General features: G+C 36.6%; 2 protein-coding genes across 5 annotated transcripts; one reads left to right on the top strand and one right to left on the bottom strand.

The window, feature by feature from the left end:
• Positions 1-4,476: 4,476 nt before the first annotated feature.
• LOC140142711 (organic cation transporter protein-like) lies at positions 4,477-21,994 on the top strand. The gene is made up of 11 exons (XM_072164711.1): positions 4,477-4,919; positions 5,625-5,819; positions 7,817-7,920; positions 8,869-9,023; positions 11,294-11,462; positions 11,993-12,140; positions 12,272-12,381; positions 13,878-14,086; positions 15,912-16,020; positions 18,142-18,350; positions 19,126-21,994. The coding sequence occupies exons 1-11, from the start codon at positions 4,626-4,628 to the stop codon at positions 19,182-19,184; spliced, it is 1,761 nt and encodes a 586-aa protein (XP_072020812.1). The 5' UTR covers positions 4,477-4,625; the 3' UTR covers positions 19,185-21,994.
• A 6,891-nt stretch (positions 21,995-28,885) lies between these two features.
• On the bottom strand, positions 28,886-61,395 carry LOC140142710 (glycerol-3-phosphate dehydrogenase [NAD(+)], cytoplasmic-like). Of its 4 annotated transcripts, none has more exons than XM_072164707.1 (9): positions 61,247-61,395; positions 55,071-55,248; positions 54,344-54,484; positions 48,611-48,652; positions 32,781-32,922; positions 31,485-31,600; positions 30,639-30,869; positions 29,894-30,000; positions 28,886-29,117 (listed from the first exon to the last, which is right to left on the bottom strand). In XM_072164707.1, the coding sequence occupies exons 1-9, from the start codon at positions 61,387-61,389 to the stop codon at positions 29,021-29,023; spliced, it is 1,197 nt and encodes a 398-aa protein (XP_072020808.1). In that variant the 5' UTR covers positions 61,390-61,395; the 3' UTR covers positions 28,886-29,020. The 4 variants fall into 4 exon arrangements, with proteins under 4 accessions (XP_072020808.1, XP_072020810.1, XP_072020807.1 ...); XM_072164709.1 differs by lacking the exon at positions 48,611-48,652 and adding an exon at positions 44,022-44,060; XM_072164706.1 differs by lacking the exon at positions 48,611-48,652 and adding an exon at positions 34,481-34,540.
• Between the last annotated feature and the right edge of the window lie 891 nt (positions 61,396-62,286).

Below are 62,286 nucleotides of genomic sequence, written 5' to 3'. Positions count from 1 at the left end.
AATGTATTCTATTCATGCCCCCTACTTGAACATGTTGAAAAGAATAAATTATGGACAATTTATGGTTTGTTATGAAACACGCATCTGAGTTACCAGGATACATGTAAACAAAAAATATATAGGGCTAAAATGACTTACTATGCAATGGTTTAAAAGCACCTTTTTTATTATTATTTAATTTTTTTCTTTATTTCACATGATCCGTGCATATATTGCCTAGCTATAAATGAAAAAATATTTTTTTAGACCAATCAAACCAATACATGGGTGTAGTACGCCCTTAAATGTATTCATCATTCCTTTCTTTTCCCTTCTCTGTACTTATTCTTTCCTAGGCCTACACTTTATCACTCCCTCGCTCTCCTTGTTCCCTTTCACCGTCTCTCTCTCTCTCATTCCCATCATTTTCCTTATATTTCTATTTATCTACTTGTCTTTATTATATCTTTTCATTTCTCCCTTCCTCCAGCCTTCTCTCATTCTCCATATCCCCTCCTTCTCTCTTCCTCCCTCCTTCCCTCCCAAAACTTCTCACTGGGGTTCATCTGCCCCTTCCCAACCCCCTCCCCTCATTGGGTACGCCACTATCTCCTTCTTAAAATAAAATTAAATGGAAATTTCTTAAAAACAACCTTTATAGGCCTATACTTATGCTTACATGACTGTATACGTATAGCGATTACCATTATAGTGTAATATAGATATGTTGAAATGGCAGCCTTCATACATTCTAATGTGTAATCGATCAGCAAGAGCATTCAATTTATTTAAATGAAGTGCCTAAAGTCAGGTGGGTGGTAAAGATGATTCGACAACTAAAGCCTCCTTTATAGACTTCAGACCCACAATAGCACACATTTGGGATACGTGGGAACAATGGTACCACTTTACACATGACTGCCCTCACACATGACTGTATTGTGGTCACTAATTGACTTGACACTTGCAGAGAATCGCTCACATCCACAACCAAGCAAGCTTCAGGAAGAACTGACTAAGTTCAATGACTGGACTAACACCAACAAGCTTAGCTTAAATCCCTCCAAGTGTCAAGCCATCCAGATCTGCTTCAAAACAGACCCTCCTGCTCATTCTAATTTAAATATTTCTGGCATCCCCCTGAATTTTGTCGATGAAGCAAAAATCTTAGGCGTGTGGATCCAAAATGATCTCCGTTGGAACAAGAACATCTCTCAGATCACATCTAAAGCAAACCAAAAATTATACATGCTGCGCATGCTGAAAAAATTTGGCTTTAATGAAGATGAGTTGATCACCGTATACAAAGGCTACATTCGCCCTCTTTTAGAATATGCTGATGTAGCCTGGCACTCCTCACTCTCAGCTGGTCAGAGTAGTGCCCTGGAAAGGCTACAACGTCGTGCATGCAGGATTACGCTGGGCCAAAATTTCACCTCCTATGCTGAGGCCTTGCGGACTTGCGAGCTTGAGTCCCTGTTTGATAGGAGAGAGAACCATTGCCGCAGGTTTGCCGAAGGGCTTGCCAACTCATCGCGTACCAATGATCTTCTCCCCCCTACCAGACAGGCGTGTCATGCTCGCAATCTCCGCAATGCGCATCACTATTCCCAGCTGCGTTTCAGAACATCTCGCTTCAAAAACAGCCCCATCCCCTATTTTGTTGATGCATTAAACAAGTAGGGCGCCGTTTATTCGGGTTTTCCTGCATGCACGCACATTTCAGCTTTTATATTTATTGTGCAATAATAGTGTGAATTTATAGTATTTACTTGTGTCTGCCATTTTATGTTATTTTATATACTTTTTTCATATTTATATCAATTTTAATGAATGCTTTGCTTTTACTCTGTACATTGACATGTAATTTGACCTTCGGGTCACAATATGTTGGTTTTAATAAATATACTTATATTATTATTTAATTGATACTCACCTGTTGTGTAGAGCGTTAATATGATGCCGGATCAGTGACCAATTTAATGGCGGAACCCCTTTGTTAGCTTTTGTTCGAAATAATGGTACCACTTTTATGAATAGCCTGTCGCAACTTCTAATCGGCATCAAACGAACAAAGCATTATATAATCTATTGATTCTGACCATCACTTGGCTCGTTGGATTCGTCTATACACTCAATGGCAAAGTGGTGATTTTGTTTTTCCTTGTCTCACTAGTGGGCGATGTGTTTTTGTTTTTGTTATTGTTTATTTATTTATTTTTTTGTTTTTTAATTCCACAACTTTTGAAATAAACTGGTTATACCCAAACTTTAGTTAGTTCCTTGTCATGATCTTTGAACTTATGTTTTGCCACCTAAATAAGTTTCATGTGATTTATATGATCAAAGTTAGAGTAACAAATAGCCGCCATTTTGAATTCCAAGATGGCTGTCCTCTTCGTGTTATATTACAGAAAATATTGTTTCACAACAAACTGTAAATTTTTAATCGTTTGTGAAAATGTAATTACGTGTTAAACCAATGGCGTGGTCACAAATTGTACCCCCCCACGCCTCCCGGCCGCTTAATTTCTTTCTGCAACCATAATGGACTGCAATATATACCGTAACTAACCGCATAGTCCGAGGGAAGTTCCATTATTGTTAGGGTTAGGGTCTTAGGGTTAGGGTCTTAGGGTTAGAATCTTAGGGTTAGGGTTAGGATTGGGGTTTATGGTTAGGGTTAGGGTTTAAGGTTAGGGTTTAGGGTTAGGGTTAGGGTTAGGATTAGGGTTAGGGTTAGGATTAGGGTTAGGGTAATGGTTAGGGTTAGGGTTTAGGGTTAGGGTTAGGGTTTAGGGTTAGTGTTGGGGTTAGGATTAGGAGATGATATACGTATTTATAGCACTAATATACTAGTAATAGTATATTGTGTGTATGCACTTTATTGCGTAATCAATAAGTATGATAAACAAACACCTTTCTGACACAACGACTCATAGCACAGTGGTGTAGGTATTAGACTTTGAATATTATAGATTGTAGGTTCGAACCCCCAGGTAAACCGTTGTAGAATTTTAATTCTAGTAAATTTCTTTTTATTTTATTAAGTAAGAGAAAATAATAATGGCAATACACTCGTGTTATATATGGTCTCATACTTACATGTATGTTGGCCTACTATGTGTTATCGTATTGCGGCCCATTATGGTTGCAGAAAGAAATTACGCCTCCCGGCCCTGGTGATTGGATTTAGGAACAAGTTCCGAAACTGCCCTCAAATCTATCACTGGTCTGGGATTTCTAGGGAATTCTATGGTTTGTGTTGATGGCGCCAGACTTGTATTGTTGAAAGTTGGTAGGCAAATTTATATATAAAAGCTTGCAAAGTGGCTTTCACGGAGATAGTAGTAGCCTGGGTTGCCTTAAAATTCTTCCGGCTTAAATTGCGTATAATTTGAGAAGATTGATAGCTTAGGGCGTTGATCCACGCTTAAGTCAGGTCAAACTTTAATACAAAGTTTACACAAAGTTTAATGCTGTAAAGCCAATTTCTTTCCTGTATGTAGGCCTATATTTTGTAGTATATTAAACAGAAATTGTTATATGGTGCTTTTTGGGTTTTATTTAAAGGAGTATTTCGTGATCCTAGCATCCTCTTTTTATGACATTTTCAGTAGATATCCACGAAAAAAGCTTATCCCCAAAATTTCAGTTGATTCCGATTTTGCGTCTGCGAGTTATGCATGGTTATGTGCATTACACTACTCCATTGTAATTACGTTCTGGTGTACCGGAAAATAATTCAAATTTGACGATATTTTTGCTAAAAGAATTAATCTGCGAGAACATTATTGTACGTAAACATTATGTAACCAGTGGTTTTCAGCGGTATCATGAAAAATATCAACTTTTTTGTTTTGAGAAATGTGGGGGATGAGGCTGTGGATCACGAAGTCTGAGTTTATAGCTGATTTTGTTTTACATTAATTTTGGATAGTTTTCAGGTTATGTCTATAATAAGCGGGTTAGAATTGAGCTGTGTTACATCTCGTATAGGCCTATTTATTTTGTTAAAAAGGGTGATTTTTAATATTTACTGACATCGTGATTTTACTGACAAAGGTGATTTTATTTTACTGACAGTAAAAAACTTTTTTAAATACAATTTAATTGATTTTTATTAACTGTATTATATTGAAAATAGTAATACATTGAACAATATTTATATACACATGTATATAATCTATTAATACTACTACAGTACTACTGAGTGAAACATTAAATGTTTCCCGCCATTCCCAGATATATTTCTCTCACCGTATAAAATGTTCCAGTTCACCCAAAACTTATTTATTTAGCCTACTTCAATAAGAAAGTTTTCTTAACAGCCCAGTTTACATACAAATAGATATATTTCACGTGCCAAACCACTATTTGAACCTTTGAAGTCTCTAGGGTAGGAAAAAAGTTTGACAATTCTTTATTTGCATCTCAGGTTGAATTTGACCTTACCCTCTAGGATCTATATTGTCAGTGTCAGTGCCCTCGCAGCCTCTACCACACTGCACCTTGAGATGCAAACTTTTACTTTCGACAACAAAGTACTGTCAAGTGAATAAAACTGTCTTCGGAATCTTTGTTTTGATTTTGAAGCTACTTGTACAAAATTACAACCTAATAAAGTCAGCAAACGGGATACCACCATGATGCATTTCGATGATATTTTACTTCAAATTGGCGAGTTTGGTCGCTATCAAAAGCGTATGTATTTCTTGGTTTGCTTGATGATTCTTACGGTGGCATGTCATCAGCTTGCGTTAGTGTTCCTTGCGGCAGAGGTCAACCATTGGTGCCGTGTGCCCGAGATGGAAACTGAGAATTGTACAGAGTGGTATATGGAAGGGTATATCGACGAGCCAGTATCGGTTGAAGATTGTGAAATGCTGAAAATGAAAATGAGTATTCCACCACCGAAAAAAAAATCGAAAACAAAAGAGGTAAATTAATTTGCATGTTCCGTTTAAAAATCTCTCTCTATAAAAAACAAATTAATATTTATACTAAAAGCCTATTTATGTTGCGAGACGTTTAGTTAAATAAATTAACTATTCAGTGGCTCCGGGACCGGGAGCTCGGCCCAATAATTTTGAAGCCTATGGAAAAGTACCACTGCCCTCCAATAATTTGGGCCAGGCACCATTGGCACCCCACCCCCCATATTAATCATTTTCGGAGCCTCTGCTATTCCAACAATTCGAAGAAAATATTTTGATTTTCCATCTTTATATCCCTCGACGAATTTATGAGGAAACGAATGAAAACAAATATTTTAAGAACTTGGGTACAGAAGAAATGCGACTCGGAAAAATGCAGCACTCAATTTTACTTTGTATTTTTTTGACAAACATCATAAATTTTGACAGTCCAGGTATATAAATAATAATATTGGAAGAGTATAAGTATGGTATACATCAAAACACCTGAAAAATAAAGTTCATAACACAAATTTGCAGGTTTACTTGTTCATGTGTATAGATGATTTGCTCAGTCAAAAGCCTTTACACTTTTGTAAATGGGGCTCTTTATGTTTGCATGTTTCAAAAGCGCTCGATATGATAGTAAACACATAATGCTTACTATCGACTTTTTACGGTAGTCGGTCCCAATGTCTAGATGAATTATTTCTCTCTTTTTCCATACAGGTTATGTTTTCTCAATGTGATCGATATATAAATCTAACGGAGAGTACAATGACAAACAGCTATAGCGCTAACCCGCTACTTTTAAATAACGCAACAAACGGCGTGGATAACTCTACTAGCAAAAGGCCTACTATTAAATGTCCTGATGGCTGGGTATTTGACACATCGCAATATAAATCTACTATAGTTACAGACGTAAGTTGGAACAAAGAAGTCTTGGGTTTTTTTTAATACATTGCGCACAAACAATATCGGTACACTTAAAACAAACCAATATTTTAAAGACACTAAACCTAATTTACTAAAAAATATAATCAATAGATGGATGACGTTGTTCTGCGTATTTTGACACCTCATTCGGCACAATACGACTTTATTCCCTCAAGTTATACCAATTCAAATAAAAAAAGAGAGCATTTCAATAGTGACACATTAGGAATATTTCTTCCGTCAGGGTAATTCCCATCGGTTTTTGTAGCGTGCTCATTATAGCGTGACAGATCAACACGCACTCGCTGTGCTCGTAATAAGCGTGTTTCGAGGGAACAGTCTTTGTAAATCTTTGTCACTTTCGAAATGCTGTCTTTTTTCATTCAAATTGGTATATTGAATGCAGTGCTAATATTGCCTATTGCTTTAATATACTCGAAGTATATGACGCATAATGTACTCTTGCAAATACATTCGTATTGTGCCGAATGATGTGTCAAAATACGCATGCAACACAACATTGTCCATCTGTTGGTTATTTTGTTTGGTAATTTAGGTGTCTTTGAGATATTACTTTTGTGGGAAGTGTACGGATACTTTTTGTGCGCAGTATATAATCATGTGTAGTACAGGGTGTCCCTGAAAGAACTGTACCATTGGAAAACCAAAATTAATGCCCAAATCAAACATGAGCGAAAATGAGCACAAAGTCGCCAGGACACAATAGAAGATATAGTCCATTAATCATGAAAAAATTATTTAAAAAAGAAAAAATTCTGGAGGAAATATTGATTTTTGAAGACCCGAAGCAAGGAGCCATCCTAACATGTTGGCATGAAGTTAAAGGGTATGAAATAAGGATTTAAAATCGGGAATATTTCAGAAAGTTATTTTGCCAACTTTATACTCATTTTGTGAGAGCTGGTCATACTAAGTTTTAAAAGGCTTTCCTTTTCTGAACCCTCGAAACTATTTATGTGCAGTTTTGTTTGGATCGGGCATTATAATACCGAAAAATGAAAGTTTCCGATGGTACATTTCTTTCCGGGACACCCTGTATGTAATCTTAATTTGAGTGATAAGTCAAATGAGATCCTATGGGTTCTGTTTTATCAAGAAACGTAACATAACCTCTCAATCCATACAGAGATTATTATATAATTTAATTTCAAACGGAAATTACTAAATCAGTGGTAAAAAATATATGATCAACTGAATTAACAAAGTTATCATTCCCAGTGGAACACAAGGACAGGTTCATATCACTGAATTTAGAGGTTTTATCAAAATCGAAGTGAATTGATTAAAAGTAAGCATATGCGACGTATTCTTTACAGGTCGAGTTCCAAACTTTGAACCCTACCAAATTGGATTCACAGTGGGTTGGATTCATGGGCTGGATTGTATTCTAAATGTGATGCTTTAAACATTTTAAAACAGTTTTGTTGTAAATTTCACCTCAACATGCACGCAGCATGGATAGGGAATAGGGAAATGTTAAACCAGGGGTCACAAGTCACATTCTCAGCCCCGGGTGCAACGTCTGGTGCCGGGTATATTTACACCACCAGCGTGGTTTAAAGGAGGATAATAGACATAGGCTATTTATAGTAGGGGCTGTGCAATTATGTCTACTAATAGTATATCCGGGAGTAAATTCTTAACAAATGCCACAAATCGTCCCCTCCCCTAGCTTTGGTCGTGCCAAATAATTTACAATAATGTACAATAATTATGTGTTAAGTCCAGATTTAGCATGTAGGGCCTAAGCGAATTTATTTAGGATAAATTTCCACTTTTTACAAATTCTGTATCCTCCCGCAAAAAAAATCATGGCTATGGGTCTGATCCCGGGACTCGTCCTCTTTTTACAGCTGAGTATCAAAAAATGATTATTAACAATTTCCCGGGCAATTTTCAATAGTAATGCCAGTACTATTGACAGTACTATCATTATCTTAATTTGATACTTTTTTCTGCAGTTTGATTTGGTGTGCAGTAATGGCGATCTACCCAACTATTCGGCGTCAATATATTTCAGTGGCGTTCTTATTGGAACATTCGGTTTTGGATGTATTGCAGACCGGTAGGTTTTGTGGGGACACAGCCCCAGCACACCAATAAGCATACATATATATATGCTATACATGTATCACAATGCATATACGTCCAACACACCCCACCCATACAACCCCATCCCCATGCACCCCCCCCCCCCCCTACATTTAACACCCATCTATGCACCCCATACTTATAAATCACGTGACATATCGCATCCAACACACAAAGAAAACCAAGAATACGGATGCCCTAAATCTTACGCAACTGTCAAAAATGGATTCTTTGGCACCAATAACATATATAAAAAACACCAATATCAATAGAATAAGGCATAGAATAATATTTTTTATGCAAAATGATAATTTTCAGACCCCCTTCACCCTGTCCTAGTAAATTTTTTTGGCCGACACCTACTCCTTTTTTTGCCGATTTCAATAAATAAAAAGGTGTTAAAATGCTCAGGAGATCATCAAATAAGCTTGAGCTCTAAGGAATCTGAAACATCATGGTTGTATAACTCACCCCTACTTGAAATGAAACCATTATTTAGTATCAAAATAAAACTAATAAAATGTGATGCGATCAAGCAAAATCAGTCGGAACTCGGAAATATTGATTTTGAGATATAAACAAACAAGGGCAATATTTCCTTTTGTTTCCTTTTGTTTTGGAAACTCTTTAATTGCTCATATCTTTGGATCTGGTTGTTCAATTTCATTGGGATTTTCTGCAAAATGCAGCTTTGCAGATGTTTTTTAATACTATCCTATAAGAAACTGAAAGTTTATATTTCCGAGTTCCGACTGATTTTGCTTGATCGCATCACAAATATATAACCGCTTTCTAAAACAGTAAACACATAAGTTAGTAAGTTTGTTGCTGTAAAAAGTCTTTTTAACCACCATGTAAGAACCGTTTATCAGAATATGTCACAACTTACATTATCTTTGAATAAACAAATGTTGTTTTTCAGAATTGGTCGATACCCTAGCTTGTTTATTTGCCTTTTCATACAATTTACTGTCGGTATTGGAGTGGCATTCGCACATAATTTCTGGACTTTCACATGGCTTCGCTTTATCGTAGCAACAGTCAATATGAGCATCTTTATTTTAGCCTTTGTTATTGGTGAGTATTTTGCCAGTAGTAGGCTTTATAATAGATCAGATTGGTAATAGGTAAGCCGCCTTGAACTCTGACCGTGATATTGATATTCGTTGAAAGCAAATAACATTAATGCTGACTGTGTTCTTCAGGGCAGAATGTGTCAAAATTGGCACGGTGACGTCGAAAATGGACACATTAGGAAATGAATTTGGAGAAAACCTTCTGACAATAAAATACTACGCTGAGCCATCAGCCTGGGTGGCTCACGCTCCAGTAATTTCGGATGATTGAGCCCAGTAATACATCAAAGAATGTGTTCCAATTCATGAAAACAAATAGATAATCAGCTTATCGGATTAAAAGCTTACAGGGAAGGTCTTGCTGCTCAGCGAGTGTTTGTAATTATCAGAAGGTTTTCTCCAAATCCATTCTCTAATGCATATCGTATAAGCTTACTGCTACTGATGTCCCAGCAAACATAAAACACTTTCAAAATGTTGTAAACAGGTTATAGTTTAGGTTTTAGGTTTTGGTAAAAACATTTTAATAAGATTAATTGTAGGGTTATATAAAGGTCTTAAACATTATGTTAGAATATTTGCAGTAAGTTATCAAAATGCTTTTGAATGTGTTATGAAAGTGTTTGTACCCTTTATATACCCTTTATGTAACCCGACATTTAAACATTTTCTGACAACCTTTTCTAACCTCAAGTACCTCTGTACCTCAAGTATAAGACCATGCACTGTAGCCAAAAGTCGGGCATTAATCTAGGAGATCACCAAATATGGACCATGAGTATTACATAATAATGCCCTCCTATATGACAATTGCTGAGCAAGGAAGACGCACTGTGCCCTCTCCTTTACTGTGGGAGATATTTTTTCTGGTTTGTTTAATTTCAAATGAATATGGTCAATATTTTAAAGCTATATCCACATTCAAGAGGAGAACGAACTCTTATCATTTATGTGGATCAGGCCGTTGCAACTCATTCATATACTAGCGCAATACAAAAAAGGTGGCGACAGCGTCGGCTTTCCCTGTGTATTACTGTGCGCTTAAATGGCGTCCGATGGCGTCGCCAATAGGCACCAAATTGATTCATGGGCGGCGCCATATTGGAAAAGTAAAGAAAAATGCTGCTGCCACCACGATAGTACTAAAAGCTACGTAAAAAAAATATGCGTAGTGCTGTGGAGACTTATGCTAATTAAAGAAAAATGCTGCTGCCATCTACGTCCACATGTTGCAAGCGTGACGATCGCTGACCTCACATCGATGAACGGAGTTGCAATTCCATCGCACTTCGTGCTCTATTCTTCTTCCATGTGTGGATCCGATCGCAAATATGTGATGCGATCAATCAAAATCAGAACTCGGAAATATTGATTTTGAGATATACATTAGGCATACAAAGGAAATATTTCCTTTTGTTTCCTGTTGTTTTGGAAACTCTTTAATTGCTCATATCTTTGGAACTGGTCGTTCAATTCTGCAAAATCCAGATGTGTAAATCATTTTTACTATCCTATAAGAAACTGAAAATGTAATATTTCCGAGTTCCGACTGATTTTGCTTGATCGAATCACATACCGTAAAACCTCGTCTATAAGCATATATAGTGTTTTTGATGAAAGCTAAATTAATACGAGGCTGTCGTAAATATGCCAATACAATAGATGGGCTTTACAATAGTACTTATTTGTATATGCTTTTAGCGGTATTTTATTTGATCAAACTCTACAAAGTTATAATGATGTCGAATGATGGCGCCTGAATTAAGTTAAATTTCATCAAAATCACTCTATATGCTTGTAGACGAGGTTTTACGGAATATTGACAGGTGCCTTTGTGAATGTGATTTCTTAATAATTATCCCGCTGCACAGCCAAAATTTGGGCTATTCCAGTTGAAATCCACACTATCCCTGTGGAAGATTTTGGAAATATCTTCCACAAGGGGAGCAAGTTTTTCAAATGTAATCGGTCAAAGTTAATCCTTTTGAAACCCATACTCCCCTTATCGTTTTACCTATATCTTGGTCGATCCTTCATATATCCCACAACTCAAATGAGTGTTTCAAACGGAAGTTACCCAATTGTCTAAGCTTGTCTATTCTATTCGAAACTTATACTCCCTCTGTGGACTTTGAAAACTTTAGCTAAATCTTCCACAGGGGTAGTGTGGATTTTAAATGGAAAAGCCTAACTAAAGGTATTACTTTCCTATTTGACGTTTTTCTTGGACTGTAGTGTATTGAGTTATTGTACCATTTCTCCTTCTTTCAGGCACCGAATTTGTCGGTCCTTCTTGGAGAGGATTTACCGGTATGGGAGTAGAATTCTTCTTCGCTTTTGGATACATGATACTGGCTATTCTTGCATATTTCATTCGTGATTGGAGAACGCTGCAAATAGTCATTACTGTGCCCATTGCGTTATTTTTTCTTCTAATTCCGTAAGTATAATTTTGCAATAGTGTTTTGAACTTGTGCCTTAAATATTTTAAACGTATAACGAGTAAAGCATTTTCCCCGGGCTTTTCATGGGTGGAGATCCGAGATTTATTGCATTCTGCTATACGTATCTGTCAGGAACGCCACTTCAATTAATGGAGACAGTCGAAGCCCGGAGTCGAAGTCAATAATCGGGTTCTTTAAGGTGTACGGGGATGTGCCACGGTTTGGAGGTACATTTTCAGCAATGTTGGCATATCGATGGGTTCGATTTAAAGACCAATGCTGGCCGTATATTGGTCTTCATTGGACGCATTTGGGCAAACATGCCCTTACAGCACCCCATTCATGCCATTTGGGTGATTTTTGTTTCACTGTTGTTTTGCAAAAACAGCAAAGAGTAGGGAGAGGCCTAGCATCCGAAATTCTGCGCGGCACATCCCTGTACAAAACTTTTCCAAGATCCCCCACTACAGTCCCTCCTTTCCATCCTTCTCATCCTAATATGACCTTCTCTCTGATTGACCTACAGTGTCTTACCAGAATCGGCACGTTGGTTAATTGCCCAAGGTAAACTGGACAAAGCAGAGAAGATCTTGCGGAAGGTAGCCATGGTTAACAAACGGGTTCCACCGGAGAATATGCTCACAAGTGACGAGGAAAAGGAGATGACTGAACGCGTTAGTATAGGATTTGTACATAATTGATTGAAGCTGAATTTTAAATTGAATCGCTACAAATACTTATGTTGCTCTTAATTGCTTTCGTTCTATCTTAGTTTAAATGTCAATTTGTTTGTTTCGTTTGACAGCCTCCTAGTTATTCACCAACAACTGATAAACACAAACCGACAAATACATTCATTGATCTATTCAAAACACCGCAATTACGGAAGGAGACAGTCAACCTCATGTTTAACATGTAAGTTACGAAATGAGACTTTCTCGACGGGATTCATAATAAGTTATAGTAGGCCTATTTCTGCGAGTACGCCGTCTGTTATCACAGTACCGGTGCAGCCGGTCCCTGCGTGAGTGGGTGAGCTTTAGTCAGATGCGTCTCTCACTTCATCAGGAGTGAATGGAGTCCAAGACGCAACTGACTAAAGCTTGACCACTCACACAGAGACCGGCTGCAGCGGTACTGTTATAACCGACGGCGTACTCGCAAAAATACTTAAGTTAAGCTTATAAATCGGACATAAATCAATATGCATATTAATGTCTGAGGATATAGTTAAACATGTGTCGTATATCGCTTTTGTAGAGTTTGTGATTTAAAAAGCTGACGTAACAATAAGCACTGATAAGTAGGCATTTCATACGAAGTTCAAGCTATGCAGAGGGAATGAAGTCGGGTTTTTTTCTTCATATGTAAGCATACAAAATGAGCGTATTGTCAAGACTTTGCTAAGGGTCTACAGTTTTATTCCGTGAGCTGTACACTCCCTGTCGTCATGGATGAAAGAGATACGACTTTTTTTCATGCTGTCATGATGCTATGATAAGGCTTACATAAAGGTAGGCCTACCTGCAGGAACTTGAAGTCAGAGTAATGGACATAAGATATCAAAATGGGTCTTTACGCTAAACTCGAAGAGAAGATCTTTGGTTTGATTTTTTAACCGTGTGAATACGATGAAAGCAATAGTATAGTGCTATTAAGGGATGGGGTATGAACGTTTGGACAGTATTTATTGTGGGACATTAGAGCACATCAGCCATATCGAATTGCATTCTGAATACGAAGAATGTCCTTCTGATATCAAGTAATTTTGATTTTTTGAAATTCGCAATGTAATACACATTTTATGGTAAATCATTAAAATTGATATTTTTGATATTTAACAGTACTCGAAGTAAACTTTATAAATCTGATGATTTATACTTAACGTGTATGTAGGTGGGATGAAATGCCGACGATCAATTGAAAATTTTGACCTTTCGTATTGAAGATATGGATTTTTTTTCCCAAAACTCCAAAAAAGTTAGGTCTTTTTGGAAAGTAAATCCATATCTTCAATATGAAAGGTCAAAATTTTCAATTGATCGTCGGCTTTTCCTCTCAGCTACATACACTTTAAGAATATATCATTAGATTTATAAAATTTCCTTCGAGGACTGTAATATATATCAAAAATTTGAAAATATCAAATTTTTATAATTTGTCATAAAATTTGTATTATATCGTGATTTTCAAAAATGAAAATTATTTGATATCAGAAAGACATTATTCGTATTCAGAATGCAATTCGATACGTCTGTGGTGCTCTCATGTCCCATAAAAAAAATACTGTCGAAACGCTCTAAACGCTCATTTCAGATCCCTTAAACAAAGGTGCTATTTCAACATGCTCATCTCCCTTTGTTAAGTTGCTAATCTGTATTTATCCTTTCATTGTAATTCTTTAATTTCAGGCTTGTGAACAACCTTGTGTACTACGGGCTGTCGATAAGTACATCATCCCTGGGTGTAAATGATTACTTGGCTTTCTTCATTTCTGGAGCTGTTGAAATTCCTGGTTATATATTTGCGTTGCTAGCCATGAACAGATGGGGCCGGAGACCCATCATTTGTATCTCCATGTTACTCGGAGGTTCCGCTTGTATTTTAACTACAGTCCTTCGTAAGTATACCATTGGTGTATGAAATTAGGCCTAAACCCGATTTGGTAAATGCATCCACACACAACCCCCCCCCACCCCACCACCATCACCACCATCACCAAAACCACCCGCCCACCCACACCACCATTACAACTACCTGCATTATACCAATAAACAATCAAAAATATATTGATGAGTAATTGATAAAACATTGCCAGTATCACTTCAAAATATACCAAAATTACATTCACAACAACCCCAATACCCCGTATACTCACCCCCCCCACACACACACACACACACATACCCGACACATCAACGAGACAAGAAGGACGATTATAATTTATCAAGAAGAGGCCAATTGTATTCTTCAGTTATTTGAAATTATTAATAAACGCTTCCCCGGTATCGGGTAAAACTACTTTGCAATAATTTGCTTATTGCTTCGCCGTCAAATGATAACACTATGCAATAGTTCAATCAGTGGCGTAACTAGGGGGGGCAGGGGGGCAATTCTGTCAGGTATTAAAAAATTCGCGGGGGGTAGGGGCGCCAATTTTGTTTCTTGCCCCGGGCGCTACCAACCCTAGTTACGCCACTGAGTTCAATGTATAAATTCCGGCGAAACACCCCCCATCTCCGCCCCCCCCCTCCCCTCCCCCCTCCCCCACACCAAGAAATAACAAGTTTTCCAGAGACGAGCAAAAATGTTATTTGAAAGTAACATATACCTGGAAAACTGGTAAAACAACATTGCAATTTTTTGTATATTACTTTGCTGCCAAAGTATTAAGGGATCTGGAATGAGCGTTTTGAGCGTTTCGACAGTATTTTTGTGGGACATGAGAGCACATCAGACATATCGAATTGCATTCTGAATACGAAGAATGTCTTTCTGATATCAAATAATTTTCATTTTTTAATTCACGATATAATACAAATTTTATGACAAATTATTAAAATTTGATATTTTTCACATTTTTGATATATAACAGTCCTCGAAGTAAATTTTATAAATCTAATGATATGTTCTTAAAGTGTATGTAGCTGGGAGGAAAAGCCGACGATCAATTGAAAATTTTGACCTTTCATATTGAAGATATGGATTTTTTTTCCCAAAAAGACCTAATATTTTTGGTGTGTTTTTGGAAAAAAATCCATATCTTCAATACGAAAGGTCAAAATTTTCAATTGATCATCGGCTTTTCATCCCACCTACATACACTTTAAGTACATATTATCAGATTTATAAAAGTTTACTTCGAGTACTGTTAAATATCAAAAATATCAATTTTAATCATTTGCCAAAAATGTGTATTACATTGCGAATTTCAAAAATCAAAATTATTTGATATCAGAAGGACATTCTTCGTATTCAGAATGCAATTCGATATGTCTGATGTGCTCTAATGTCCCACAATAAATACTGTCCAAAGGTTCATATCCCATCCCTTAACACAATACAATATTGCAATGTCTACATCAGCGTCTCAAAACCCTTCATAAACCCACACACATAGCAATCAACAACACCCATGAGAGAGGGGGAATTATTTGAAATTATTAATAAACGGGTCACCGGAACCGGGGAAAACAACATTACAATTGCATATTGTTTTGTCACCAAAACATTAACACAATACATAATTGTAATGTAAAGACACAGACCACAGACACCTGCAAATCACCCACCCTTCCCACACACACCTTACACACACCCCATGCACACCCCCACCTATTCACACACGCCCCATACCAGGAAGGGGCAAGGATGTATAGCATAAAGAATGTGTCAAACGGTATCTCGGAAACAGACAAAACATCATTCGTATTTTTGCATTTCAGCTATCGGTGTAGGTAGAACAGTGGTGGCCATGGTAGGTAAATTTGGCATCTCGTCATCTTTTGGTATTATTTACATCTACGCTGCAGAATGCTTCCCGACACCCGTCAGGTAGGGTAATAAAGAATGTTACTTTCAAAATAGCGTAATGTGTGGTAAACAACAATACACATACAGGACTATCATTTGTATAGACGAATCCAATTTCACGCATTCCTACACCTCAATGGCTGCCAAAGTTGGGTCCCCGTCGGCTCCATCTCACCTAAAATGTGAAATGATGCGGCCCGGAGGGTATTTTAAACTGCAATCTATCACCTGTGTTACACGTAGGCAAAAGAATAATGATAGTGTACAACACAAAAGAATCTAACATCGAATTTTAAGCGGCTTTAATCCACCCAATTGGGCAATCACTACACCAGTTTGGTGCATGCGGGGACCCGTCATGGCCGACCAATTCCTAGCCTGACCATGACTTGGCTCGTTGGATTCGTCTATACGTGGTTCAGTTCAGTTTAAGGTTAGCAACTATTTTTTAAATAGTTTAAAAGCTGTTGCGATTTGGTAGCTAACAGCATCTTGCGAATGGCAGTGAGCTTTGGCAAAGATTGTATAAGTCATTTCATAGCGAGCATGTAGAAGAATTCAAATATCACAGATAAACTTTTGTAGGTTCTGTGGTTCTTGAATTATGTTGTAAAGAGGGCTGAAACAACAACACTTTTGTAAAACGTACATGACCCATTAACAACAATAAATCAAGCACGTTTTCAAAGTATATGATTTGTAGAATGAACTTTTGCAAAACACCAAAGTGTTATTTTTCAATAATATATTGATTTAAATACTGAAAAATACCTCGTCTACCCTTAAATCGCGTTTTCTATATCAAAATGATTCAATACATGTTAATGAAAAGATCGGCACTTTCAGAAGTAGCCCAAACATTAGGAGCTACCTCGGGCTATTCCCGAAACACAATAAAGTGTTGGTTTGCTAATACTGACGAACATAGATAAGTGTATTAATAATAAATAATATTAACTGTAGAGGGCGTCGGTATTATATTCTGTAGCGCAAAGCCATGGTTGTTAGCCGAGTTGCTGAATGATTCAATACATGTTAATGAAAAGATCGGCACTTTCAGAAGTAGCCCAAACATTAGGAGCTACCTCGGGCTATTCCCGAAACACAATAAAGTGTTGGTTTGCTAATACTGACGAACATAGATAAGTGTATTAACAATAACAGCTCAATGTATAATATTAACTGTAGAGGGCGTCGGTATTATATTCTGTAGCGCAATAAGCCATGGTTGTTAGCCGAGTTGCTGAATCGCGACGGTACGGCATTCTCACGTCTACGACTACATGATCTAAATAATCGGTACCTAAGTACATAATCCCCCAGTTCCCCATTATGCAGTTTGATTTTTTATTACGCAACTATCGATTCTGCTCACTTCAAGTTTATCCAACTTAGCATTCATTGCTTACGGCGCGTAAAGGCAATCAACACGGGGAACTGAATGATAGCTAGTGTAGTAGGTAGTAGGCAGTGATGCCAACGCCGCGCCTTAGGCGCACAATTGGGCTACTTGGCGATCACTTGCCGCTACTCAAAAAAGCATGCCGCTACTTGTCTAAAATTGGGCTACTTTTGCCAGTCTCAGGCCGCGGCACTAATTTGATGTATTTTCCTTTCAATTTAGCCGATTTATAAAGGTTTTGAGTCTTTGAAGCTCCAAATTGAAATTACAATGGGTTTTGTGACCATTTATTGATCGGTCAGTAACTTCCCAGTAAGTACCGGAAGTTTCAAAGTCAAGTGCTTTTCCGCCCAATTGGGTGTTTTGCGTTCTAAATTCGGGTAAATCCGCCCAAATATCCGGTATTGGGCGCTATTTTTGGAAGGTTAAAAATTGGGCTACTTGAGAATCCTTTACCGCGGCCTGGCGAGTCAATGCGCCGCGCCTTGACACTGAAAAGTTTTGGCAACACTGGTAGTAGGTAGGCCCCTACCAATCATTTTAGTCGTATCGTCGTGGTCGTGAAGTAGCAAACGTGATTCAGCAGTAACCAATGCAAAAACAGCTCAGCTATGCACAGCAGAAATAAATAGATACCAACGCCCTCTACAGTCAATATAATATGATGGGGTCGGACGGTTTGTAGATATCTAGGATTCGTAGGTAAAAGAAAACCAATTTTTATTATCCTTGCCATACAGAACCGCAGGTGTGGGATTGTGCTCCATGTGCGGACGTCTAGGCGGTATTATTGCACCCCTAATACTGGTACTTAGTAAATACTGGCAGCCTCTACCGCTCCTAATTTTCGGGTGTACAGCAGTATTTGCCGGATGTATTGCACTGTTTCTACCCGAAACATTGGGGAAAAGTTTGCCGGAAACCATTGAAGAAGGAGAGCAGCTTGGGTGTATGTATAATGTCATATTTCCTGGAGTTTATTTGCTAAGTCCGTTGGACCCAACCATTGAGTAATTATTATTATGGTTTAATAATTTGTTATGAGTTCGACAAACTGACGAATCCGGATTCGTCTTTTGGTTAAATTCGTGTTACGCATGAATTATTTTGAGTTAACTAACAACTGGGATAAGCGCTTTAGCTCCAGAGGGCAGCATATCGATTTTAGCGTACAAGTATTGGTATGTCAACATGTTTAATATTGTTGATATTTATTTAACTCAGACTTTTATTCGGGAATGTTTGGTGAAGCAACGTATCAATTGTAGGGTAAGATAGCATATACTGGTTTCTGGGGCTGTATTATTTTGTGGAAGTTTATTTATTATTTGTTAGGCACCACATCGAATTTGGTCCTATAGAACTATCGGTACCTGGTTAGGTATCGATGACTCTTAACATCATGCCCTGGGGATGTAATAAATTGTTTCAAGCATATTGATTAACAGTTGAATAGTGTTATTGTTTTTCATTTATATAAAAAAAAACAAATGCACTGTACAAATATTCAGGGTACGATAAAAAGTGCCATCGGTACATATTCGGGAACCGATAGCGCTATAGGACCAAAAAAGATGCTGTGCCTTAGTATTGACGAATTCTTGTTATTACTGGGTGCGCTGCAGACCAGAAAGGCCGAAAAGAATATTACTTTCTGATAATCATAATCAGGATATTTTGTCGGTCTTAAGTTAACATAAGCATCCAATCTTATCTTTTTCCAGTGCAAGATCCGGGAATCAATTTACCGTGGCGAAAAAGGACTGTTCCGGAGATGTCGTAATGCACTTTGTTGTCATGGTTGTGGGCAAAGATGGAATGCTACATGATGGAAGTAATGTCAAGAATGTCTCTCTCCATAACGTTGAAACAATGAATTTCTTTTATACTAGTATAAGAATGGATGTTTCATTGTACATCGGATGATCAGGGTATAATAATATACTTCAGGGTATGGTGTTTCAGGGTGGTTTAAAAAATAGTAAACTTTATATAAAAGAAATTTATATATATAATCAAACACGACTAGGCGAGGGTCTTGTCGAAAGTGACCTGGAAATGATGAATCGGTTCACAGTGGCGTGCGCAGAATTTCACGAGTGGGGGCTTTATAAAACAATAAAAGTCGAAGGGTAAACAAATAAAAAATCCTTTTAAAAAGGAATGGGCGCCCAATGTGAACTTGGATACGTGATGTGAGGAAATGCAAGGGGTTTGATTTGTTCAAAGAATTTCATCAGCAATAGTCAACTTTGTTCTTAGTTTGCGACTGTGGCAACAACGCAATCAGAGCTATAATATTGCCTTGTTTTCCTATTTTTGTAGCTTTTTAAAAAAAGCTGGGAAGTTTTTATCTGACATTTTTGAAAATTCAAACGAAAGACCAGTTTCCTTTTTTGCCCATCTGATAATTTTTCCCGACTTCCTCTAGTCTATAACTGACCAAACCTTCATTTCCCCGACTGAATTTCCCACTGACCAGTGGGGAGCTGGCCCCGATTCCCCATTTGCGCACCAACCCAACTGTAAGTCCCAACGTTTGCAAGTCGACTTATTAAATTATTTAAAATAACATAGATTTCCGTAATGTAGGCCTTGTTCCAGGACCAGTGAGGATAGGGCTGTTACTTAAGGCTCGTCAACCTTCATAAAAATGTCATTCATTTATCATATCTAAGACGAACTTCGGGACCTATTCTTTTTTACTTGAAATATTCAGATACAATGCATTTGGTGTCCGGAGGAAGATTTAATAATCAAAATTCAAAATGTTTGTTTGAATGTATATGCATGCTGCTATTTTGTTTGTCCGTTTATTATTGTTTTTCACAGTTGTAGATAACAAACACAGTGTACTAGTATCAGATTTAGCAGTCACGAATAGTTTATTTTTCATAGAAAAAATTACATAAAACACTCCACCATTTTGAACCAAATCATGTTATAACATTCTTTTAGTCATACAGTATTTCTTCCATTGGAGAACCTATATCCCACAAAACATTTACAGAAACATTTATTGCAGACATTATATTACGTAACTTGCACTTGCAGATTACCTTACATTCCAAAATTGTAAAACAGTGACTATCATAGTATAATATTTCAGTCCACTTTGACCCATTATGAGAAACTCAGCAAACACAAAATGTTCTTAAAACGTTTATTCAAAACGTTTTTATATAATAACATTTAAATGAATAAGTTTTTTAAAATATTATTGTCAACTACTTGGGGCAAACATTTTTGCAAAATTTTTTGTCAACAGTTAAATAACATTTTCTTTGCATCACGTTTTCAAAATTGTTTTATGCATTATTATTAAAACGGTTTTTATACCTTTTATATAACCCAACATTTAAACCTTTCTGTAAAACGTGTGTTTGCTGGGAAATCACTTTTTGGACTGAGTGAGTTTTGCAATACCATTGTTAACTCAATACCAGGGTGTGAGGACTTTTTTGGAAAGAAAGCAGATTGACTTGACTGGCGATTTAATATACGGAGTGGCAATGGCGTAGCGTGAGTCATCCTATTGGGGGCACTGACCATCATTACAGGCGGACCTGATTGGGGAGGGCGAGCGAGCACAAGCCATTTTTCGGCAATTTTCTTATGAGATTTTCAACATTTCAAATCCGATTGTGAGGAGGGGGGGCACGTGCACCATTTCTCCTATGACGCTATGCCACTAGGTTGTGAGTGTGTTTTAGAAAACTTGAATCCATGGCCAATCATGTATTTTTCCTTCAGTATACAAACTTAAAATATAAAACAATTGTTGCACAAAACAAGGTTTGACTTTACAAGCGTATATATTAAAAAGCCCAATTTGTGCTGCTCAGACTATGGACAATAATTCCAAGTTGAAAAATTTATATATAGGGCCGGTTTCTCGAAGCATGGCTAGTAGCCAGGCTTCCTAAGCCACCAGGCTTTTACCGGTGCTTACAATTTCACACCAAACATCACCTAGAAAGATAAATCAATAAAATAGATTCATATCACATTGGTAGAGCTAGCCTACTGGCTTAGGAAGCCTGATCACTAGCCAATCTTTGAGAAATCGGACCATGCTGTCCCAACATTTGAATTCCTCACACCGTGACTGATCTGAAATTGCTAGCCATCAGACAGGTAGGAACTTCACTGATTTGCAGGAGAGTATTATGATACAGCCTTTTTACAGGTAGGATTGTAACTAAACATACGTTTAACTTTTTGACTGACAAAGCGTTTTAAAATTAAAAGACTTAGTATGTAAATAAAATGTAAACAAATATGTAAATAAAATGTGTGTACAAAAAATAAAAGATGTACTTGTAACTCCATAAAATAAATGTTATGGTCGAATTCATTATTTTCATACAAACTAATGTGCACGAGGATGAAAAAGAAGTTACTTTTTGTCTATAGATAATGCAATCATTGGACTTTTCCAGAAGAGATCTATGTATACCCAGTCGGATATCCGTACTTTTTGGCCAGTCAGTATTGTTGGAAATCCAGACTTTTAAGGGGAAACAACAGCAGAAATATAGTTCTAAATTGGAAATCCTCTATTATTTGATATGCTCATTTTGGACCATTATGTGATTTAATTGCATTTCCACACTTTTTTACAGTAACACTGGTAACTGGAATTCCAGTGGTTTTCAGAAAGTAAACACAGAAATCCAGACATTTCTTGTATTGAAAAGTTTCTCCTCTATAGGGGGTGTGGCCAGTGTGCACTTATTGTCTGGAATAGCCCCTTGTTTGTGCCAGTGTCTTCTTCTGATGCCCCCCCTGTTGTTGTTTTTGTTTTTCCTGTTAAAGCAGACTTATTTTTGATAATTTTCACTCTATTTGACCATTTTCATTGACATTTGATTTTCATCTTTATTATTCTTTAAAGATGCAAAACTTTAAAGATGAATCTATAGAAGAAAATTTATTTTCTTATATAGTTGAATCACAAAAATTACTTTAGCAAAGGTTTTTACAATGCGCCAAGCCGCTTTTACAGTATAGCTTCAGCCCTATGTCTCCAATTTATATATTGCCAATCTTTGGCAGCACAAGGAATTGTTTGGCCCAAAATATTCTTCTGTGATATTTTAGTTTTGACTGGAGAGGAGAGAGGGATGGGGGATCCCACGATTTTTTTCGGGAGGGGGGGGGGTAAATTATAATGTTGATGTCAAATACTCTGTAAATTTCTATCAATATACATTTTTTTAATACTGTCCGATTCCACTGAGAAAATAATGACAAATGCAACAATGTTATGGCTACAATTGAAGTGGACACTATTCAGGGATGAAAGTCCACTTTTGACAAGCCTAAAAAAGCCTGAAAAACAGTGTGAAAATGACCTTAAAAAAAGCCTCAATTCAAACAAAAGCCTGAAAACTTACATCCCCAACACATTTAATTATGGCTAATGAATACAATTGTTCAAATAAAAAAAACCTACAAGGTAATATATAGTGTTACAAGAACACACAAGTGTTGTAATATTTTAATAAGCATTTGTCAACAACAGATTTTGCATTCTATGATTAACATATATAATTATACCAAAATGCAAACTAGCTCCCATTGATATTAATTATTGTTATTGCTATGTAACAAAAACATTTACTTGCATCATGTACATATACACATAATTATTATGTTGATGTTTTCAACCAATAATATCAATGTTAATCAACCAATTTGCCCAATTTAAGCAAACTTTAGTTTCATTTTTGTGGTTGGTTTTGGTGACAATCTTGATCTACAAACTGGCATCATTTTACGTTTGTCATTTTTGTACATTTACTGTCTTTATCAGAAATTAGCTATTCCAGTTGAAATCCACAACCCCTGTGGAAGACATGACCTTAATTTCCCACACAAGAATTGTATATTTCAAATGGAGTCTGCCGTTCAGGCAACCCCATTTGAAAATCACACTCCCTGTGTGGAAGATTAAGGTCAATATCTTCCATAGGGGATGTCAACTGGAAGAGCCAAATATCTGGATGAAAAATGATGATGACGCTTGTGTGGTAATTTTTCCTGTGACGTCACTTGATAGTGGGTCTGAAGAAACAACATGTGCTAAACACACATTCATGCATTGTTAGACCTAAAATACATGTATATACGGTATTGTAGTATATTTTCTCCTCCGTTTTATATTATATTTGCACCTCAGTTTTGACCACATTATAGTTTAAAACACTACTGTATTGTTTTTATCCTATAAAATACAAAAGAAACAAAAAACATGATGCTATTTGAAAAACAATCTTTGTTTTGTTTTTATCATATTTGTTTACTTCTTTGATGTGACAAAAAATACTGAGTGTATGCTGGACACTATACGCAGCTCGTCACCTTAATGCAGTATTTTGCGTTTGAGCCCGAGTATACTGTTCAACAAAAATGATCACAATGGATAATGGCATAATCAAATAGTATAGTAATCGATAAATGCCAATGGACTACTAGTATTCAATTTAAAATCCACACTACCCCTGTGGAAGATTTTGAAAATATCTTCCACAAGGGTAGTATTGAGTTTCAAAGGAATGAACACATTAGTACACAGTGCTCCATTTGAAACTCAATCTCCCTCTTTGGATGATTCAGGTTGAATCTCTCTCAGAGGGTGTATGAAATACAAATGGAGCTGCCGAATGTGTTCATTCTATTTGAAATCCATTCTCCCCTGTGGAAGATATTTCCAAAATCTTCCACATGGGGGAGTGTGAATCTTAAATGGAATAGCCCAATATAGCCAAATACCCAACCAGGGCTCCAATTTCAAGGAGCCACTAAGGTCATCATCTGCCCTTTTTTAGTTCTGGCCTTGGTGCCCCAGATCTTTGTCAACTTCAAGGCATTCTTTATCACTTGTTGGTTGCTTTGGTGCCCTTCTTTGTCTTTGGCCAGTGGCCTTAAAAATGGGTGCCAACAAAAAATTGAGCCTGCACCCAATCCAACTAGCACTAAAATTAGCTATAGAATTATGCAGAATAATTCTGATATACAAAAGATTTTTATAATCACATCTTTATTTCATAAACAAAGCATTTGTTTGCAAGTGTAACAATACTTTTGTTGTGCTGTATTACAACTTCATAAACAAACAACAATTAGAAATACAAATATGAATACTTCTAATTATTTTGAATCAATAAATTAAAAGAAATAATCACTTTCTGTACAAAAGTGCATTTTTTTTATTATTGCATTCTTATTACTCACACATCTACAGTACTGGAAATAAGCCTCCTAGATATAACATCCCATATATTTTTGGCAAATGAAATTTAAACAAATCTTACAAATCCCAAAATTGCATGGCTGCAAAAAAGTTGTATTCCGTGGGCAAGAAATATAATGCCACATCGCAAAATTTATAAACAAAAAAGGGTAGGCCTACTACAAGGGTTCTTCACCTGTCCTCATGGAGCACCTAATACAATTAAAGGTTCTCCAAAGGGGTCTATCCCATTTAAAATCCACACTCCCCCTGTGGAAGATTTAGCTAAAGTACAGTGGCAGTATGAGTTTCGAATAGAAAGACAATTGAGTAACTTCCATTTGAAATACTCACTCCAGTTGTGGATGATATTGGTAAAGCCATAATACAGTGGAGTATGGGTTTCAAATTTATCAACCCTGACCAATTACATTTGAAAAACATACCCCACCTGTGGTAGATATTTCCAAAATGTTCCACAGGGGTAGTGTGGATTTTAATTGGAATAGCTGAATGAATGTTTAATTTTCACTTGCCAATTTTTCAAAATTATATATAAATTTGATGCAAATGATGATAACATAAAAGAGTATGAAAGTTATAAAAGATGACTACAATATTTTCTAATGTGACACGACCAAGAGCAATGGGTCTAAAGGGCTATTCCACTACACCTGTGGACGATTTTTTAAATATCTTCTACAGGGGGAGTAAGAATTTCAAATGGAATGAACGTCACATTTTAAAAGCAGCCTCTGAGAAAGATCCAACCTGAATCTTCCACTGACGGAGGGTAAGTTTTAAATAGAGTTCCTAATGTGTTCATTCCGTGTACAATTCAAACTCCCCCTGTAGATGATATTTTCAAGATCTTCCAGAGACAGTGTGGATTTTAAATGGAATAGCCCAAATGTTGCAAATATTGATATTGAGTTAGTGATAAAAATAGGTGATGCATTTTTCCTTTGATTTTTAAGTAGTAGAATTCCATCATAACTTTGTACCCAAAAGTTCAATTTTATTGGGATTTTGGACCACATGTACTTGATCATGTCACATATTGTGAAGTTTGTGTAACAAAACTGCTCAAAAATCATGTAAAGGTGAGCTAATTAGTTTGTAAACATTCTAATAATTGACACTTCAGCTGACTAAAATGCACAATCAGCTTCATTTGCAAACATAATTATTGATAAAGCTTGTTTCATTTCTACCGACATTGTAGCGTAATTTCACATGTACAATTATTTACCACTACTATACCTGAAGATGAGTTTTGCTGGTGACATTACAAGATGACCTACAATGTTCTTCCTTAATTATACAATTACTGGCTGAAGACGTCTGAAATTCTAAAACCATCACTTCAAGTGATAGCAGCAAGTGGACGACATGTGATCATACTGTTTTTGCTAGATTTCTGATACTACAAATATTTTAAAACTAAAAAGTTACAGTTTATTTCTTGTTCTGTAAATAAATAATCATATAAATTGTTTGTTCTATAAAACAAATCAGCAGTGGCGTAGCCAGTAAGGTTGGGCGGCGTCATGGTGGGGTTAACAATAGACTATTTTTAACCCATATTGACAGAAAAAAGGGGAGAATTATACAAAAATGATGAAAAAATTGTGAATTATACATAAAAAGTTTGTGTTTTTCTGTTGGTATCGCCTATTATCCTTTTTTTTTTTTTTTTTGCTCTTCAGTTTTTCAAACCATGCAAAAAAAATTTGGGTCAACAAATCACAACTTCCGTCGGCAAAAAATCTTTCCGTCGGTACATTTAAGTTGTGCCCCTCCGGTTCCAAAATCCTGGCTACGCCACTGCAAATCAGTATCAATAGTAGAAGGAACGGATTACAAGTACAGGTTATTTCCATGCTGATCATTTTATTTTCAATATAGCATGATCTACACAAACTGGACATGATAATGTTACTTCTTCATCAGCATATAAAAATGAACAACCTTGTCAGGAAACCCAGGAAAAGATTATTTTGCCCTATATGTAAAGATAACAATTACTCTTATATGGCCAGTACCAGAGGCTTAAATGTAAGTTTGACCAGTACTAGTTGTGCAGCATTTTCACATGGTTCGGATGGCTCATGTACTTAAAAAGTTATATTGGGTATTTCAGTGTCAAGTTAAACAATTTTAATTGTTTAATTTAATAGTTTAATATTTTTAAACATAAAAGCAATGATTCCAGCAGAGTGTGGGACGGGTCTTAGACCAAGTGTACTGATTTTTTCATTTATCTGTCTAAACCTGGTGTAGGTTCAACATAATTTTACACCAATTAACTTATAACGTAATTGTAATGCCACATTACCACCAGTGCTGTTGACGTGTAGTATAGGGATTTTCTTTGTACTCAACTAAAATGCCTTAATCCTTGTAGAAATTCTTGTACACACTAGTCTCCAAAACTTTAACATTTAATCAAAAATCAAAAAAATTTATACACATCAACAGCACTATAAACTAATTAATACATATACCCGTTATTTTTTCTTAATGAATTTAAAGTTAGGTGACCCGATTGACAGCCTCATCCCCACTTTACCACATCAAAATGCAGATTTTGGTATCACTATCAGGTGAAAGCTCATATTTTTCTCATTAACGTATTGAAATTAGGTATTCCAAATCGGTATAAGGTAAAGGAGACGATCCTATATAAACAGTGATCGGAGTGCCCATCTCTCTTTCACTGGCGATTGGGCCAGACTCCTCCATGTAATGTTGCTATAGGGGCATCGCTACACCTCCTCCACAGCGAGTCTGTTACCATCCCAGCATTTAAGAATGCCGGTACCCATTTATACACCTGGGTGGAGTGGAGTAATCAAGATAAAGTGCCTTACTCAAGGGTACAACACGATGGCGTCGCCAGGGCTCGAACCCGCAACCTTCCGATTATGAGTCGGGGCCCGTTCCGCTCGGCCACCGTGCTCCCATCGGTATAATTCCAAAAAAATCATCAAAAGACTGTTGAATTAGTCTTGACTGTGGTATACCACATTTGGGAAAATTTTTTTGATGATATCTTCGGAAATACACTGGTTTGAAACTTTACAGTATGTTATTGAGAAAAATAGGGCCATTCATTTGATATATATTCAATATATTACAAGATCATGATGATTATCATTAATAAAAACACTGTATAGACTACCAGCATCACATTGTATAAATGTGACGTGTCATGTCAAAAGGAGACACTTTTGGGCAGGATCGTAAATGGAGAAATAGACAAAAATCTACCCGCAGGTGATTTTTGCACAATCTTCGTTTGTTACGAATTTCTGATGTTATTTTAGTTTAAAATATTGTCTGATAGTTTCAGACCGGAATATAACCGCATCTTGTATTTTTTGAGACATTTTTCAAGGTTATTCCTACTTCTCAACATTGTCAAAAATATTTTTAAAGGCTGATATCTCAATTTCCAGTTTTATAATACCATAACTTACGAACTCAATATCTTCGCTTAGGAATGTCCGATTTCATTGGGGAAAACGGTGTTGTGGAGCAAAATATCTCTATATTTAAGATAGGTAAAAACCTCTAAATTGATAACCTGCCCAAAAGTGTCTCCTTTTGACATGACACGTCACAAATGTCAGGAACTCCATAACGAATATCTACATATAAAAGAAACATTTATGTGTTCTTTTTTGCATGAATTCTTGAAAGGGACGTCATTTTATGTTATTCAAAAGTTTTAAAGAATGTCATTTTTCAAATATATCGGGTCACCTTCCTTTAAAGGCGCTATCAGTGATCCCCACAAAGGAATATTTTAGGGTTTTCTTCATATGAGAACAAAATGGCCGCCAAAAGGAAGAAAACAGCAGTGATGATGAAGCTCCATTCAATTGCATACAAGCGTCCATGCGGACCACAGAATTAGAGAAGGAGAACACAGACTCTCTGCACCGCCATGCACATTAGCGCCGTCAGCTATGGGGAGAAAATTGGGGGTATTCGGGTCCATGTCGACGGTGCGCGGAGACGAAAACAATCAAGTGTATCTCTCAAATCTGCCTATCATCTATGTCGCGCTTGCATGACAATGATTGCCACGAGCACATTCCGAGGGAAACCAAATATACCCCCAATTTTTGCTCCATGCCTGTATCAAGATGACAGTTGATTCCTGGTTCTAATTCTCTAATTCTGTGGCGCAGACAGACTCCTCCAATATTGACTATAATATGTGACCTTTTACCCTTATCATTTGCAGTGCAATTCTAGTCTTTCCAAAAACCTGACTAAATGAATCACTGACAGTGCCTTTTACGCAGAAAATTTAAATTTATAGAAATGATACAATCCAATTAAGGGAGAATATTTCTAGCTTCACCTTATAATTACATGTGTTCTGGGTGATCATGCAAACAGCTAATCATATCCTCTGGTGGAAAGTTCAAGTAGCAGATTTTGTGAATTGCTGTGAAAAGTGGAAATCTGTAAACAAGAAAGAAAATACACCCTGGATTAGTAGTGCATTTATATACAACTTGCACACTTTTACGCACAAAGTTGCTGACCACCAAGGCCACATAAAACATACCACAGAATAATCTATACAAATGACATCAATCAGGGTTGCAGGTATATAAACGGTACCATAATCAGCCTATAGCTTGATGAACCGTTGCAGCAAGGATAAGCTCCACAAGTTTTGTATGGGTAAACCAGGCACAAAAATGAGTGGTAAATATTTTGTCTATGAGAATGTCAAGCTATAGTCTGCCCATAGAACATGACCCCATCCATTAACCCGAAGTCATGTTCCAACTTTCTCTAAATGATCTCTAGCAAATAAGGTATGTTCTACAATAAGTTAGCCCCATGACATTTGCTTTATAGCGGTTGTGCATGAAATTATTGATTGGCTCCAAACAAAGGATTTGAACTGGTGTCCTTCACCGTAATCATGGCTCAGTGCAGTCCATTCAATCAAATGTTGTCATCAACCTATTTGATCATAGTGTATTTGTTATGAACTGTCGCAGTAGATTGCAATCATGCTTTTGTTGAATGCATTTGAGTAGTCCGCCATGTCCGTCATATGCACAACCTCTATTGGGGTGCAATTTGTGCATTCTTGCGTCGGTCGTGTTCCAAGTCTGAACATTTCTAGAGTCTGAACTCTCATATACAAACCTCGATGGCTTCAACACATCATATGCAAACTTGCCAATGCAACAAAATCATCTCGTTGGCTTCATCACACCTACCTGTTTTCCATATCCTTTGACTTAAGCATCACATTCACCTCATATGCTGTCTGGGGACCTTGCAGCTTCTGTCCATTCAGCATTTCTTTTTCTAACTCCTCAATTGACTATTAAAGAAAAAAGAAAAAAAAGAAAAAGAAAAATTGATGGGAGTAAAAACTAAAGGTGGTTTTTTTTTGCAAATTTTACATGCTTTTGTCAAGGTAAAGTCAAGCAAAGATTCAGAAATTTTCCAGTAGTCCCTGTATGCCCCTGTATCTGGTAATCATATATGACCCACTTTGACAAAACCAGGAACAAGTCGCATATTTGACATTTCATGATTTGAATACAAATGTAAGCACTACACAATAAGCTTTAAAATGATACCAAAATTATAGAAATAACATCAATACTTTTCAAGATGGATAATTTTGTAAATGATACCTTGATATTTTTGCCAAATTGAGTAATGGGCCAATTAGTTTCCTGCCTTACACGGGATTGAATAGGGATTATCATAGTTTAGTTTAACTGTTATTTATTTATCACAAAATAAACCTTTTTTTAAAAAGTACTTTCAAGGATTTGAAAGTCCACTTAGTCTCACAGTCAAATACCATGAAATTAAGAATTTCAAATTTTGATTTTTTTAAAAATGGAAATGTCATCTTTAAAGTCCTATTATAAACTCAAAAACATGTCTGGCGACTAATTGTTCCGGGTTTTGCTGGAGCTGATCACATATGATACTGGCCTCACTCACCTTCTTTGTTCTAACAAAAGCTTCAGCAACCCTCCTATTTCTACCGCCATAGCAGGTTGTGATGAGATCAGCCACTCCGCAGCTTTCCAAGAATGTTGCCGTCTGAATATTTTCAAAGAACATCTTAGCAAAGGCTACCATCTCCATCAGACCCAGCCGAATGATGGCTGCCTTTGTGTTGTCTCCTAATCCAAGACCATCAATGATGCCGGCACCAACAGCTACTATATTCTGAGAAAAACAAGAATGGATTGAAATTAGTTGGCAATTTCACCTGCGGTAAAAGAGAGCCATGATAGAAGTCAATAGTGAGTAAGAGGAGGGGCCCATTTGTAGAAACACCTTTGAAAATTTCAATTGGTGAGGAGTTCCATATGTTTCATTCCACCAAATTTTGCTACCATACGCCTTACCAGTTCCGAGAAAACATGCTCATGAGTTATGCAAATGAGCTACCTAATAGGCAAATATTGAATTTGAAGACCGCCAATTGCAACCCCTCCAGTGACAGCACTATAATATCCTTTACCGGGGAAATCACGCTCACAAGCTCAACGGACGAACTGATTGACCGACGGATAACCAAATAAATTAATAAAAAATTGCTCCCCCTCCCCCAATGCAATATTAAGCAAAGCCATGTCTGAAAAAATCCTCAACATCGATTGATAAGGTACATGTAGGGGAAGTGTAGCATAACGACCCACAGGGGAGTGTCTACTTACATGGCAGATTTGTGTACTGAAAATTTGACTGCAGAGTTGTGATACAGTATTCATTTGAAAAAAAGTGTACGAACTACTTGTTTTCCTTGAACATACGTCCTGTAAAAGTTACCAGACTCACCTTAAGTGCTCCACAAAGCTCCACTGCTGTTGCATCTTCTACTACTACAATACGGAAGTACTGTGCTTCAAATAGGTCCTTCAGAAGTCTGCCATGCTCTTTACTACCTCTGCAACCTGCAAGAAATTAATCCATATCAGGAAATAAAAGAAATTAGAATCGAAAAGGTTCTGATCATTGCATCTCTATTTATTTGTTATCACATAAAAAGTTTAAAGTAATTATTTTTTTCTGATAGAATGCAACTAAAATATCTTTCATAACAAGTTGCAGCTATTGTTTCACATTCTACAAAAAGGAATGCTATGTATAGATTATAAGAATCTTACTCGCCACTAACCCTACCCATCCAAATGTCCCATGACAGAACATGGCAATGGTTTAATGATGATTTTGTTTGATATGTTGGTGTCTCCAGGATTCGCTGCTTTAGTGAAGTCATGAAAATTAAACTATTACTCCAAAATCTGCTTTTATACAAGGTTTCAAAATCTAAAACTATTAGTTGTTCACTCACTTTATAAGTATCATTTACCAGTCCATCAACCATCAAGTGATAGTGTTACATTCCGAAAGCTCTCATCATGTGCGCAAATATGAATCATAATTTTCTTCGTGTTTTTGTTGATTTGTTTGTTCCACATTATTATTGTCCCACAATATTTTTCAGCAGCTAATCTAGTGGAAATTTGGTTCCCATTAAAATCAAAACATGACATGCATATTCTACTGTTTATAATACTCACCTGTCTAATAAAATCCCTACCATGTTTTTCCCATGTAAAAATGCAGAAATGTCCATGCCATATCATAAAGTTTAAACTGGCATTTGCTGAATGTTCAAAATAACATGGACAAACCCAACTGTACACTTCAACTTCCATTCAGTTCATTGCCAAATTAGTAGAATGTTCATCTAAAGAAATATTTAGCAAAATAACTGCAAAAGCTACATGGCCTTTGCCATTGTGGATTCAAATAAAACATAGAACTTGAACCAGGATGAAAACTGGAAGCAAGGCATTAGCCAGAAGGGTGTCCAGGTGTCATTTGGATGCCCTGTTTTCAATTTGGACACCCTAAAATTCTGTATTTTTGACCATTTTGAACACCCTAAAAACCTCTCTGGCTAATGCCTTGACTGGAAGTGTGTTGTATTTTGCAAAAATAATAACATTTTTCTCACTAAAGATTTGCCTCTAATACCCACGTCAAAAAACAATGCACGATATTCAGACAATGCTATAGTTCAATGTACTTTTCTTTGTTTGTTTGTTTGTTTGTTTGTTCCCTTACCTATTGTAGTCTCACAGAATTTTTCAAGGGCTACTTCTGGTGCCAGGTTAGCTCCCATCAAAACATGACATTCAATTTTTAACGATAAGTTGATGACTTCAGAAATGAGTTGAAGACCTTTGTCTTTCTTGATTTGTATACCCTGTAACAAAATCAAAACACAATTTGGTTATCAAAATTTAAAATGTAAATTTTGAAATGAATTGGTATATCATACATGTACATGTACCAATTGATTCTTCCACAAATTATTGCTAATTTGTAAACTTGGTAAAACTGGGCTAATCCAGTTGAAATCCATACACCCCCTATAAAGACATGATGACCTTAATCTCCCACACAGGGGGTGTGCATTTCAAATGGAATCGCCCATTCAGGTAACCCTATTTGAAATTTATACTCCCTGTGTGAAAGATTAAGGTCATGTCTTCCATAGGGAGTGAAATGTGTGGATTTCAACTGGAATAGCCCATTGCTTGGTGAATCAGTAATGTGCGTTTTTTGGATTGAATAATCTCATTGTACTTATTTTTGATAACGAAATAACCTCATGGGAGGAAAATAACTGTAAAATTATCTGTTAGTTTGTGAAAACAACAAAAAATAGTTTCTAAATACATTTTGTACAAAATATGTATATCAACTCTCAGTCATTATGTGTGTGCATAAATCCTATGTAACACCAGGATTTGGCAATATAAATTTGATTTTATATATGTCATATTGATTCAGTATCCTGGTCACTATGCGACACTAGTATGCAAAATTGGCTTCACAAAGATGCAATGTCTATCACATACTGAAAAGAACAAGAAGGATAGTGCATATATATTATATGTAAAACAATTGGCAACATATGCCACTAATTAGGGCATTTGGAGCTTGGAGACTGTAATTTTGAAAAGCCTGATAATATTTAATACAAATGTACTGGCCAAATTTTATGAAAGTGACCAAAAAATCACTATTATACATCACTACTGGCCTAAACAGAATTATAACAAGGTTAGTTTTAGTCCCAGCGCAGTGGAAGTGGATGCAGTATATTTCAAAACGTCAAAATGCTGGTTTTCAAATTGATTGATCATGTTAACGTGAGTCAAATAAGGTATAGTTTGTACTCTCTAAAATGCTTTGCTAGTGGTTTGACCATTATGTTATATTACTCTAGTAACCAAGCATTCTAGACAATACAAACTGTCCTTCTTTTTACATGACGAACGTTTATTTAGTTTGTAGCCCCTTTGAGCTTAAAACTGATCACATCCACTTCCACTGCAAATGGAAACTTAGGCAAAATAAAATAGTAAGCATGTTTAGCGTTTCCGGTGGTTTTTTTTGGGTTTTTTTTCATTATTTTAACTTCCAAGCAAAACTTGATAATGCTTTTTTTTTTAACTAAGACTTCAGGGCCTGATGGCACAATCAAAAGATTAAAAGCAGCCAATAGCAAAGACTAATCAGTTTAATACTACACATATGCAATAAAATAGGAGAGCGAGTAGGGGTATAAATTTGCTGTCCATTAAGCATTTAAAGCAAGTTTGTGTTAATCAGAAACCATGAAATAAAAGAATTTACAAGAGTTTCCTGCTACAACTGATAACAAAATGATGGGTTATTACGCATTTGTAAAAATAAAAGGGCCTCATTCAAAAAGCCTGGATGCTAAACATGATTATTTTGTTATTTAGCCTTACCTCGTTACTGTGTTTTGGATTGAGGAGGGTTGTAGAACACTCTCCTGGTGGTGCCAATGACTATGGCAATATAAACAAATAGTGAATGATCAAGAGGAGCGACATTTGGATAAACCACTCTCACGCATGAAATGTATCATGTATGAATGTAGAGTAAAGCTTTGATGTGATTTGTTCAGGTTTGACAGCCCTGGATAACCCAAGAGCTAATTTCCATTGTGGTCTATGTGAACACCACAGCAGTTGCAACTGTCAGGGATTAACACCCTACTCTTCTCGTAACTGACTGTGCACTGCTGTACAAATATGGCTCTCCTGTACACAAGCCCACTGCTGAACGTCTCCTCTGAAGGACGTTTCTGTCTTAATTCATATACCCAACTCTAAATGCACCATGGGGAGAACAAAAGTCTGAATTTATTTTAATCTACAAATATTGCCAATTAAATTCAGACTTTTTTCCTAAATCAATATTCCAGCAAGTTTTCCACCTGCGGGAATCCAACCCTGGTCCTCATACACCAGAACCGACTGAGCCACACTCTAGAAGCAGCTTCGAACAACTACCTGTTATATAAGAACACACCAAAATTAGTACACTGCAATCAAATTGTTCACAGCACTCATCAATGGTAACAGGTTGTACATGCATGCATATCAGCTCTTTGTGCATTCAAGTTAAATGAATAGAGAATATTGAGAAATCTGTCGTAAATTCTATATAATTTCTTACACCTGTTCTTGCAATGTTCTGATTGATTTACCACTAAAATGATGGTACAATAAGGTTAGGATTAGGGCTAGTTTAGGGAAAGGGTTAGGTTTGGGGTTAGGGGTTTCCCATAATTAATATGCACATTACAACTCTCATACATACATTGTATACATGAACCAGTTTAACTACATATGATGTTTAAGGAATGGGATGGTTGCCAGAGTGGGATGGGTTGCCAGAGTGGGATGGGTTGCCAGAGTGGGATGGGTTGCCAAACTGAAGAAACTGATAATGGACACTTGATGGAGTTGGGGTAGAGGGGAGGAGGCAAGATGCATGAATGGACCATGTACCGGTACATCTTGACACTATATTCAAGAGATGTGAAACGAACAAATCAAACGTTTTATGACGTCCTGTAAACAAGAGTTTTTGTTAAGAGACTGAACCCACCCCTCAATCCCTATGTACATTTGTAAATGCTGACAATTCCAACCCGAAAGGTCAACTTTAAAGGCAGTTTTAACTAGTTTATTTACAAATATTGGACTTTTTGATCCTGTCCCCCTAACAAAAGGACTTTCGTTTATTTATAGGACGCCATCACTCTTTTGGTTTGTTTCTTTTAAAATAGAAAAAAATGTAAATCAATTTATAAACAAAAGGTTACACTAATTGGAATTGATGAGTCAAACACCAGCTTATATGGATGTTGGTTTTTGTTGTTGTTGTTTTGTTGTTGTTTTGGGTTTTTTAAATGAGGGACTCAATTTTTTTAATTTGGTTTGTGTGTTATGATTATTTGTGCTCATTTGTCATAAGCCTTCATTGTATTATTGGGACGTCATTGCTCTAGACAATTTCGGTGGGGGAATTTTGAATATTGCGTGTTGAGAGCAGGCTGTTTTTATTCGTTTTTATGGTCAATATGAGTTTGTTAAATAAAACCATGTGATTCGTGCTTGATAATTATTTTTCTAACATATGAGACATAATGTTGTGATTGTCGTACACTTCCTTTTAGGGGTGCCTTTTCCAATCATTCTACAGAGCTACCTTAGATGTACCCTACATCTAGATAAATTGAAACTGTGAACTGTCACTGCATTAATGTGTGTTGAAATTGAACCTTTCAATTATATAGCTGCAGGGGAAAAAATTGTTGACACCGATCTCAGATCTCACAGGTACATGTAGAAACCTGCTGCACATGTACATGCAAGCTGCTGCAGTCACTTGCACCACGTACAGTCGCCTTTTTAATCATACCATATCCAATTATAGGATTTACATTTTGGCATCTAGGCAACATAAAGAAAATCCATGGGCCCAACCGACCCAGATTTTGCATTTCTTTTAACTGTATGCAGGTAAAAACAGCAATTTTTTGGCCAAAGTAATACTGCTCGAGTAAAATTTAAAAACAATAAAATCTGAAGTGACCGACCCTATCTGGGAAGTCTGTTCACACATAGAACAGGGATTTGTTTTCTTACCACTGTACCCCTCATACCCTCTGGATGTTATATATTTGCAAGTACAGTACCACACACTTTCACTATATATAGTAAAATATACATTGCAAATATTTTGATTTATTTTAATTCTGTATATAAAATCTACTGTTGCTGAGATAGATTAGCAATTTGTCAAACTGAAGTTAAGGGGGTACTACACCCATTGCATTTTTTTTTTGCATTTTTTTTGCATTTTGCGAAGAAATGAGAACAAATTAGACAAAGTGGTATGCATGCAAAATGAAGGGGCAAATCTTCTCGTTCTATTGGTGACACCGGTATCAATATATAGCTTACATGCTTTTAGAGGTACATTTTTCTCATTTCTTCACAAAATGCAAAAAAAGATGCAATGGCTGTAGTACCCCCTTTGGAGTGTATAAATATGTACACTTGTTGAGAATCATTCATGGGTTCATATTTGACCAACCCAATACATATTTACACATTTTGTGGTTCATATGACACAACGTGTCAGCCACAAATATACCTCCACCTAGCTCTTGATCAGAGCCCTCGCAGTACCTTAGAAGATCCAGTGATCCCCAAGTAAAATAAACCCAAGCAAGTGACTGGTATTTTTAAAGAAAATGTATATAGGCCAATCCCCGCCTGGTTTAGACCATTCTGTAAAAAATTAATACCACTCCCAGCAGTACATGTACAGAGCTTGCCGAAGGCAAGCTTCACTATAGGCAAGCTACATAAGTCACCAACAAGTAAGTAGGACTATGCAGTAGGACCACTATGCAGTAAAGATCACTGTCTGCCTAAGATATTGGTCTACAAAACCCACCAACCGCGAGAGTCCACTCACCGAGCCGCCAGGTGATCTCTACTATTAGTGTCAGAGGGCATACGGCATGGTTTTTCATTTTTTCTTTCAATTGGATGGAAAATAGGTTGGCTTTGGAGCAAAGCTAACCTCCACCTTGATGTGCACTTCTGCAATAAATTTGTTTAATTACTGTACAAATTAATGCAACTGATCAATGACCCACAAGGGACCGTTCACAAACACTAGTTAGGGGGCCTGATGCAAAATGGGGAGCCCTTAAAAGTTTTGACCCTCCTAAGGGGGGGGGCCTGAAAAAATTGACCACAAATTTTCCCATCATATCAAAACGTTTTAGCTGTGAGAGACCCATTACAAACTGCGACTTATAACTTCTTTCCAACACTGCTTATAGGGATCACAAGGTCAAACGCTATCTCTGTGTGTAGTTCAATGCAGTCTCAGATTACCATCTTTAACCTTTGTGAAACCTCAACATACGAACCGGCTCACTGCACGGACTGTGTACAGAATGCGGCAAAGACCAATATACCTAGTTCAAGCAGAGGTGATTTGGGGTTTTTGCTCGTACCAATTTTTTTCAGATTTTTCGCTGTACGCGATCCGGCGAGTGAGATACTTGACAAATCAGATTCTTTCTTAGATGATAAGCTTGGAAACATCCCAAGCTTCAATTGGATACCTCGACCAGCTATACAATGGTTCCATGTCATTATAACGCTTTGAGATCAATGGTCAAAATACGTAGAAAATCATAGAAACGTAGAAAAACATGGATTTCAGGCAGAAAACGAAACATTTTTAATACAAAGGTGGAGGTGAATAAAAATTATTTTGAGTAAACAATATCATCTACATTATTTTCGATGCGATCATAAATTGCAGGACATCTCACGTTAGTTTTGGTATATCGACTGTGATATATGACTAATAATTTCAAAGTTGTGATTTTAGTAATACAAATGTTTTGAGAAAATGTTTGATTTTTTGTTGATGTCAGTGGACGGTACGCGCGGTTGTTAATGGAATGAAATAAGAAAATGAGTAATGATGCTTAGGGTACCCTAACTTTTTGATATGGAAAATTGAGTTTATATGCTTTTCTATGGAGTTAACCCATAATTTTCATGTCAAAAAGGGGGCCCTGAAATTTTTGAGATCTGAAAAGGGATGCCTGAAAAATGTTCATGATGGAATTGTTTGCATCAGGCCCCCCCAACAAGTGTTTGTGAATGGTCCCTAAGTCCCCACCTCTCAATATTATAGGCCCAACAACAGGTAACATTGTTTGGCTTTTTAAAATAAAAGAAATGAAATGGACATAAAATATCAACTTTTCCTTCTGATATGCACAAAAAAAATCACTCCGTTATCATTATTTCCTTTATTACACCTTTCTGGCATTTCAAGATATTTCACACCAAAAGGTTAGTCAGTTAGTAAGCAAGTAAGTAAGTATAAGTAATATGCACTTTAATAGGCTGATACTATTTCAGATCAGATTTCAAAATCAGATTTCAAACCACAATTTTATTTTGCAAATTTATATTGCACAACATTGATCTTCATCAATGTACTATTCTTGAAGCTGTAGCGTAGACTCTGTACCCTCTGTACCTGTAATCTGAGAGACGCCAAACTGATTGGGCCATTCCCTTTGATATCCATACCCCCCAATGGAAGACATAACCTTAATCTCCCACACATGGGGTGTAAATTCCAAATAGAGTCACCCATCCAGGTTTATTTGAAATTCACACTCCCTGTAGAAATGTACTGTGTGGGAGATTAATGTCATGTCTTCCATAGGGGGTGTATGGATTTCAACTGGAATAACCCATTTTGGAGCAGACGACACTGAATGGGTGACTCCATTTGAAATTCACACTCCCTGTGTGGAAGATTAAGGTCATGTCTTTCATAGGGGATGTATGGATTTCAACTGGAATAACCCATTTTGGAGCAGACGACACTGAATGGGTGACTCCATTTGAAATTCACACTCCCTGTGTGGAAGATTAAGGTCATGTCTTCCATAGGGGTGTATGGATTTCAATTGGAATAGTTCATTATATTTGCTTTAACATTTCACCTTTGGTTGACAACCTAGATGCCCAGGTCATCATCAGTGAATGTGATCGTTGGCATAATCTCTTCCATCGTTATACCCGTGACTGATATGGTATCCCCCCCTCCCGGCTACACCACTACCCCACCCACTTACCATCAAATTGGTAATGCATTGTCTGACATCATGATACAATAATTTGATCCAGTCATATAGGCCAGATATGTATGTGTCCATTGATATTGCCCAATGAAGTGACCGTTGTAATGTTGAAAATTCAAACTTGGGCAGTGGCGGCGCCAGGAATTTTTTTCGGAGGGGGGCATTAGGGGGCAAAGTGAATTTCAGGGGGGGGGGGCAAAATCAACAAATTTTGCACAAAATTACCGCAAAAAGTGGAAATTTTAGCTTTTTTTCTGGGGGGCAACAGTTCTGACTGGAGAGCATTTGCCCCCCCCATGGCCCCCGTGGTGCCACCACTGTACTTGGGAAAAAATTTCTGATGTATCTTTCCATTACTTTTTGTTCCTTGCATTGGATAATTTGGCACTTAACTGCTTTTATTTGTGCAACTTTTGCATGCATTCAAGAATAAAATCATATGTAATTCAAGTGCTCAAAATTATAAGTTACATATACAATGTATTCTTAAATATCCTAGCGAACACAAAACTTTGACAAATGTATAAATTTTAATTTATTTAACTTCTATAAAACGTTTTAAAGGTCCGTAACCTGATCGAAAGCATCATCTCCCTGGTTTTTCTCATTGTTGATGATTTTTTGGTATGATATCATATTTTTAATAATGGGTGCAGTCCGTCACTCAGAAGACCCAGTAGTTAGAAGACCTGCTATTCAGAAAACCCATTATTCGGAAGGCCTGCTAGTCAGAATTTTCTGAGTAGTCGGCCTTCTGAATAACGGACTTTCTGAATAGTGGGCTTTTTGTGTAAAAGTCCCACTTCTCAAGATTTTTTTTTCTGACTAGCGGGCTGTATCCAACCCTAACCCTAAACCATAACCCTAACCCTGCAAAGGGCCTGTTAATCGGAAGGTCCGCTACTCAGAAAATACCCGCTATTCAGAAAATATTTTCTGAGTAGCGTGCCTTCTGATGAACAGGTTTTCTGATTAGTGGGTCTTCTGATGGTTAGCGGGTCATTTTAAATGAAAACAAGCCCGCTATTCAGAATTTGACAGTTTTTCTATATAGTGGGCCTTCTGAGTAACAGGTCTTCTGAGTGACGGTTTCCCCCCATTAATAATATGCGATTATGAGATGTTTTGTTTTATGGTAATGTTATGTTGACTCAAAGCGCATAGTAAAACTATGCACATATAATTATGCTTTTTTCCTCTTTTTTTGTTTATTGAAAAGAAAAACATCTTAAGTTGATTCACATTTCCTGTTTTTCAAAAAAAAGAACAAACATAATAAGTTCCATTTCTTTGTTCTTGTGACACTATAAAATTCTCAACGGATTATTTTTCTCAATTTTCTGGCAAGCTTGCCCCTAAACTTGTCTGGATAAATAGAAAAAAAATGAGGTGAAAAAAAAATTGCGCATTCAGTTTTCTAGATAGAACTATGAGTCAAACTGTTAGGATGGCCCTATGTGTAATGTACGTTGTTATGTTACATGTATGTAACATTATGTTAGGCAAATATAGAAAAGATGAAAATTTAAAATTAGTTCCTAAATGTGGCATGTGATCTAAAATATATGAGAATTAAGGTGACTGCTCCATTAGCTATAATGGGTAAGTCTGAGTGCACGTATGCAATAATGTGGGCCTGCAAGTGTCACACACAAGCAGCGATTGGGCTTTTCCCGTTGAAATCAATACACCCCTATTGAAGAAATGAATTGCCCATGGGAATCACCTCCACAAGGGGTGTAGATTCCAAAATCAATGGAGTCACACAATCAGGTAATCCCATTTGGTAACAACATAATGGCTTAGTACCGTATTGGTCCGAGTATATAGTCCCACCCGTTTTTTAGGTGAAAATTTTTCACAATTGGGGGGTGGGATTATACTCGAATTTCAAAAAAAATTTTAATTTCTTTTGTCGGTTTTGTAGTGTCCCTGGACCTAGACCTAGATGCTAGGATCATTCATGGTTGACCTAAAAAAAAAAATTCAAGATGTTTTTGTATTTTTAATATGAAAATTGATATTTTGTATTCATGTCATACTCTATTAATGATATCAAAATGCATTCAAATTCAATGCATTTTGATATCATTAAGAGATCTAAAATGAAGCGTTTATTGCGTTTCGACAGTATTTTTTGTGGGACATGAGAGCACCTCAGACCTATCGAATTGCATTCTGAATACGAAGCATGTCTTTCTGATATCAAATAATTTTCATTTTTTGAAAATCACAATATAATACAAATTTTATGACAAATTATAAAAATTTGATATTTGTCAAATTTTTGATATATAACAGTCCTCGAAGTAAATTAAATAAATCTAATGATATATTCTTAAAGTGTATGTAGCAGGGAGGAAAAGCCGACGATCAATTGAAAATTTTGACCTTTCATATTGAAGATATGGATTTTTTTCCCAAAAGGACCTAATTTTGTTTGGTGTTTTGGGAAAAAAAAAATTCCATATCTTCAATACGAAAGGTCAAAATTTTCAATTGATCGTCGGCTTTTCATTCCACCTACATACACTTTAAGTATAAATCATCAGATTTATAAAGTTTACTTCAAGTACTGTTAAATATCAAAATATCAATTTTAATGATTTGCCATAAAATGTGTATTAAATTGCTAATTTCAAAATTCAAAATTATTTGATATCAGAATGACATTCTTCGTATTCAGAATGCAATTCGATATGTCTGATGTGCTCTAATGTCCCAAAATATATACTGTCCAAACGTTCATACCCCAACCCTTAATAGAGTATGACATGAATACAAAATATCAATTTTCATATTAAAAATACAAAACATATTGAAATTTTTTTTTTTTTTAGGTCAACCATGAATGATCCTTAGCATCTAGGTCTAGGTCCAGGGACATTTTTTTTTACAATTTCTGGAATTTTTCGAAAAATGGGGGGTGGGACTATACTCGGACGAATCCGGTAGGCCTACTAGTAAAGGATGATAATGATATATAAGCTGAAAAAGTTACCTTTTCATAGTCTGTATTGAGCCGGGACGAATGATACTGATACAAAAATGAAATCAACTTCAGAATATTTTGGTTGGGGAGTTATAGCTTTTATTTTTCACATGGTATTTTATGTCAGTGTACATAGATCTACATGTACATGTACATCTACCAAAAAACTTTAAAATAATCCTTTTTGTCCTCGTCTTTTTTCAAACTTAGACCCATTTCTTTAACTCTGTTTAATATTTATTCTGTATGCCGGGACATTTTCGCGAGGCGTTGTCTTTTTTTAAAGACAGTTCTTGTTATATTTGTGCTTAATTTCAGAACCATGAACTTCAAAACCCCCCAAAAAATATTTTTTACCCATAGGAGTTTATGTACATGTATCTGTTTGTAAGCACAAAATATAAGAAACTGCATAACTGCTCCAAATAGTTCAAATCCCGAAAAATTTATTCAAAAAATATCACACTTTCAGGGATTGAGTTTAAAGGCGGTAATGATCGCACACCATCGCACACCTTAAATCGCCTGTCAGTGTTTAATTTATAGCACACATTCCTTAACTTCTTACAGAGTGCAATTTAATAGCACATCTGACAGCCGGTCTTATTAACATTTCGAAAAGTGAGATTTGTAGCATGCCTATTATTTTCAATAAATTCACCACCTGCACTTTGCTATGGGCCTTTAGCTGAATGTGTGTTGAAAATATTTCACCAATATTTTAGGTGCAAATAAGCTTCAATTTGCAATATCCCTAATTTTCTGTATTTTCTGTTTTCTACTCCAATTTAATACTTGGTTTTTTTTTTTTTTTCCATTTGGAATGGAACCATAAAATGGAAAAAAAATACCACGTTAACAATACTTCTTAAAAAGTTAAATTAAATGACAGAGTATGTACAATGAAAGGAATATTCTTGTGTTGATAACTAGTACATAAAAGAATCAATGATAACAATGAAAACTACGTATCAGGGTTATCAAATCAAAGGAGTGAATCTATGTGAAAACACTTCATGTCAATAACAATGCATGCTGAAACACACACAAACGCTGTAAGATGTGGTGGAATTAAACACTATAGGATCCACAATATGCTCATCTATCAGGGGGAAGTTCTTTAACCCCAATACATTTGTACATTCATTGAATGACCTTTGAAGATTTGGGTACAAAATCTCATACTCTGCAACTTGAGGTCAAATTTTGCACTATGATTATGTAATTGAGGTTATTGGACTATGCTGTTGGGATGAGGCTCTTGTGGTCCATAGTGTAATGGGTGTCTTACCAGTTTTTTAATCAGCTCATCTGTTATTTCCAGAAACCCCTTCAAAATTAATGAACCATATTTTTAGAATGATTACAAGCAATTGTCATATGCGTTTTAATCATAAATTTCATAATAATATGACATTTATAGTGGTAACTGATCAGTGTTTGTTTTGTTCAATCAACAGTCAACACCATATGACCTGCATTTACACAGCAGTGTGGCATCATGCATGGAAACATTGTGGGTTTTTTTTCAACATGGACACCAGACATGTGTCGGTGTTTTAATTTCCATAGGGACTTATATTAAGGGGTGGGGTATGAGCGTTTAGACAGTATTTTTGTGGGACATGAGAGCACATCAGGCATATCGAATTGTATTCTGAATATGAAGAATGTCCTTCTGATATCAAATAATTTTGATTTTTTTTTTAATTCGCGATATAATATACATTTTATGGCAAATGATTAAAAATTGATATTTTTGATATTTAACAGTCCTCAAAGTAAACTTTATAAATCTAATGATATGTACATAAAGTCTATGCAGCTGGGATTAAAAGCCGACGATCAATTGAAAATTTTGACCTTTCGTATTCAAGATATGGATTTCTTTCCCAAAAACTCCAACAAAAAAAGTCTTTTTGGGAAAAAATGTTTATTGTCAATATGAAAGGTCAATATGTCCAATTGATCATCGGCTTTTCATCCCAGCTACATACACTTTTATATCATTAGATTTATAAAGTTTACTTCAAGGACTGTTATATCAAAAATTTTGAAAAATATCAAATTTTAATAATTTGTAATAAAATTATTATATATATCACAAATTTAAAAAAAAAATCAAAATTTGATATCAGGAGGACATTCTTTGTATTCAGAATGCAATTTGATATGTCTGATGTGCTCTCATGTCCCACAAAAAAATATTGTCCAAATGCTCATACCAGAGCCCTTTACCATTCAATGATATCTGTACGTTGAGATGTTAAAATGAAGCATGGAAGATTTTTCTTGTCAGAAACCCTTCACAGCTCAAAATGCTTTGAAAATAAACAGTGTAGTCATTTTAGATCATCAATCCAAATGACTAATAATGTTCATAATCATTTGGTTATCAGTAATTAATTACAGGTGCAATAAAAAATGACCAACCACTCTCACACTTTCGTTGATTCATACCCCTGCAGACTATTACCAAGGGAAATTAAAACTCTATTCCAGGCACCTAGTGGCACTTCCCTGATCCAGGAGTATATAAGATCCAAGATCTGAGGGGAAATTTTAACAAAATTGATATTCTTTGAGTTGATGAATGACTAATTGACCTAGTCTGTCAATTTTGTCACTTGGACTGAAAGTTTGAGCTTCTGGTTGAACTTTTTCAGCTGACCTGCCATGCTAGACAAGAATAAAGTTCTACTGTCTACGTGTATGACATGGTCATTTTCATTCTATTGTGTTGAGTTGTTGTTTTATAGGGAATAAAAACTGTGATGTCCTGTCTGTGTAATTGCTTGTTATCCTAGTACTGTTTCTTATTTCTTACTTCTGGTGCAAACATTTTTTTGCACTTTGCCCATTTGAACTGTTTGAAAGTCGCAATTCTACATGTTGTAAGTTACCTTTTATTTACCTTACAGCCTGCTACGCTTTTTGCCCAAGTTATTTTTTGTAATTTTAAGAACAAAGTACAAAATACGGTTCAAGCATGCATTTAAACATATTTATTCACCAATCTTTGCACAAGAACAAATGATAATGATACAATTGAAAGGGAATAATCCAAAATAATTAGGGTGATTACGTAACTGATGCATGCTTGAAGCACATTTTGTTCTTTGTTCTCAAAATTACAAAAAATGACTTAGGCAATTAGCGTTGCAGGCTGACGATATTCATGCATTGTTATGTAGCCTATACCTTTATATTCATGGTATCGTACATGTAGGCCTATGTAGTTGGTTGTAAAGTAAAAAAACTCAAATAAATGCAGCCAAAAAACTCAATACATTTGAATGAAAAAAGTTTCAGCTTGCATTTTGGTCAGCCTTGTCCTTTCAAAGACACATAGCCTTGGTTCGAGGCATTGGGGCCTGGGATGCATTTTTTCATTTTTATTCTGATCACTGTAAGTCTTGTCCACCTACGTCCGCTCAGGCAGCCCTGCTGACTTGGTTCTCATGGTTTAGAAAAGCAGGGATATGAGAGAGAAGTACCGGTAAGCAGAGGAAAATGCTGATCCCAATTTTCATCACGTAACTGCTCTCATTAACTGCAAGTTCTCAATATAATGTAGGCTCCCTCTGTGATCTTTTCTTGCTACCACAAAAATCACTAATAGGGAGCCTATAATAGATAGAGAACTCGTAGTTGTTGAGAGCAATTACGTGATCAATGATAAATAATAAATAAATACATTTTGGATTTACATAGCACCCTTTCCATCTCGAGGATTCAAAGCGCTGTAATTTTGCTGCCATAATAGGGTAAATCATGAGAATCAGATCACATCAACTAGGCCTGTTGCAGCCAAAAATTGTGATCATCAATTTTCTCTGATTACTTCTCTGTCATATCCCTGCTTTTCTAAACCATGACAACCAAGTGAGCAGGGCCGCATGAGCAGAGGTAGGTGGACAAGAGTCACAAGACTTACAAGGATCAGAATATAAAAAAAGAAAAAAGAAAAAAAAATACTGTCACTAGAAACCCAAAAAGTTGAGAAAGTACCCTTTTTTGATGAGAAATGGCAAAGACACACAAGAAAAGGCGAGGTAGCCTATCAAAAAGGCGAGGAATGGTGAGGATGAGATTTATAACTTAAATTAAGTTTTGCTCAGATCCTGGGCAAGTTTGGTGAGGAAAGAGGCAGGTGGTGTATGACGTGCAGTCCCTAAATTCAGTAAATTTTCATCGTCAACCGTGTAATTGAATGGGATTATTTTGAAATTTTAAAACGCTTGAAATATCACAAACAAATAGGCCTATGTTGATAAATAATATAAATACAAGCCAAAACCGTTGGGGTTCGATAATGAACCCCACAAAACTAACCGAGTATATGGAAAATGCCATACGGCCGGGCGGTTTCACGAGTTACCGGCTCGATCATGTCATCCGCCGCCTGGAAAGAGGCGAGGTACATCCAGCACTTCCAGACCTGACACAGACATTTTATATGGAATATTATGTAGCACCCAATTTACACCATTGTTATCATGTTGACTCAACTGGCCATAACCTTCCTGGGCTCTCAGGCTAAGTATAATAAAATTGGTTATGACAAATGTCTGTGGCAGGTCTGGATGTGCTGGATGTACAACTCGCCTTTCCTCGCCACTTTTCGCCTTTCCTCGCCGAACTTAGGATCTGAGCAAGACTTTTAATAGTTATCTCAACCTTGCCATTCCTCACCTTTTATAGGCTACCGTACAAGTACCTCGCCTTTCCTTGCCTTTTCTCGCCTAGCCTCGCCATTTCTCGCCAAAAATGGGTACTTTCTCGCCTTTGTGGGTTTCTAGTGTATTCCAGCGTGGCGCCGTACCGCCTCAAACCGAGGAATTTTTACAGGGCAAGCATTACAGATAACAGATGAGCTGAACAACTGAACTGGATAGAATTTGGTCTTCTAACAATTACAGCTACAGGGAGGGAGGGAACTAATTATACTCTTCAAATTTAAGGCCCATTCAGTGATTAGTTGAACTTGAACCAGAACCCCCCTAAAAATTCATCAAACTTTAGATTTTTGCATTTTTGAAACAAGCATAGATGTGCTACTGGAGCGGGCAAATGCCAAACACATGAAAGCAATTTGATGAAGACATCAGCAGAAAAAGCCCAGGAATCGAACCCAGGACCTCAGGTTTATAAGACTTGTTCCTTAACCACTTGGCTATGGGAGCTTCATGATTAGGCTGGTTGAAATTTGAACCTATAAGCAGTCACGAAGCTCCAGTGGCCAAGGCACAGGTCTTGTAAACCTGAGATCCTGGGTTCGAGTCTCGGGCGGGATCACCTCTTCTGCTTGTCTCCTTTATTAATTGCGACGGCAAACCTGGTGAAAACTTATGTTTGTTTATAATTCCCATCGATCATGCCACTGTTTTTCCATGTTATAATATGGTAATTGTTTATCGTTTGGCAGTGCAGTTAGTCAAAATAGTTTGTACTGCAAATCGCTGAATAGGCCTTTAGCCATGCAAAACTGGTTTCTGATGGCACACTACAAATGCTATTCCATTCAAAATTCACACTCCCTGTGTGGAAGATTTTGGAAATATCTACCACAGGGGAGTATGAATTTCAAATGGAATGAGCCCACCAGGCAGCTCCATTTGAATTTCATACACCCTCTGAGGCAGATTCAACTTGAATCTTCCACAGAGGGAGTGTGAGTTTCAAATGGGGCTGCCTAATGGGCTCATTCCATTTGAAATTCATATTCCCCCTGTCATAGATATTCCCAAAATCTTCCACAGGGGTAGTGAGGATTTCAACTGGAATAACCCAATCAAAGAGACTAAAAGAAACAATGTAACCTAAATGATGCATGCTGAACAAGCACACAAGTATATTTCAGGAGATTGGGCATCTTACCGGACCAGCAGATTTGCTCAGCTCACCTGCATCCGTAACATTCTTCAACCAATCAATGATTATAAAAATCATTCACATTACAATCACAAGATTGTTTTAATGCATGTATATATTGTAAAATATGTATAGCTACATCATATGCATAATGTGCATGCAAAATGCCACATTCGACCCATGGCCAGTGTGCCTCTCCGCTAAGAGCCCCCCCCCCCCACCAAAAAAAAAATCCAAGTGACTGTTTTTAAACGACTGAACAAATAAAATTTATATCAAGTTGCGACATACAGGATTATGACTGATTTTGACTTCACTGTATTTTGAATGTTTCTGTGAGGTCAAATAAAGTAATCAGTTTTGGAGTAAAATTACTAAACAAATCAAGTAAACACCTAAGGTAATTGACTGTTGATTCTGTGCTGCTATGGATCATTGGCTTAAACAAGAAAATATCTGCATTTCAACCTTAGAAGCCATGGAGAAGCATTCATACATTTTATAATCATGTCAAACAGTTCCTGGACTCACCAGTTTTAAAACCCAAAACAGCTTGTTCATTCATTGAATCACTAATTCAATGCCCGGGGGGCCACTCTAATGGTGAAGGGGAGTATCAGGCGCGTCCGTAAATTCACATAAAAAGGGTATTTTTACAGCCTAGGGCACGTTTATGCGTAACGTGAATAGGGTATCAAATTCATATAAAATTAGTGTAAAAGGGTACATGTTTTTGGAGCTCTTACGTACTTAGGGTAGTTTTGCCAACGGGACTCAAATCTTTCGATACTAGGCACTCATATCCTATACCAGACTGGAAATCATAATTATTTATATGCAAATGAACATGACGCTACGTGACATATTGGTATTACACTATTACTTTAGTCAATTGTAGAACCTGTTACATGCCTACATGTATATGATGACATCAGCTGGCCATGTACATGTATTTACATATTATATCGAGATTGAGACATAGTGGTTGGCAAAAATACGTAAATCGCGTGACTTTACGGACAAAATTTCACATAAAATGCACATTATGAAACAAGCAGTAGTGAATGAAATGTTAATTTTTATAGTGCTTTTCATGAATACTCATTTATGTATCAACTTAACTGAGAAAATTATCGGATTTCCGTAAGAATGAAACTGCCAAATTCGGCATACTTGCCGTGATGTCCAGGCCTCAAGTGACTTCGTCGACAATTGTTGCCAGGAATAGGGGTAATTTCACATAAAATTTAAATTCTTGACTATTGCCTGACCGATCGGGCAAGCTAACTAGATGGACCGCGGTTCTCGGATGTCGCGGTTTTCGACGCAAAGCGTCGACCGTGATGCCTCCACCAAAGGGAGTGATGTGGAATTCACAAGTTGATACTGAATTTGACCTTAGATGACACCTGGATGACCCCAAAACAACCTTTCAATGACTCCTGGGTGACCCCAAAATGACCACCTAAAATGTGGCTCTAAATGTTGACTGTACCACCAAGTTTCATGCCCATATAGTAATTATACTAATTTGACCTCAGATGACCCCTGGTGACCCCAAAATGACCTTCCAAAAATTAGGCTCTAAATGTTAACTGTACCCACCAACTTTCATGCCCATACAATAGTTTTTACTAATTTGACCTCAGATGACCCCTGGTGACCCCAAAATGACATTCCAAAAATTGGTTCTAAATGTTGACTGTACCCACCAAGTTTCATGCCCATACGACAGTTTTTACTAATTTGACCTCAGATGACCCCTGGATGACCTCAGATGACCCCAAAATGACCTTCCAAAAATTTGGCTCTGAATATTGACTGTACCCACCAAATGGCATGCCCATACGACAGTTTTTACTAGTTTGACCTCAGATGACCCCTGGGTGACCCTGGATGACCCCAAAATGACCTTCAAAAAATTAGGCTCTGAATGTTGACTGTACCCTCCAAGTTTCATGCCCATATGACAGTTTTTACTAATTTGACCTCAGATGACCCCTGGGTGACCCCAGATGACCAGTGTTCGATTTACCTGGATTAGCGTAGCAAAATGCTACTCACAATTTTGTAATTGCTACTCAAATCTGAAAGTGAGTAGCATTTTTTGCTACCCAAAAAAATCGATCACTGGCCACTGACCTGTAGTGAAAATGGAACATTCAGGCCAAACGCCAAGTGTTTTTTGAATAGTTGGTATACATTGTATGGTTACAGTGTTTGATTTACCTGGATTAGCATTGCAAAATGCTACTCACAATTTTGGAATTGCTACTCAAATCTGTAAGTGAGTAGCATTTTTTGCTACACAAAAAAATATACGAAAATCGATCACTGCAGATGACCCCAAAATGACCTTCCAAAATTTTGGCTCTAAATGTTGACTGTACCTACCAAGTTTCATGGCCATATGACTATTTTTGCTAATTTGACCTCAGATGACCCCTGCATGACCTCAGGAGACCTTGACCCACTAAGCAATATAAACTTGTTCTGTCTGGGGTCAAGATGCACCCACCCACCAAGTTTGAGGAACGTGGCGACCCCAGTCTCCGAGAAAAGAGGTAAATAAGGAAAATTGGCCCTCTGACCTCAAATGACCTTTTACCTCAGTATATGACCTTGAACCTCACCCCAAAAAAAGTAGCCAGAGTTTTTGACCATGACCCACCTATCCTGAAAATCTGAAGTCAATCCGCCCATCCATACCCGATATATCGCATCCGGACGGAAGCACGGAAGGACGGAAGCTCGGAAGCACGGACATTGCAAAAACAGTATGCCTCGCGGTGGAGGCATAAAAATAATATTTGTCGCAGCCTGCTGGACTTGATTGTCACCCCAAAATCACGTTTTTGGCCAAAGTTATTTCCGAAATTGACCAAGGCAGCAGAATATTAGGGTTTTAAAAAAGCACCTGTGTTTTACTTGTTTAGGGGTAATAATTGCATCAATTACTTGTTTAGGGTAGGGAAAAGACAACTACTTGTTTAGGGTAGCAAATCGCTCTACAATGTACTTATACTTTTGTTTAGGGGTGCAAATTTTAGTCTCGGCAATACATGTTTAGCGTGCTTTTTGTGAGTCCATGGGACGCGCCTGATACCCCCTTTCACCATTACAGTGCCCCCCCGGATTCAATGTCTAGGGTGCAACTCATGCTACACAACTTGAGGTCAAATTTTAAGCAATGGCTAATTAATGGGGTTCTTTGAACTGCATCATTACCGTAAAACCCCGTCTACAAGCATATATAGTGTTTTTTTTATAAAAGCTTAATTAATTCGAAGCAAGCGTTGATATATCAATACAATAGATCGGTCTTAAAATAATATTTGTTTGTATTTGCTTGGTTCCGTAATTTATTTGCTTAAACTCCATAATGGCGACTGGATTAATGTAGCTTTCATCAGAAGCACACTATATGCTTGCTCACAGGGTAGAGGCCGCTTTGTGTGCAGTGCGCTTTTAATAAATTTCTTCTTATTATTATTATTATTGAGTCACTTTGTCAACTGGTTGTGAATCTTATCCCAGAATCTGAAAGAATTTGTTGCCCTCATCAATTGATTGAAAGCATCTACCTAGTCTGCAGGCAACCAGGCTCTTGCAGAACCCCCTGCCCCATAGTGTGTCGTAGGGTGTTAGCCAGCCTGCCATTGTCATTTTCGACAAGCAGTTTGGTCCTTGGACAAGCAACATTAATGCTAAATTCTAAAAATAATGCTGGAATAAGTTCTGTGAACTCAAAACAAGACCAGACTACTAAATCAAGGCTATCGCAATAGCTATTTGAACTGACTGAACCCTAGAAGGGGCAGAGGTCTGGTTTATGTTTTCAATGTCAAATTTTGGACAGGTAGTTTTGGTGAAAATGATGGCATAAGAATGACATTTTTGAAAACAACCTGAAAAGCGTGTGAGTTCAGCCTTCAGGTTATTAATTATTTTTAAAAGTTGTGATTTGGTAGTTCACAGCATCTTACGAATGGTAGTGAGCTTTGGCAAAAACTGCATTGCTCAATTAATAGCAAGTGTGTAGAAGAATTAAAATATCACAGATATACTTTTATAGGTACTGCGGTTCTTGAGTTACGTTGTAAAGAGGGCTGAAACAACAACACTTTTGTTAAGCGTACATAACTCATTAACAACAATAAATTAAGCAAGTTTGCAAAGTATACGATTTGTAGAATGAACTTTTGCAAAACATCAAGGTGTTATTTTCAATAATATATTGATCTAGATAATGAAAATCGATTTTTAGGTTGCTTCGACCAACAATACCTCGTCTACCCTTAAAAGGCCCAAAACATAAAAACAAGCTGAAAAAAATAATACAAATACATAAATGTGGACAACAAAATAGCTTGAATTCAGGCAAAAGCCTGAAAATTCTCATGCCTGTAGCTAAATAAGACCCTGTCAGGCCGTTGTGCAACTAAAAACACTGACATGTCATCAGCTAGATTTAAAATGAAAATGGCAGCTGTGATAAAAAAAAAAATACAGTTTACTACAAACAAAATATTCAGTTCTTGAGAAAACAAATTACAAATTTTGCCATCACATGCCAACCCATGCGCAAGTAACTTATTACATTGTCACAGTGTTTATTATCCAGCTGGTAACTCTCAGCAAGGTCATTTAGAATATTTATGCACATTAAACACAGGGTGTGTGTTGCATAAATTATCCAGTCACCTTGTGTTGTGACTGCTGGATCTAACTTTGTAGGGTTTAATGCTGGTTTCATACTTTCTGCTGCTTGCCGCTGAGAGGCGTGACGCTTCATCATGCCGCTTGTACTTTTCTGCAAGCTAAGCGGCACTCTGCTGAGCAACAGCGTCATGACTACATGTATGAAAGCCAATGTTGCTGTTCAGCACCGCTCCCTAGTTGAGTTGAATTGAACTCCTAGCGATCTGCCACTTTTTGCAAAGCGGTGGGGTGATCAATATATATCTGCTTGCCGCTGGTCACCGCTAGCGTTTCTGGTGCGCAGTGAAGCAAAATTGTCGTCAAAGCAGCAAGCAACAGAAAAGTATGAAACCAGCATAAGATGAATAAAGTGCAGGACAAGTGAATCTCAAGTCAGGTAATTGCATTTCTATGTGGACTCAGCCCAACAGGCAACTGGAATTTTTTTTTTATTCGGCGAGGCCAGTAAGCAACTAACACAAAACTTTTCAGTATGGAGCAAAAGAAGATGTGTAAATTTAGAGCGGTGAAGACCAACAGAGAAAGGAAAAATATTAGTCATTTTTGTCCCACACAAGAACATTTTTGTAGCTAAAATAGTAATAATCTTAAGGTGGTACTACACCCCCTGATAAATTTTGTGATTAATTTTGCATTTTTCTCAAGAAATAACTACACACTGGTAACAAATAAATGTATATTATAGGGGCAAGGAATCCAGTTACTACACTGGAATTTCAGTGACTCAAGACAAGCGGTACATTATTTATGATAAGAAAAGAGGTACCGCTAGAATGTACAGGTTCATTTCTTAACATACAAATGTATAATGAACCACTTGTCTTGAATCACTGAAATTTCAGTGAAGTAATTGGATTCCTTGCCCTATAGGCCTATAACATACATGTACATAACTTTTGTTACCAGTGTGTAGTTATTTTTTGAGAAAAATGCTACATTAGTCACAGAATTTATCAGGGGGTGTAGTACCACCGTAAGATAAGAATACCTGAACAAAAATTTACGATTGTGACTCACCTTAATAAGGGAGATTGCAAACGCATCTTTGGCTATGTGTCCCTGAAGCTGTTCACACACTTTGGGTACAAACTGGTGAGGTAGAACAAACACTAGAATTGTTGCATCCTTTGCCGCTTCCAACAAGTCAGGTACAGCAACCTGTCAGAAGGGAATCAATAGAGAAATCAAATCACAGCTATATACATAACCAAAAGAGATTACACCCAAAGACATTACACCCAAGAGTACCCACTCAAAATTGCCCCATGTGTATTAATGCTATGGTTTAATAAACAAACTTTACATGTAGGTACATGTACAAGTGACAAATAAAGTTGGCTTTTGCACCTAGCAATGTGGTTGCAAGGCTGTTGAATTCTGCACTCTTTTCCGATGTTGAAGTTCATTTCATGGAATTCAACGAACTTTTATGGCATAAAGCAACATTTTTATAGTAAGTATACTGCTTGGGAACTTTCTTAAAAAGTGAGATAATTGGTTAATTAGCGAGAATCACGGCATGAAAAGCGAGATCTCGTTTTTTGCCGGGCCTTAAGTTTTATATGGCTCTTTAGCTTCATTTGATCTTCATTAGTTAATTGAGATCAAATGATCTTCATCAAATGAAGCATTTCTCCAGTTTGAATGGGTTCTTTGTCATTTGATTGTAGGGCACCATGACCTCCCTGAGTCCCCTCCTACAATACCACTACACTAGTCAATACATATAAACAAAAATACATACCACATTTTCAGGAATCTTCCTATCTGGCAGGTACTTGACATTGACATGCGACTCATTGATGATCTCCGTCAACTTCTTGCCATCTACCATCTCCTCAAACACCCACATATTTACTCTGGTCTGGAATCTGTCATCTTTCTGGCAGTTGGCTCCAACAATCCTAGCTATCGCTGAGCCCCTGCAAATAATTGAATCACAGCTTTGATTAGAGGAGCTTATTTTTTATACGAATAAATGCTAATAATAGGCGTTTGACTGTGTCAGCCATCCCCAATTGTGGAAGATAATGAGAAGGGTGGGATTCCCTGGTCACATTACTGATCTCATTAGGCACAAAAAGAAACTCGTCAGTTATATTCATCCTCGCTGTTCTTGATAATTTTGGATTATTCTGAAATATACATTTTGTTAATTGGACTTTGCTTTCTCATTTGACACCCTGTTCGTGAAAACAAACAAGAATTGACCAAGATATGCGCCTCCAAAGCCTCAAACCCCAAAATCAAAAGATGCAATTTTCAACGATTTTCAATGGGAACGCATCGTTGTATTGCACACAAGCACCACGGGCCAATCAATAAAGCACACAGTGTAACAGGCACAATTGAATCGTTAAAATTGCAACTTTTCATTTTGGGGTTTGAGAGTTTGAGGCGCATATCTTGGTCAATTCTTGCTCAATGTTCACGAACAGGGTGTCAAATGAGAAAGAAAAGTCCAATTAACAAAATGTATATTTCAGAATAATCCAAAATTATCCATTAATTGAACAGCAAGGATAAATGTAACTGACGAGTTTCTTTTTGTGCCTGGTGTATATGAGGACCTGGAATCTGCAGTCAGGACAAGTAATGGAGATACCAAATGGTTCAAGGTTGGAAGAGGGTTGCGACAGGGCTGCACATTGTCACCAAACCTGTTTAATATTTACTCGAACGACATCATGAAAGACGCCTTGGACAAGTTGTCAAATGCCAAAACATGATCTAAAAGTTCATCTTTTCCTGCGTATTTCAATTAGTACTTGTCTGATCAATATCATTGTTGATAGTGGTCCTGATTTCTGATGGTAACAAAAAGCTGGGTGTGCAGCTTTTACTTGGTCAAATCCAAGCGCTGCAACCAAATGGGTGTAGTGCCACTAAAGTAAGGCAACATTCTGCATTGTGATCCCAGACCTACATCTTAAGCTAAGTAACTCTGTAGCTAGTACAACCATGCTTCACTTCAGTCACTCAGTCATTGCCAATTTTCAAATTAAAACAATTCTTTGTGAAGTTTAATGTTACTGAAATTTATTTTGATGACACAAACAATGGACATATCTGTATCTTCAGAGCTAAGTTTGCTAATTTTTAGAAGATTAACCATGCTAACAATTCAATTCGCCAACATTAAACAACTCATGGATTGAGTTGTAGTAACTACAAATTTCGAACATTTGAGGACTTGTTCTCAAGTTGTAGCAGGTGCCATAGGGTGTCTTCAGTGTTACTGTTATGTTTTCATTATAAATGACATAAAATATTAATATTGACAATAATTACCAGCCTGTTTGACCTCTCCATATATTCATACATTGCTCACCTGTGTTTTCATATCATATTTTGTGGTGAAAAATGAATACCGTACAAATGTGTAATTTGCAGTCATTTTTAGAGCAACGAATGCCAAGGATTTCTTCGTACCGACGGCAACAAATATTTAAAATCCAGGTTCATAATTGCTATATTTTCTTCTTTACAACATTTTTAAAATGGCTGAAATCACAAAAATAACTCTTTTGCCAGGACTTTTAAGGTAAATATGTGTGATTTTCACCATTGAGGCGCTTATTATGTGCCAATTATGACCTTCAAAGTGCTTAAAGGCCTGTATTTCCTAAACCTAAACTACACAACCAAATTGTCAGGCATTTTGCACAGGATTTTGCTCTGAGGGTCTAGATTGTAAAACTGAATATAGCATAATTGTACATCTTTGGGAAAATAGTTTTATTTGATGACAAAAATTTATTTTGTGCGAAACTTTTTTATGCGTGACCGTACAAAAATTAGGTAGTCAGGTTTGCACAGAAGTTACTAGGAGACAAATTATATGGAATTCAAAATGCCCAAAAGTTTTCCAACTGCTGCAGAATCTGTTACAATTTCCACCATACATTTGTGTATGTAGGCAGGGGTACACACAATAGCTATAGAAAAATTATTAAATTTGTGTACATCATGGAACATTTTACTCCGCGACTAATCATGCTATATACGGGCTATTTCATTATAAATGACACGTTCACAAAAATGGCTTTTATCATATCTGGTTGATATAATTAGGGTGATAATGCAGTGTTATTAACTTAATTCTAAGTATGCCACAAACTACAAGCTACATGAGCATTTTTACAGAATTCTGTCTATTTTTTGTATAAAAAATTGCCAAAAGGTACATTTTTAACCCAATTTTGGAGTCCCATTTCATTTTGCCCATGTATTCTGAATTAATTCTTTGAAAAATTAGGTACATTCTATGGCAATGTGCTTGTTGCAATGAAAATATGATATGTGTGGAACATCATGCAAGTTGAATGGTGAAAATTGGTGCAAAATGTTAAAATTCAGAGATTCTTGCAAAATTGGCATTTTGCGTTAAATAAAAAAATGAGTGTCCTCTCCAATTCATGCCTCCATTAACATTAAAGAGGAAATATAAACCCTTACCCTACCTGTATAATCTGTGTTATATTACCAATTGATGGGACAGGGCACTGATTGAGGAATTCATTTATTTTACATACAGTAGACCACTTGTTCTTGATACCACAGTTCCGCGTTAAAAATTTGTCCTCTCCAGAACTGAAGTTAATTACTAATTGTTGAAATAAGAAGGATAATATCATAGAATGTGAAATTTGTAGAGGAAGAGTGGTCTTCCTTCTACCAAGGTGGCACATGATTTGGTATTTGTTGCATTTTTGCAAGCCTGTATCCACGATTCTGTTTGCAATTTAACAAATGTCCTCTCCAGCACAATTATGTCATTTCCATGAATTGGTAAACAAACTAAAAATAAAAATTTCAAAGAGCCAAACCCACAAGAAATTTTTGCATTTTATTGCAAATTATGCTTACAAACCACTTTAGTGTTCAAATTATTGTCCAGTTGTTGAGAACACATATGATATTATTCTGCATTGAACTTGGTTAGCTAAAAATTGCAATATTCCTAATTTAACCAGAATATTAACCCTGTTTGTAGTGGATTTTAAATGGTGGGGATCTTTTATGCAATAATATTGATGCAATAATATTGATGCAGCTATTTCTAAAGTTAAAGTATGCTTTATTATGTGTTAAAAAATGTGTCCTATCCAGAACAAATGACACAGGAGGGGTCTTTTATTTTAGGTTTTCCATGAGTGACCATGACTAGTACAACAGATTGACGCAGAATACTCACTTATGCATCAGTGTAGCTATTGGGCAGGACAAAATGACTATTTCATGAATTTTTCATGTGAAGATAAAGTTTATCCTTAAAATATGTAGTTATTTTGCACCATTTATCTGGATTAGTATCAATTTACTAATTGTTTTATATTGAAACTGGCATATTTAAGACACTGAAGTGTAAAGGAACATACAACAATTATTACAGACTAAATATGAATAAGTATGAACCCAATGTTGGTTACATATACTCTTTCAAAGTTGTGTATTAAATTGTTTAAAAAAATGTCCCATCCAGACGGCAGCTATGTTTTACACAGCAAAAATTCAATTTAATTTTTTAATGGTTCCTGAGGTTTGACGCTCTAATATTTTGAGAATTATTGACACACCATCTGAACTTTGAAATGATAATGAATTTGCATGAAATAAATGAGTTTGAATTTTGACCCCTTTTGGGACTCAATGTTGTCATTTATAATGAAATAGCCCATACACGAGCGTACAACGCTACTCTACGCGTCCATATGAGCGAGGTTATCTGCGTAAAACATCTTACTACGCACAGGCACGCAAAGAGTATGTTCCACGAATCCACGATGTACACAAATTTAATAATTTTTCTATAGCATTGCCATTGTGGCCACGCTACTATAGAAAAATTATCAAATTTGTGGACATCGTGGAACATTCAACTACGCTTGTTACTCCGCGACTAATCATGCACAATCAAACTTGCACCATTGGCACTGTACAAATAATTAAAGAGAACACACCAGGTACCACCACCATGATGATCAATTGCACAGTTGGGAAACCACCAACCAACAGTACACATAGAGCTGCTCACATTACAACCCCATGCACTGAACTGACCAATCAGGTGCATGGATTTTCAAGAAAATTTGTTCTGGACTATGAAAAATGCTCATGCATATTACGTTTGTCCATCAACATTTGGCTGTCTCCACTTGTACTTCCTACACAAGTAGCTTGAATAAACCTTAAACTTCCGTAGAAAAACTTTGAAAATCTCTGAAAAACTTGTAATGTTTTACAAAAAGGCCTTGAAATTTGAGTAATGTTGGTTCCACTTACATCCGTTAACTACATGTATTTCAATGGGATGTAATTTGAGCTGGTGATGTCATTGGGTTATAATGAGCTGTGGTTGATTCATTTGCATAAGTTGAATTTGTACAGAAGTTTGCTTGTGTCATGCTAACTACATGCGCGTACAACGCTACTCTACGCGTCCATATTAGCAAAGCTATCTGCGTACAACTGCTTACTACGCACAGCCACGCAAAGTCAAGAGTATGTTCCATGATGTCCACGAATTTGATAGTACTATAGTCTATTCACTCGGTCGGACATCCGGGAACATTGTCCCCTTCGTCCCCTTTCATGCTTTGCACAAGCGCGCGCATAGCAACCAGCTCGAGAAAGGGGAACTGCACATGCGCTGCACATGCGCACACTGGTTTTACAAGGCTATTTCCCCGGCCCCTTTGACTTTGCATGTTATGATCATGTTTGTGACGTCAGCCCGACCAAGTCGAAGAGAATTATACTATATAGAATACCACGTTATATATATACCCGACCTAGTCTAGATTTTTGGTTTTCCCTATAGCCGTGTACTCAATGCGCAGTCCCTAGCCGCCTAGTGAGTAGATTTTCTTGCAATATTTGGCCTATTTATCTTCAAATTTGATCCTTACATGTACTTTGATTCCAGAACAATATCCAGCGCAGTAAAAAAAAAATTTTTGGCGTTTCTGATCGTCACGATGAAGCATATTTCAAGAAAAAAATGGTTGCTCAGTTCTTCGTCTCATTTGTTTTTGTCGTAGGCAGGTGGTAGGTTAGTCTCGCACACACTGTATGTGTCTATAGGAACGACGAACGGTAGCACCGCCGCAATTTGGCTGTGCAGAGACTATCATTTGATGGTGATCAATGACGTATTTTCACGTAACTTAATCAACCAGTCCTTCAACTGCTTACGCACGGTCATCGGGTTGTGCTTGTTCCGCCATGTTTATTGTTTTGAGATCGGGGCCTTGAGATTTAGGCTATTTTATTGGAACCAAAACAACAGCGGGAATCGTGTGTTAAATTGACATTGAAAAGAACAGGAGGATCAGCGAAATTAACCTTTGTGCACGCAGCGCAGTGAAATTTGTCATTTTCATTCGTGATCATTTTTGTCGGACACGGGGAGAGATGCGGCTTCTTAATTCTTCTTTATTCGCCGAAATTCCAAATTATATTGCGTTTCAAGAATTTGGTAAGAATCCTAGTTAAGTTTCTGATTCTTATGAGTACAGTTTTACATGCATCGTCCAAATTTCAAAGAAATTTTTTTAAATGCCACAGCGGCGCAAAGTCTTAAGCGTGTAAATCACATTCACACACAAAATGGGAAAAACGAGTCTCAGTGGACGAACGGCGTCCATGAGACTCAGCGAGTCTAACCCGACCCTCGTGATCGGCGTTACTTCCGAATTTCCATTGCTTTACATTTCCATTGCTTCAATGATTTTGATGCATTTTGAGATCATAGCTCCACGTCCTATTCTCAAATCTCAATACATCTTTATGAAATTATGGGTGGTGCGCACTATAGTGTAGAAGCGTCAAAGCTTCCGAATTTTGCAGCCCCTGGCTGCGAGTTTGCAACACCGCATCACAATGCACCGATATTTATGGGAAATCAATGCCACTTACCAATTTCCCGAGCCAATAATGCATACTTTATGAGCTCCAGCTGCGTCCCCCATCCTTAAAATTAAACTTTTCGTGCTAAAACGACCCGAATTACAATGTAAATATGACAACCGGTGCAACTTTCTGCAGAAAGATCTGATCATCGACAAAATGGGGTAATCGCTGATTTCCAACCGCCGGACCGACCTATGAATAATTAATTAAATGACGTATATCCTAGCGTTCTAGGTATTCTGTGCACAGGCTCAGTATTAAAATACCGAGATACGGTACAGTGCACGTAATACTACATGGGCAATTGGTTTATTTGTTTGTTATTGCTTATTTAATAATTATTTGTTTATTTGTTTGGTTTTTTGTTAATTGTTTTGTTTACTTGTTTGTTTAAACGTTTCTTTATTAATTTGTTTATGAATTTAATTTGTTTATTTTTTGTTAATCATTGTTTATTTATAAGTCTGTTAATGTATTTCTTGTTTATTTATGTTTTGTTAATGTTTTGTTTATTTGTTTCTATTTGTTTGTTTGTTTATAAGTTTATTTATTTGTTTGTTATTTTCTGTTATTTGTTTATTTGTTTATCAGTGTATGTTTATTTGTTTATTAATTGGTTTAGAAGTTTGTTTATTTGTTTATTTTTTTGTTAATTATATTGTTTATTTGTTTGTTTAGAAGTTTGTTTATTTGTCTGTTATTTTATGTTAAGTATTTTATTTATTCTTTATAAGTTTGTTAATTTGTTTATTTATTTGTTTATTTTTTGTCAATAATATTGTTTATTTGTTTGTTTAAAAGTTAGTTGTTTATTTGTTTGTTATTTTTGTTGATATTGTGTTGATTATTTGCCTGTTTATGTATTTATTTATAAGTTTGTTTGTTAATTTGTTTTTGTTTTTGTTTTTTTGTTTGTTTGTTTATTTGTTAATAAGGTTTTTAGTTGTTTATTTGTTTATGGTTACTTCAGAGTGGTGTAAGTCGTTGACATTTGATAAATTAATTGATAGGCCTAATTGTTCAGTGGCGGCACCAGGAATTTTTTT

Source organism: Amphiura filiformis, chromosome 20, assembly GCF_039555335.1.
Source record: "Amphiura filiformis chromosome 20, Afil_fr2py, whole genome shotgun sequence".
Taxonomy (NCBI): Eukaryota; Metazoa; Echinodermata; class Ophiuroidea; order Amphilepidida; family Amphiuridae; genus Amphiura; species Amphiura filiformis.
This window is presented reverse-complemented; position numbering and strand designations above follow the sequence as displayed.

Bases quoted from the DNA above. Each gene is read 5' to 3' on its own strand.
- LOC140142711 (XM_072164711.1), top strand. From the start codon at position 4,626: ATGATGCATTTCGATGATATTTTACTTCAAATTGGCGAGTTTGGTCGC. The intron at 4,920-5,624 runs GTAAATTAATTT...TTTTCCATACAG, and splicing joins AAAAATCGAAAACAAAAGAG to GTTATGTTTTCTCAATGTGA. The intron at 12,382-13,877 runs GTAAGTTACGAA...CTTTAATTTCAG, and splicing joins GTCAACCTCATGTTTAACAT to GCTTGTGAACAACCTTGTGT.
- LOC140142710 (XM_072164706.1), bottom strand. From the start codon at position 61,389: ATGATCAGATCTTTCTGCAGAAAGTTGCACCGGTTGTCATATTTACAT. The intron at 34,541-54,343 runs GTGAGTCACAAT...ATATTGCCATAG, and splicing joins TTGCAATCTCCCTTATTAAG to TCATTGGCACCACCAGGAGA. The intron at 29,118-29,893 runs GTAGGTGTGATG...TCTTGTTTACAG, and splicing joins TCAAAGGATATGGAAAACAG to ATTTCCACTTTTCACAGCAA.